This window comes from Tympanuchus pallidicinctus, unplaced genomic scaffold, assembly GCF_026119805.1.
Source record: "Tympanuchus pallidicinctus isolate F22 unplaced genomic scaffold, pur_lepc_1.0 scaffold3, whole genome shotgun sequence".
NCBI lineage: Eukaryota > Metazoa > Chordata > Aves > Galliformes > Phasianidae > Tympanuchus > Tympanuchus pallidicinctus.
This window is the reverse complement of record NW_026294747.1, coordinates 54,788,356-54,860,444: the sequence shown is the minus strand read 5'-3', so window position 1 is coordinate 54,860,444 and position 72,089 is coordinate 54,788,356. Positions and strand designations below refer to the sequence as shown.

General features: G+C 42.3%; 2 long non-coding RNA genes across 2 annotated transcripts; both read right to left on the bottom strand.

Annotated features, from left to right (window-relative positions):
- Window positions 1–28,488: 28,488 nt before the first annotated feature.
- Window positions 28,489–32,699, bottom strand: LOC128087300 (uncharacterized). The gene is made up of 3 exons (XR_008209777.1): window positions 32,227–32,699; window positions 30,706–30,871; window positions 28,489–28,556 (listed from the first exon to the last, which is right to left on the bottom strand). It is a non-coding gene; the product is annotated as an uncharacterized LOC128087300 (long non-coding RNA).
- A 16,171-nt stretch (window positions 32,700–48,870) lies between these two features.
- Window positions 48,871–71,186, bottom strand: LOC128087291 (uncharacterized). Its single transcript, XR_008209769.1, has 5 exons — window positions 70,923–71,186; window positions 65,782–65,928; window positions 54,089–54,187; window positions 49,154–49,292; window positions 48,871–48,944 (listed from the first exon to the last, which is right to left on the bottom strand). It is a non-coding gene; the product is annotated as an uncharacterized LOC128087291 (long non-coding RNA).
- Between the last annotated feature and the right edge of the window lie 903 nt (window positions 71,187–72,089).

The window sequence follows — 72,089 nt, the reverse complement described above, 5'->3', positions numbered from 1 at the left end:
TGCTGGGGAGCTTGTCCATAGACTTTGGACCTGACATTAAAACATTAAATTAAAAATAAATTTAAAAAAAAAAGCCTTAAAGTAATAAAAATAATAATAATAGCTTTTGTTCGCTTCAAACTGATCTAGCCCTTTGGATGACATGAGCCCAACAGATTTTCTTTTCTCACTAAAATCATGGCAGGAGCGCGTTCATCATGGAAATGCAATATTGAGTGTGCTTGTACATGGAGGATCTGCTCAGTGCCGGGTTGCAGCACTACGTACAGCTCTTTGGCTGTGCTAAGCTGGCAGACCCCCCTGCCCAGCCTCGGCACTGATAAACCTCCCTTTACCCCGTGACTTCTGCAGCAATCCTACGGCATATGGATTAATAACTGCGGATGAAGTGGGCAGGTGAAATGTGCTGCTTCCTGCTTTCATCCACGCCGGTCACAGTCCTAATGTTATTTGTGCATGTCTGCATGGAGAAAGGGATGCTACAAGCCAGCGGCTTGCGTTTTTCTTCCCCTTCAACGTTAGCCTCGAATGAAAGGAAAAGAACAAATGTTTCTGCAGAGAGAGGGATTAGCGCTGATAGGACACCGTGCGAGCAGCCCGACGTGGACTTTTTAAAAGCTGGGCTGTGTTAGTGGCCTAATGGATTGATATGGTTTAGTCTTCAAATAGGTATTTAGAGAAAGGATAAAGCGCGAATAACGGAGAGATACGTTATTAAAACCGAGCGGTTGAAAGAATTATAAATTCACCACTCGTTCAAATAGGAAAGGAAAGCCCATGACATTTCCTTAAGGAGTAATGATAGTCTGCACTGTCAATATGGCTTTGGTATCTAGACATTAAAATGCTTCTATGCATAAGTCTCTATTTATGGGGTAATGCCATGCAACATTTCAGCTGGGTGTTTAAATGCTGCCTTTTCCCACTTCATAACTGCAGCATCGGAGAGAACTAAGTTAGTTATTTTTTGCCTCCAGTGTAATATTTGGCAAACTATTTTATTTTTTTCAAATATTTTCATATATTTTTCCAGTATATCTCCCTGACTCAGACTTTGTTTGCTAAGTTTCATGGCTTCGGTATACAAATTTTACATCTGCACTAAACAACAGCAGCATCTAATATTGGAAGTTAAGATGGAAACGCTCTCAACTTACACTACGGTGGTGTTGTAGCAGTGTTGATGTGGCACCATAATTATAGTTCAAAAAGCAATTAAGATAAAAGCCAGCACAAAGCGATCAGCCAAGTACCAAGAGACCAAATTCTAAACAAAACAAAACTCTAATTTCAAGCTAAACAAACTTTTGGTGGTCTGTGTGAGCAACATTTGAATATTCATATATATACATGCAAACACATAGAGGGTTTGGGCTTCAAAAATGTTCCTTTAGCAGCAAACTGAGTTGAAAACCTCTTGAATGACTCTTGAACCTCTTTTGCAACTCGCTGAGAGGTGTCTGTCCAGGTTTAGGCTGCGTATGAGCATAAATATACAAACAGACATGGACATATATGTGGATGTTTATGTCACATATCACACAGACACAAAAACATTTGCAGGTGAATTCAATGCATTCACATAGATATGGAGATATGGGCATATACATGTATTCATATACAAACATTCTAACCTGAACTTATGTTTTATTTCTCTTGCTCCTGTTCTGTAACTATTTCTATTGCAAACTCATTTGTATATTACAAAACCAACTGGAAGAAACTGTAGAGGATGATTATAACCCCTCCCTATGCATCTACAACCACTATGAACATTCCAGGAGGAAGGTGTCCCTTTCCACTCAATTCTGTGGGCAGACTGACTACAGAACTGAACACAGAATCACAAAGCACAAACTGACTTCTGATTTATTCAGTTTTACGGAATTTTCCATGAGGGAATACATTATGTCTTAACTAATGTTTTCCCTTAAAACATAAGTTTTGCTGAACCAATTAAATCGACCAACTAATCTTGCACACGAAACATTAAACAAGAATGAAGTGTCTGCAATTAGCAAAAAGCTTTGATGTGACTAAATATCTATCTGTCTGCATCGCCGATGTTGTGGGTTTGAGTCCCAGCTGATGTTAGTTGTGCTGAATGTGAATGTTTGCTATACGTTTCTGACCAGCTGAGTCTTGGAGCAGCAACACTGCTGGGTTCAGGGAGATGGAAAAGAAGATGTCCGAACACTGCTACCAGGAAATGATGTAATTTGAGTTCAAATATGGGTAAAAATGAGTAAGTAAAACACACGTATATAAATATATATATGATAATATAGCCCTGAGGTTGTATTGTGTTGAAAAAAACCACCATAGTTACTGATTTTTAAAAGCAAAGATGGTCTTGTAGTGCTAAGCAAGAGGGCAAAAACAGAAACATAGATGGGTCTGAAAGCAGCCTAAAGCTGAGCTACTCTGTCAGCTCTGAAAACACACCTATCCATGCTTCTGTTTTTGCATCTCTGCCATCCAGGAGCAAATCCTGCTCCCGTGCAACACCTCCCTCCTGGCAGCAGGGATTTCAGGAACCCGATACTTCAGCACTTTCAGAAACTTTAGAGGCATGAGAAGCTGTGTGCAGAGGTGTGGCCTGGTAATTGCTTGCCTTTTTTTGTGCAAACATGAAAATACCTCTCTGGCCAGGCAGCTTGGGAAGCCACAGTGGGTGTTGGGAAGGCAGCGTGGGACAGGGGGCTGCTCAGACCTGCCCAGAACGTAATGTTTGCCTTGATTTTACCCTCCTAAGTTGCTCTCAAGATGTTTTTCTTCAAGCTTGCAAAAATATCTGGATGCAGGAGCAAAAAAAACATGAACTGGGGTCTCCCCAGCCTGCTGAGTGTGCTGACTAATAAACAACAGGCATGGAGCTAGAGCCTGGAAGTGCCATACACTGTGAATAAACCAGTCAATATTCACCAGGTGTGAGAGAGAGCTGAGGCTGTAGATCACAGAATCGATGAATCATTAAGTTTGGAAAACACCTCCAAGAACCAAGGCCAAACCTACCCCCCATCCCTCTGTGGATGCCCTTCAGTGCCACATCCCCATACTACTTGAGCATCCCTCAGGGACACATTGAATTATCGTTCTACAGGATGGATGTTACAAGATGTTGGTGCAATGGCTGCATTCCTCCTCCTCCCCTCTGCCTTCCCCCAGTTCCTCTGCCTTCAAAAGTAGGTTTTTTTGCCATCATACAGATCTACCAGATTAGGCAGATGTTGTTATCTGTGCAGAGGCAGTGGACTTCAGCCTGATGACCCTATTGAAATTGTCAGTTATATTTACATCATAATTCATTTTTAGAAATCAAAATTATTACAACTGATAAAAATGAATGAATCTGAGACAATATTTTGAAGACTGGCTCATCTCCAAAGAATACAAAGGTGATGGGAAGCTTATTGTTGTAACTCAGATAACTCCTGCTCCCGCTGCACTGCATTAGGTGCTTGCAGAAGATGCCTTGGGGGCAGGTGACAGCCCAAATCATTCTACTTGAGGAGACTGAAGGTCACTGCTGGCTTTGTTTTCAAGTTTAAAATAATATTCCTGCTTCTTATTGCTCTGTTTCTGGGCTGTGGTAGGGTCCAGAATTGCCATGGGGTGACAATGATGAAAGTGAAAGTTTGGGCATGCCTGCTCCAGCATGGAGCCCAAAATTACCCAACTCAGCAGTGCAGTGTCTGCAGCACAAAGGGAGCATCGATATGTAAAATGGTTTTCAAGGACTGTCCTCTGGGAGGCTGGAGCTGAAAGGAGGGGCTGCGAGAGGCCAAGCAAGAGGCAGAGAGATTTTTAGTGGAGTTGCCTGGCAGAGAATAGGGCTGGTTGGAGGGCAGGCTGACCAACACAGAGGGCTGAGGGTGGCACCGCAGCTCAGCTGCAGACACACTGTGCCCTGCTGCAACAAGAGGCTCCACCATGCTCTGGCCCCACTCTGCCCACCTACCAGGCCAAAAGTTTCTAGGGCAGCCTGAGAGATGGACAATGCGCTTGCACAGCCCGTGCTTCCTCTGGGATGCAGTCTAAAATGGCAAGAGTATGTATAGGATAAGATGCCTCATTAGTTAACATCAATAATTCCTCTGAAATAATCATTTTTAACTCATTGCCAATTAAATTAAATTCATATATGCGTGTAGTAACATTTGGGTCTCTGGGAGGAATTGGTGTTCAGTTAAAAGAGAAGCCAAACACCATTAAAACAGAAACGTACAGTGAGTGTGGTTGAATTCCACCTGTTCGTTCCAGATGTTTGCAGTGATTCACACATCTAAAGGCTCAGTAAATAGAACTAATGATGGTTCAGAATATCTTAATACCACTAGCTGCATCACTTAAAAATGAAGCTGCTTAAATAGGGTTATAAGGCATGCTGCTAAAAACTCTGCAGGGATAACATTGCCCTTGTGAAAAACTACAGCTTGGATTTGAGGATCCAAGACTCAAGTGATTCTCCAGGGATTTGCCTTGGATTCCTGGTTTAGCAAAGGGAGGAATCTATGGATTAGTAAGAGGAACAGAAAATGGAATACAAAAAGAAAGATGGATGCTACAAACAAGTCTTAAGAAGACAAATATCACCCAGCACTTTACTGCTCTTTATGCCATGGGCATCTGCTGTTGCACATCTATATGTCCATTCAGGGGTGGCTATTCACACAGCACGCCTGTCTTTTTGCACAGGGAAGATGAATTTCTCCTTTTTCATAGCCATACTGACTTCAAATACTCTGGGAACTTTATTTATTACAAGGATCAATCATGTGCTCATGCTACACATAGATACCACCATAGAAGGGCAGCACTGCAGAATCTAAAGACTACAACTTCCTTGCACAGAAGTGCTTCCCAATGGTTAAAGACCGTGCTCTGAGATAAATCCAGCTGCCAACAAATCAGGACTCATAGAAAATCCCCACAACTAAAGGAAAGTCATTAAAAGAAGCTTTTCCCCCACCTTGGGAACTAGGGAATGAAGTTGAGATTCCTATAGATTGGTGCCCTATGTCCTTGGTCCCTTTCCCATGTGGTCTCTTTTGCATTTCCCACGTATGCAGTGTGGATGCTCCCCAAATTTCCCAGTCTTCATAAGAATTGTGCTCCCCCATCTAGATGGTTAAAACTGGGCTATGGATTTACAAATAGTGGATCTTGTGGGGGGAAGGTACAGCATTGCTTTTGGCAAGGTGACTAAACTGAGGTGACTTGTATCTGGGGTCAGAGGTGAGTTTTGGTGGGCCGCCACTTCCAGAACAGAGAACTCCCTGCTGAGAAAACCTTCGGGCTTTGGGTGTAGCTATAGAGTGAGTCAGTTTTAAAACATTTCTCATCAAAGAGCATCTCTGGAGTAAAAATATTTTGTGATTAACAGTTCCTGGAAATCATTGGTAGAAGCAAGGAAAGCCAAAACTTCACGATGACAACAATACCAAAGGTCTTCACTACAATAATCACAGGCTTTTCTTTGTAGGATCTCCTACTGCTTATAGTGGAAGGAGCTAAATACCCAAAGGCAGATGACACCAATATGTTGGGCCAGGAGGATTTCATGAGAGGCACCTCAGCTGTCCCCTGCCTTAGGGTAGGATTAGTGCTAGCTAATCATTCCTAGTATATATTTCTACTAGCTGTTCTTAAATGCCATCCACAGGGCCCTTGGACACTGATTAATTTAGCATTGTTCTTAATGCAAAATAGAGTATTTTGCCATCATGATTTCTCATGTGCTCCTGATCATGCTCTCATGGGGCAACCCAGGCTGGACACGAAGGTGGTGGCACCTTGGTGGCAGCTGCCATGAACACTCTGGGCATAGCGGAGGGGGTTACATTCCTTCCCTGCCCGCCTTCTCTTCCGCACACAGAACATTTCCTCAGGCTGTGCACAGGGACCAGGATTTGGGCCTTAATTAATAGGATTATTTCTTATGAATTCCTTCTTCCATTTTTTTCCTAAGTTGTTTTATAAGAGCAGTAGGTTTGGCTTCCCTCCGTTAAAACATCAGCATTGTGCTTGTGGGGCTATGGATGTGGCAATAGCAATTGCTTTCCTGTTAGTACTGGCAAATACAGGGCATATTCTCAAGCTATGAGAGACAGAGGAAGGTGTGTTACCACTCCCCTTAGCTCATAAGTGGAGGTTGTCCCAGTACCACAGTTTATCTTCCATACATTGAGGAGGCCCCTGAGCTCTGGGTATTGCTGGGGAAAGCGAGAAGTGACCCCAGTATCGCACCCAGAGGGTGGTTTGTGTGCACAAAATTTCCTTGCAAATAGGATTTGCCAAAAAAACTAAGTTTGAAAATGTCAGTTGAGCAGAGTATTGACTCAAACCAAGGAGGTGCTGAGTATCTTTGCTGTCGCTCTAGTCTCAGAATCTTTTTTCTTCATTATTGTAATACAGCCTTTCATGCGATTTCTCTATGTAACTGATAATGTTCTTGAGCTTGCATTTCAGAGGAAAGGTTATTTTTGAAAAGATTAAAGAAAATTCTTATCAACCTACATGCTTGTTGTAGGAATGCCAGCTCTGTTATAAGTGCAGGCCCATCCATGCCTTTATTTTGATGTAAAAAAACTCCTGGCCAGCATCTACAGCACGTAAAAGGTACTGAAAGCAGAACTTGATCTCATCTCACTCTGAAGATAGCAGGGCCTTTCTCCCCCAGGATAAATCCTAAACGAACCCTCCTCTTGGGCCTAGCTTTACTGGCAGCTTCAGCAACAAGAGATAAACTTCAGCCTATGTTTCCTCTCCAAGCTTAGTTGTTCAGAACTTTCTTTCTCCTTGAGTCAGTACCCTGCAAGAAGCAATTATCAAAGTGATAATGTGACTGGGTTTGATCAAACACCCCTTTTGATCCTATGCAGAGCTAGCATGGCAAACTTCAGTGGTTTGATCACAGCTCAGAAAGAAGAAAAGGTCCTCATCCAAAAGAACTTTTGAGTCTATTTCCTATTATAAGCAACTCTCGATAAAATGAAAGAGAGGAATGACAAAAATTATGCCTAGAAAGCTTGGATCCTTGATCAGGAGCACCCAGACCAGTTGACTTGCTCTTTGTTAAACGTTTGGAAAGGGGTTATCTTGACTGTTCATGAAGCTCTAGTAGAACCTTTTCCACTCTGTGATCATTGGTAGGAGGAGCCTCAGATCTTAGAAGTTCGTTCAGAACAGATGTATCCTTTGTCCCAAATCACCTCCAGGACAAAATTCAATAATTAGAGAAAGTCTACCGCTAATTACTTACTTAATCAGAAAATACAATGTCAGTTTCACCACAGGATCAGTAAAGGGATCTACCCTAATGTGAATGCAAAAGGAGTTTGGGCAGTGGCTATGGGTTATTGCTACGGGGCCATGCTGTCAATCCATAGCAAAGGTAGTATGGCAAAAAGGAAAAACTCTAAACCTGCTGAAGGGACAAGAGATAGATTTCCTGTAATTAGTACCTGATGCCCATTGATTTTTGAAAGAGCAGCTCTTTAAAAATAAGAGCAGATTGCACAGTGGTCACATTGGCCCAGAGAAATGCTCCTGAGATCTCGGGTCTGCTTCAGGAGCAGATAACAGTGACACCATCACAGCGTTTAGCAGTATTGACGTGTGCATGCAATGGACCAGGAACCACATCTAAAAGCCCGTTCTACTTCAGACCAATTTGTGTAAATAGACACAAGCATTTCTAGGGTTTGATTGACTGAAGTCAGTGAGAAAGTCTCTACTGACTACACTGGGCTCCAGATAAGGTTCTTCAGTTCAGTAGCTTCCAAAATGCATCTGCTTTTCTGATTTAGTGCTATTGTTTGATGCAGGTCAAAACCAAACGAGCCTTAATTAGCTTCAAACCGAGTTCCCGTGCTTACAACGTACCGCTTTATGTTGCTGCATTAATTTAGGTATACATGTTATCAGTCATCTGTGAACTTTGGCTTTTCTGAGAACGCCTGTTTGTCTCACAGCCTCTCCCTGACTGCAGTGCCGTGTTGCTCAATTCTAGAATAATCAAAGGTGCACTAAAAATAGAGGAAATTCTTGTATATCAGGGCAAAAAAAGAATGCACGCAACTTCTTTGCTCACTGATGCAACCAAAACACCCAGGAGTTATTATAATGTGCATTCCCTTGACAGAGACTTTTATTTCATGCAAATTACTATGATTAAGATTCGAATACTTTTTTTCCATTTTCGCACATTACTTAATCAATGTGAAGTACTGTGTAAAAATTGCATCTCTTCGTAACAGTGATTTTGACCAAGTCAAGTGTTGCTGCTAGAATCCTAATCCAGACTTGTGATTCAATTATCATTTAGAGACTTTCTAAATTCAAATTAAGTTTACAAAAAAGAAAAAAAAAAAAAAAACAAAACAACCAACCACCCCTTAATATCAATATGGATCATTTGTAGGTTTTATCAAAACAGCTTTGTGCTGCAAGGGAATGTAAAGCACGTTGGATTCTTTCTGTCTCATGCACTTCTTTAATTTAACATGAAAAATATACAGTGCTGCATGGAATCTGAGCATTAAAATGTATACCATGGGACACTTCTTGTTTGTATTTTATAGCCAGTGACCCTGAGAGCTTATGAGAATATTTAAGCTCTGGATGCAGGCATCTGATTGAATCAATCACATTACCACAACTTTATGGGTTACCACTCACTAGGAACACACTGGTTTTCAATTATACCCATGCAGTCACATGGACTGTTTCAATCTTTTCACTATTTTGATCATGGTTTTTTGGAACAAATTCACTGTGGGCTGTTCAGTGTGTTAAGATCAGTAGCGACCATGATGTTGGTCGGGCCCCTTACATACCCATGTATTTGGCATTGAAACTTCTTCCTCAAAGGCAGCGATGCTGGTAGAACTGGTACAAACATTTTGGGGGGGGGAAAAAAATCCCACAGCTACTTGATATAAAAAGACCAGTTGGAGAAGAAGTTGCTATATCCCTTGGCCCCAGAGATGACACAATCCATTCTGGAGCACATTAGCCTGGAATTCGTAATGTAAAGCCTCTCGGTGGCAGAGGCTGGCTAGAAAATTACATTTTCATTAATATTTTGACTAATTATTCTCCTACAGTCACCTAAAAAGGTTACCTGGTCTCTTAAATCTGGTATGTATCTAGTATGCTAGCAATTTCCCTTCCTTTTCATTCCTCACAGGACAGAAATTAGACATTGTCATTCCATATTATTTGCGACATGTTGACATTATAATTTAAAAGGATGCAGCAGTTCTGAACAGCTGGAGAGTAATCCTGAACAATCCTTGACAGTTTCCTTTGGAGGATGAACACCCCTCCCTGGAGAACTGTACAGTCTCTTATTTTAAACTAACAGCTAATTTTAGACAGTTTGCCCTCTTAGAAATGCACGCCACAGAGACTTCTCTACATGGCGAACAGCAGTGACCAGAGATAAGCACCCACACAGAAAAAGAGAGCTCTAAAATAGATTTTTCCTCTTCTAGGAGACATGACTTGTTTGCAGTATTGCCTGATGGAGCTGAGGAGAGACTCTCGTGGCTGACACAGCCCTCCCTCGCACTATGCTGAAAGCTTTGTGGATACAGCAGATACTTTGAGGCTGCTGTAGCTTATTTCTCAGAGATATGGGGGGGATTTCATTAAGCAGAGGGGATTTTTCCCCCCAGCCCATAATGTTCAGCACAGCTCGCACAAAACCTCTTGCTACCAGAAGGGTGCAGGGAGCAATTTGCAGCAGGGCTACGTGCCACCTCTCTCACTCTCTCTCTCTCTCTCTCTCCAAGGTCTTGGTTGGAATGGTGATGCAGTGGCACAGCTGCCCAGGGAGTGGTGGGGTCACTATCCCTGAAGGTGAACAGTGGAGATGTGGCACTGAGGGACTTGGTGAGGGGTGGGCTGGGCTCGAGGGTCTTAGTGGCCCTTTCCAACTGTAATGATTCTATGATACCAAACAGCATGGGGCATGAGTCAGCAAACACCTTGTGTAAGAGGGAAACCAGCTTCATCCAGCCTTATCTTATGCATGGATGAGAAATGAGAGGGTGAGGTGTGGGGCATCTCCTGCAGGAGGGAGAAGGGGGGTGAAACCACTGTTTGCCATGCAGAGCCCTGTCTCCTGCCCTTCTGCACCTACAGTCTGGTCTTCTGGACTTGTTCAAACATCCCAACCAAAGCACTCTCATCTCTAGCTAGAATTGTCTTGACTTCTTTATTTTCTTATTTTCTCATTTCCAGGGAAATCCTAACCTCACATCGTGATGTTCCTGGGACATCCCAAACAAAGGTATGCTGTTTTCAAGTCAGTCATCAGGCAGGTGATCCTTTTGCCAGGTCTGAGGTTGTTTTGCCTTCAGGTTAAGAATGGAAACAAACTGCTGAAGCAACTACGATTTGTGTCCCACATTTCCTGAAGAAGAGCAGATCCATCTCACAGAAGGCATTGAAAGGGAAAGCAAGAAAAGGTCCTCAAAAATCACAACCAAATTGGTTTTCTATTGTCAGAGGAGCTGGGGGCACTGAGAAGCTCACCTCAAAAGGTAGCTCACACTGCAGCTCTTGCCTCTCCTTGTATAAGAACAAGAGCAGAAAAGTACTAAAGAACCAAACCCTTCTGTGTCACGAATGGAGCCAAAGCCCACTGTGAAGCGTGAGGTCTGCATTGTGTTCAACTGCATTTCTACATGCATACATGAGCGTGGTCAGAGGTCTGAGCACTGACTCTTGCTCTGCTGGGACATGGAAAGGATCTGATTGGCATTCAGTGCAGCCTTTCATCAACATAACCTGCTGCATATCTCTTCTGGAGAGATTTAGGTTGAATATATAAAAAAAAGTTTTTTTAAACACTATGGGTGGTGAGGCATGGGCACAGGTTGCCTAGAAAGGTGGTGGTGCCCCATCCCTGAAGCCACCCAAGGTCAGGCTGGATGGGCTCTGAGCACTGATGGAGCTGTGGGTGTCTCCATTCACTGCAGGGGAGATGGACCAGGTGGCCTTTAGTGGCTCCTTCTTATTCAACCAATTCTCTGATTTTGGGGTCAAGATGCCCTTTCTTAAATATTGCTGGCTGCAGAATAACAGTGTCTGGAGTTAGGGTATGCCAGGTGCTGCACCCCATTGAAGTCAAGGGGAAATTCATCATGGGTTTCAAGGACAGCACATTGAGGTCCCTCCTTCAGCTGTCATTCAGGAATTTGCCTTGTGGTTCTTACCATTTAAATATTTCTAGCAAAACAGGATGGGACTCCAAAAAGGAGTGTCTGGCAGAAGAGTTCCTAGTTTTGATTTCCCTAATTAAAAACAAGTCCTCTCAACTCTCAAAGCTCTAATCTGAGCATAATACATTTCAAGACCAGAATGCTTTCTTTGCATTTAGAGCAAGAGTTTAGAGCAACAAGCTTAAAAACATATTTTTATTGTGTTTTTTAAAAAAAACAGTTGCACCCTATTTATTCTGCAGCTAGAGGAGCCAATAAACCAAAAAAACTCCAAGAACATATAGATATTGAGTGGACTGATACAAATCTACTACAGCAAGATTAACGTTGAGGCAACTTGGTCTTTGCTATTCCTGAAGAAGCATTAGCAGGATGCAGACCCTCAGCATAGCATGTGGAGGAGCTGAACAGGTAATAACCAGTGCTGTGCCTTGGGGCCCACAGGGATGGAGATGAAGCTGTATGAACACTTGTCTGTATGCAGGCAGTCGAATGGATTTTGAAAGCATGTGTGCCAGAGCTGAAGAGCCTACAGGACCCAGGTGTTTACACCTGATAAAAAGCCAAGACAAGTGCTGTGAGTGTAGGAATCTGAAGAGAAAACAGGACTCAATCTCTTTCCTTAAATGATTCCTGGCCCCACAAAAGCAGAATCAGAACAGGATTTCCCACTGAGAACCGGATCCTCCAGCTAAGGGAGAAGCTCACAAGCAATTGTATGTACCCAGACATGGGACTGAAAGGGTCAGTGAAGCCAACATTTTTTTTTTTAGGTCCTTCAAACTTGCTTTCAAGCAGAAGCTAGAAATGCAAACTCTACCACTTTCCTCCACAGAAGACTAGGATGAAGTACAATAAAATAGCTCAATAGAATTTTAAAACCTTGATATCCCTATTGATTTTCCATGGAAAGCAGACAGTGACGAACAGCAATACTGCAGTGCCCTCAGGTCAGTGTTCTTGTACTGAGATGCAGAATGTATCTAAATAAAATCTAGTTTTACTAGAAACTGTGCCCTGGACCACATTTCACCTGTATCCAAAATAGTCTCTTAGATCAGCTCAACACTGCATTACCCTTCCTACTGTATCTGAAAGTATGAGATTACTGCTAATATGTCTTTGCTAATATGTTTAATGTCTTCTAATGTAAGACAAGAGACATGTTGGGAACCCTCAACCAAGCTGAGGCTTGCTCTGCAGATGAGATCAGAATACACCTCTGAATTCACACAGCTATATGTAGAGCCTGATGCAGAGAAGTCAAAGTCAAAGGTGGAAGAAGGGTTAATGGAAGACATAAAAAAAATTCCCTAACTGAGAGTTCTTGAACCACAACTCCTTCTCATGTCCAGGAGATCTCCTTGGACCTCTCTCCACTTCTCATCCAGTGACTGGTGGCCTCTAAGAGCCAATGGACCCCAAGAGAGATTAAGTAGAGCAGCTTGATGTCACAAGTCATATTCCTGCATCAAGCTGATGACGTGGTTCAGCTGCTGGTTGAGCTCTACATATGTGTAATATCTGTATGTCCAGTTAAAGGTATGGGCAATGTTGGCTCCCAGTAACTGCAAACCAAGGCTGGTGCTTTTTGTGAAGGAAAAATGTTTATCTCCTCATAGCCTCAAGTGTTCCTGATAGATAGGCATCTCTTTGCCTATAGAAGTACATCCTAATACACCTTTCAAAGGTGAAGTACTCCCCCGACTTGCTTTGTCCACTGGCAACCCCTTCCAAGGACAAAAAGAAAACCTCCTTATTTTCCTCCCCCCTTGCACATTTTCAATTAAAATAGATTTGGGCAAGCTACGCTGAATGTGCCACAAATCTCTTTGCATGGTTAAAGTTGATTAATTGGGGTCAGAAGTGAAAATTAAATAATGGCAACAGATAATGAAATACAAGTAGCTTCTCCCAGGCCTTGCAGATGATGGAGCACGAGCTGAGATGCCTGAGCTGGTTCTACCTCCTTCACCTTGGGTGAAACAAGTCACGAGCAAAGCTGGGTGTTGGGGGGAGGGTTTGGCCTCAAAGTAATATGTATATAATCCTCAAGATAATCAATTTCTTACAGACGCTTTGTAAACTTTCGTGTTCAAGAACGCAAGCCATAGTACTTTCTAAATCCCTAGGGGTTATACTTGATATCCATTTGTTATTTCCTAATGCTATTCAGTCTTTTTTCCTCCCTGTTTTTTCCTGAAGCTTGCAGCAATAAGCCTGGGACTTAGTCAACAGCCACCACTGCTTTTGCCATTCCGCAGTGAACTTTGTGCGCGTTTCCATATTCCTTTTCTTACACTCCTGATAAAAGCATTATCAGGGAAATTCAAAAGCAAGCAGAAAACTGGCATAGCTAATTTAGGCTAATTAGTATGGCAGAAGCTGAGTCTTGTACTTCAGAGGTTCCCATGCCCTCCCATGTCTCCACCTGATCGCCTTGTCCAGCAGCAAACCCAGGAGGCAGCTCCAATTATATCATAACCTCTTCAAACACCAAGCCACTCAAGCTAATTTTATCCTATTAAACAGACTGAAGGATTCAGAAGAAAGGTTCTCCCCCAAAAGCTTCAATTACCAGTGTCCCTGATTACCATCTTTACAATCCTATATGCTACAGTTAAATACTTTTTTGCTTAGTGTTGCTTTCTTGATTTAGATGAAAAGCAAGTATTAAGAGCATGTCTTTTCAACTCAAGCAAGTGACATTCATAATAATAATAATAAAAAAGGAACCTCTCTTGTTATTAGTGGATTTAATCAAAGTCAAGTTTAGAACCGTTCAAAGACAATGTAATTGGGGAAATGTAAACAACCTCTCACATCTGGTGGCATTTAAAGCAGCCAAAGGTAACTGCCAGTAACAGCAGCATTGGCCAAACTATTAGGTCTAGAAGAAAAATAAAATAAAGAAAACAGCAGGACCCCTCCCCAAAGCAAGGAAATGTCAAATGGTGCTTTGCATAAATCTCATAGCACTAAGCAGATATAAAATAGGTTCCAAGGTACTGAGCTGATCCACCCTGCCTTGTAGCAGCACACAGTGAACATTGGCCTTAAGGAGGCAGTGGTGCCCGACCAAAAGCACTCACCTATGTCACAGAGATGCTTCGGTCCAGGGCAGCTCCAACCCTTCCTCCCTCTGCTCCACGCTTAGCAGTGACCTGTTCCAGTGTTCCTTCCCCGCTGGCTCCGTACCCACGGGGACAGGGAGCTGCTTGGACCTTGCTGGTTTTTGGCCACCACCTCCTATGAGGGGGCTACAGTCTTGACTGATGACTCCAGGTGCTGCTATAATTCAAATAATTGTTGCAGGATCCAGAGAGAAAGAAAAGATGTTACCTGAGCATTAAACTAACCCTCTCCCAAGGACTGAACCTAGGACAAGCTCAGGTGGCAGCATTTATATAGAAACAACAGGAGAAAGTGGATCACCTGGGAAACCCAATAGCATGAGTCATAGCAAAAGCACATTTCTTTCTTTAAAAACAAAACAAAACAAAAAACAAAAAACCACCCACTAACAAACTTGTTCTTTCCATCCCCAAATGGATTAATTTTGCTTGTTCCTAATTTTGCAATTGGTTTAAGCGCACTCACGGCTGTTAATATTCATGTTTTCTTTCAGCATCACCCCATCCTGTGAGCACCCAGTCCTTCACCAGCTGCAGGTATTTGGGGGCTGGATTTCATTTCGGATCTGCTCACCCTTGCAGCTGAAAATGAGCATTTTTCTTTCTCTCTAGAAACAAACAAACAAACAATTTCTGTCATTTAGCAGAAGCAGAATGGGTTTCACCCAATTGCCCGCTCTTTGGGCGATATGGAAATGCTATTGTTTGGGGACAATGATTCTCATGTAAATGAAACAACAGCTAAACAAGAATGCTCCCTATCTCTGTTTGGGCCAATTTTCTTAATGTTTCAGCACAGCTTAATCTGTTGGCAGAAGTGTTTAGGCCCATTAACAGCTAAAGTCACAGAGTCCACAACTCACCCCGCTGACAGTAAACAAGGAATTTGAGGAATGGCCTTTAAACAATGGCTAAGCCACAAACCATTTTGCCTTCAAATGCTGTGAAAGGCATATAGGCTGATGATTTTCTTCCTTGGGTTACAGCAGTTTGAAAGCTCAGCTTCCCTCCCTAAGTCCCCAGCACCCTCCAGGCTTGGGTTACAGCTGTTTTATTTGCCTTTCCAGCCCCACAGCTGTGGGATTGGTTATGCAGGTGTGTTCTCGACAGATGAGTCATTCCAGGGCTTCGTATTATTTATTTGTATTGACCAACACTGCCTAAGCATAAGGCAAGGAGATGCTCTTTGCCCTGCAGGGCAAGTTTCTGGATCTAATTTTGCTCAGGATGCTGCATGTAGGTTCTTCTCTAACAGTGCTAGGGGCAAACAGAGAAAATTGGACCTAAGGGAGAGAAATAAATGTTAACTGCCAAAAAAAAAAGTGAAGTGTTAAATACAGTCTGTGAGGCTTGTATCTTGCTTGCAGGGCTATGATGGAAAGGGGATGATATGGGTGCTCCCCCATGTTTTCTGCTTAGGAGTTTGATGGGTTTGGTCCCTTTGAACCCCACTGCCTGAATGGCATCAGATGTACCCCCTTCACACAATCACAGATGACCACAAGTCAGAAGAGGATGTGGATGTTTTTTATATGAAGTTCTTTGGAAAACGCAACTCTAAAAATGAAGCCAATGCCATGATGTCAGTTCCATTTGTCTTCCGTGTGCTTTTCCCAGGCTGAGCTAGAGGCTGCACCAAGCAGAGATGTTAAGAGCAACATATTACAGACGTTGCTGTTGTGTCCTGACCATCACCATCTCCCACCCAAATTGCCCTTGCCTGCTTTCTAGCCACAAGGTAGTGGCAAAACCAGAAGCAAAATCCTCTGTCTGAGGCTCAAACCAAGCTCTCTTACATCTGACTCAAAGACCATCCAAAGCAACACATTGGGCGAGCCCTGTTCATTGCAAGGAGTGTGACCAGATGGCCTTTAAATGTCCCTTCTGACTCAAATGATTCTATGATTCTGTGAAGTTATGATGGAAGAGCAGAGCAGGTAATGAAGTGCTCTTTGGCTGCACTTGTAAACACTCTTGGCTTAGACTTCCTCAGGATGTATCCAAACTGTAATGTATCAGCCAATCCCTGGATCATCCATCAGCATTAGTAGGAAACATGAGAGAAAGAACAAAAAGAGAGATGGGGTAGGAAAGCAGTGTTGCACACCAACCTGCATCTAGCTGCATGGCAGGGCTCTGTGGTGGAGCTCAAAAATTCTCTGCATATGACCTTCATTGACATGAAGAGGAAAGGGGAACACAAGCATACCCCTGTTCAGCAGCAGATTGAAAGGTCTTTTCCCAAAGTTGTTAGATGCTGGTTCAAAGTTTTCCCTAGTAAGTCAGTTCTGTAGCATAAAGATTCTAGATTTTATTGAAATAAAATTTAATAAAAGCCATAAAATAAAATAAAAAAAGATTGTGGGAAAACTTTTGTCTTTTATGGTATCATTTTTAAAAATAAATCCTTCATTGTCTCAGGGCAGCTTTTAAATCTGAATACTGGTATCAGTTGCTCAGCCTAATGGAGTTAGTTCTCCTTTTCAACCTTGTTTCATTGATGTCTTCAAACTACCATGGTTACAAGGGCACTGTTGCTAATTGTTCATTAAGTGGGGAGGAGAGAGGGCTGTAAGGCAGGTGGCACACAAGAGCATACGCAGTGTGCTGCTGCTTTCCCAACGCACCACCATGCCTCTCTGCTGTTGTGATGCCCAAGAAAGGAGCTCCCTGTGCCCTGCACAAGCATTTAGTGATGATTCCTGCTCCTCCCTAACTTCACATTTGAGCTGATGTGAATGGATGGAGAGGCAGGGCATGAATTAAATGAACAGGAGCTCAGAACACCAGGACAATAACTAAGAATTTAACATGGATCAGATGCCTTTAGCAGAGTGCTTTTGCAAACACAGTGATGAGTGTTGCCAGAAGAGCACGACAGACAGCAGCACTCATAAAATCCCCTTTTTACTGGACTGAAAGCTTTTCCTTAGTGTTAATGTGCTAAGAACTCCTTATAATTTCCGAAATACCTACCTGAAACACTCCCTGGAAAAAAATAGATTTTTCCCAGCAGCTGAGCCTTTTGCTCTATAAGGACAGCATCAAAGAGGAGATCCAACTAAATTTTAAAAAGAAGAGAGGCATAAAAATCACATCAAACTCTTTGAATTTCTTGCCTATTTCTGACAAACCTGAAAATAACTTGGAAAAGTTTTCCCTACATTAACCAATACTGCAGCAGGAAAAAAAAGCAAACGCACATACCAGTATGTATATGGAACCATAGGACTGTAGACTGTCATGAGTTGGAAGGGACACATAAGGATTATCAAGTCCAACTCTGGGCTCCATAGATATATACACACATCTACACACAAATAAAGTGCTTACAATCAATCAGGTCACATAGAATTATAGAACCATAGAGTGGTTGAAAAGTTCCTCAAAGATCCTCTAGTTCCAACCCCAGGTTTATAGAAGCCTGATTTAAACCTACAAATTGAAGGACTTTGGTTAGAGATGATGAATCAATTACAAAAATTATAAGTGTTATAGTTACTGGAGAGGTTACTGTTAGAGTTACTGGAGAGACAGACAAGTAAAATTTGAAGTGTATTGAGCCTATAAGGAACCTGATGCAGTAGCTGATTTGGAAGTTTTCACTCCTTTATGGAAAGTCAAAAGATTTTGTTGTACTCCTTTATGAAGGATGTTTTGTTGACTAAATATTTCTTCTTGAGAAGGATTTTTTATATTGAAAGTATTCTCAACACTCACAACATAGTCCCACTAAATCAGAACTTGTACCCATAAATATTAAAGTACTATTAAGACCACAGAATCACAGAATTGGGTTGGAAAGGGCCTCAGTGAGCATGAATCTCCAACCCCCAAGCCAGGCTGGACCCAATGTTCCCATAAGACCCAGTTACCTTTCGGTGTGTAGATGTCCCTTCCATCACAAAACAAGGGAACATAGAATCGTAGAATCATAGAATCAATTGAGCTGGAAAAGACCCTTAAAGGCCCTCTGGCCCAACCCCCCTGCAATGAACAAGGACACCCACAGCTCCATCAGGAGCTCACACCTTGGGTGTCTCCAAGGATGGGGCATCAGCACCTCTATGGGCAACCTGTGCAAGTGCCTCACCACCCTTATTATAAAAAACTTTTTCCTTAGATCCAGCCTAAATCTCCCTTTTTTTAGTTGGAAACCATTTCCCCTTCTCCTGTCACAGCAGACCCTGCTTTAGGGATGATGGCACTGTGGCAAAGTGAGATGTGAGCTTGAAACACACCTCTGTGTGGAGGGAGTGGCATCCCAAGCAGAAAGCTTTGGAGCTTGCCAAGTTCTCCATGGGGTGTTAGGAGCTTCTTTTTAGCTCCCTCCAACCAACCACTCAAACTTTGCAAGCACAAATATTCACCCCAAAGTGAGCGTGGCATGAATCAAGCAATGAAAGTTAATCGGCATCATTAAATCTGTCAAACCAGCAGGTTATTAAAATTACCACTATTCACTCTGAAAATGGGAACAAAAAATTATGCTCCAGCTTTCTGAGCCTGTTTGTCTTGTTTTCCCACATTGCTTATGAATTACTACAGTATATTACAATGTCCTCTATCCATCTTCATTAGCATTGTGAACAAATTGTATTGGGCTATAATGCAGTATTTTTTTTTTTTTTTGTATTGTACAAACATATAAGATGTACAGAAAATGGGCAATTTAATATGAAAAGAATATTGTGCCTCAGAATTTTTATTTTCTAAACAGTCCTTTCAGTTGGGAATTATTGCATGATTTGTGCATAATTTCTCACGGACAGTTATTTAAATATAAATAGGGAAAATATGTAATTCCATATGGTGGCTATCTACCCTTTCTTGGTGCCTCTCCATATTTTTAATAGTGCAATAAACAAAAGATAAAAACATCTCCAAGCCACACACTAGTCAAAAGAAGATAATTGTGCCTGTATGTGTTTATTGTAATTTGAATGTGCTTCAATTAACTTTCCTCAATATTTCCCAGTTCTTTTAAAAGAAACTTAAATTGGTTTTTCTTTTGTGAAATTTGTTTTCAGTGCAACGAGAAATAAAACACAGGCCCTTTGTTTACCTCATTATGGATACATCCCACCCAGCAGCAAAGCTCCGACTCTTTACTCCCAACTTTTGTTGTTGCTGTTGTTCGATTCTCACATTATTACTTATTACACTTCAGGTACTTCTCACTTATTACACGTCAGGTAAAAATACAAAATTTCTGGTGCTACCCAGGAGCTCATCACTCAATATATCCCATATCAAAGTGTAGGCAAACACGAAAATGGAAGAAAAGCAAACTCTTACACTTTTGCACTGCAGTTTCTTTTAGGAGAGGAGAAGGTATTACTCTTTCCTCCCACAGATCATCAGGGCAATTGAAAAAGGAAGGGTGTACATAGAATGCTTGTTGTAATTAACCTTGAGGCTTCTACTGAAACAAGGTCAAACATTTTAACAGCTTTATAAATCAAGGTTGGGCTTGCGTGGTTCCGTAGCACCAGACTAATGACAAAATGCACACAGAATACTTATTAAACAACATTTATTTACAGAAAATACATCCTGCAGGCTGCAGAAAAGCAGCACGGCAGGCTGCAAGCCTCAACCAAGCCTCTCCAAGGTGACTACTGCAACCTTGCCTTCATGAGGTGCTTACTACCAAGGAGCCAAGCCTAGATGCTGCTAAATCAGATCACTTGCAAGTTCACTGCATTTCTGAAATGGTTTCAGACCAAAAGAGGGGATAATTTAGATTAGATATAAGGAAAAGGTTTTTTACACTAAGGGCAGAGAGGCACTGGCACAGGATGTCCAGAGAGATGGTGATGCCCCATCCCTGCAGACACCCAAAGGTGAGGCTGGATGGGCTCTGAGCACCTGATGGAGCTGTGGGTGTCCCTGTGCATTGCAGGTGAGTTGGACCAGATGGCCTTGAAGGGTCCCTTCTAACACAACTGATTCTATGTTTCTTTGATTCTATGATTTTTACCAAGATTGCAAAACTGTGGGTTGTAGATCGTAACCCTCCCAATATTTCTACTGTTCTGTTCTTAATTTTATCTCTTCTTTTTCTTTATCTTCTCCTTCAGTTGTGTTTTGCTGGAAGCTGAAGAGCAGGAAGTTCAGTAAGAAGAGCCATATCCAACATTTCAGTGAGGGACTTCAGGAACCATCATTCTTCCCTAAAAATGACATACCAAGATTCCTCTGGCCACCCTGGGTTATCTCCCATGTGGCCACCAGGAGTAATTTTTTGTGATGTAGGAATATCCCACTAGGCTTTCTATTTTGCACTGTAAATAAGTGGTTACTTTTAAGTCACTCCCTTTCATAATTTCACACACTCTTTGGTGTATCAGAGCATAATAAAGAAGATCACAAGCCACAGTGCCTGATGTGGCTGCTTTACACGTCTGCTCAACATAGCCCTCACCAAAATCCTTTCTTTGAGGTCAAGAAAAGATCCACATGAACAATAGATCACGAACTATGTACGTGACCTAGCACTCATCAAATAGAGTAATGTGCTACAGATTCTCCCCAGCTATTTATTGGACCCTATGCTTTTTTTTTTTTCTAAGCTCCACGGTGTTCAAACCACACAGCTCCCAAGGCTGCATGGAATTTACCATGCTCGCTGCATTGAACTTCGCTTCTATGGTTGGGTTGGCAACCACCTCCCCAGATGAGCTCTGGACCCCTGGAAACGTCAGTACAGCCGCATTTGGGAGCTAAATTTTTTCCACTTTCAGTAATAAAGCATATGGCATGACTTCCACCCAACATAAAACCTGCATACGTTCTCGCATATTTGCAGGACCACCAGTGGGAACTGAACTGGGTGAAGAAAGAAACCATTTTTCCTGCATTTACCATTTTAATTGACTTCTCCTTTCATTTGTTCCCCTTTGGTGCTCTCTGACTACAAACGTTCAAGTGGCTGTAGTAACCACCAGGAAAAAAAAAAAATAGTTGTGCTAAATGAGATTTTTTATGTGTGGGTGTTTAAGTATCTGCATGAAGCAAATTTCTACCCTCTTCTAATCAGAATGGGAAGGAGACCATGTGAGTGATGTGACCAATTATGACCAAGCACCCCAGAGCAGAGTCTGAATATTCACATCCAATTGCTACTTTGGTGGAACAATTGGTTTGAACAGTTTGAAAAGGCAATGATGTCAAACGTGCAGCGTGATTAAACACGGTGAAATTACCAGCCATTGAGCTGAAAGAGGAGCTCTGTTCACTTCCCAGAGCGATGCTGCTTTTAAATTTTGCTCTGATGGGAGCAGGAAACACCATGACCGGGTGTCCTTATCCTGGAGTCCCAAATTGCTCAGTGCAGAGGTGCAGCTGAGCTTTGGAGGTAGCATGGACTGGGATTTGGGATGCATGCAGCAAGCTGAATGCATCCTCTTTACCCTGACCCTAGCGTGCGCACAATCCTGTTCCTCTGGTAGTTCATTTTGCAAGAACATCATGCTGCATATGTGATCTGAAATGATGCTTTTTGGGGCCAGGTATATGGGAGCTGAACCATCCCAACAACAGGCAAACACTCTGCCTTTCCTATTGGCATCACATGGGAGCTCTGTTGCTTTCTGTGGACACAGTACCACTGCCTGCCTCACACCTCTCTCTGCATCATTGAAACTGCCTATGCCCTTCCAAAAAAAAAAAAATAGACCATTAGTTCCCCCCTCCAGCTCTCTCTTGTTTTAAAAATGCGTATACCACAGTATGCTGTGGTTCAGTTCTAACTCCAGCTTTCTGATAATACAGGTTCAGGCATTAGGAGAAATAGCATTTTTTGTTGCGGTGCGTGGAGCAGTGTGCAGTTCCCAGATGGCAGAAGGGAGCCACGAACACACACGGGGAGCATAAAGTAATGCATCCTCAGCTTTGTGCCTTGTGCTGAGCCCTCGTCAGAGAGCGTGGGCACCGAGACCCTATGCCTTTGGCTGCTCCATTTGGGGCCAGCTCCAAAAACAATCGCCCTCCTCCTGCTCCCCATCAGGGAAAGTGATTGCACACGCTTGGGTAAGAAAAAAAAGATGTTTTTCTTAATACATTTGTGCAAAATGCTTCTTAAACATGATGCATGAGCCTTACATGAGCACACAGCCCTTACAAATCCTCCCTGAAACTGGGAAACTTTTTCTTTCTCTTTCTTCTCATTTCCTACCCAGAGGTCTGAGCTAATTTTCCCTATCCATAGGGTCCCCCCACCCCCTCAAAAAAAGGAGGGGGGGAGACTGTATTCACTAATTATACATCCTGAAAAGAATTTGGTTCAGTGTAAGATGATCCTAGTGATATGCTAATCCTTTTTTCTGCTTGGTGCAGCCTGAAGCCTGTGTCTAACATTTTTTTCAACTGTATGACAATAAAAGTTGTGGCAACAAAAGAAATAAATGGGCAGCTAAAGAAGGTATAGCTGAAACACATGGCAGACCAGTTCTCTCCTCTCCTTCTGGCTGCTCTTTTGTAGGCTCTGGTTGGGTATCCTCAAGTCAATAGCCGAAAGCCAGCCACCTTAGCAACTTAGTATGACACCCAAGCCCTCTCTCTTTACATTCATGAATAGTCAGCAAGCAGCAGACAAAATAGAACTAATCTTTTTTGACAGAATTGTTCAATTTTAGAGGAAAGGCTTTTGAGGCACCTTCCATACATTTGCAGAATATGAGACAACAATGGCCACGATCACAGTTCGCAAAAGGACGACCAGGGGTGTGAGCGTGCACACACGCACACAACGGCCATTTCGGTGGAATACTGCAGCCAAATTGAAGTTATTGCAGGATACGGCCATTGTGTCAGGAGAAACTGACAGGCAAGAGAAAATAAATGAAGCAAAAAAAAAAAAAAAAAAAAAAAAAAAACACCAAAAAATACCTTCCATTGTTTTGTTGCTGGTTATTAAACATACGCATCCCGATAATGCGTGATTAAGGTTATTTGTCTTGATTAGTGGAAGTTAAGAGAGCTGATTAATATCCACTCTTTAATTTCCTGTCATAGGCTGATAACTTCATCTTTTTTTTTTCTTTTTTTTCTTTTTTGGACCAATGATTCTTATTGTGAAATGCGTTCAATCCAGCGGGTCCTTGCCTGCATTTAAAGCTGGTTTTGCCATTTCGAAATCCTGTAACGCAGCAGCCAGTCGTGAGGCTGGCGTGTGCAGAGAAGGACATTCCTCCTTTTCCCTTCTCTCCCCTCCATTTAATGCAAGCCATATCTCTATCTCCAAATACAGTCTGAGCAGGAAAGAGGAGAAAATAATAATATGAGGAAGAATAAAAATCTACCCAGTCTATGGGCAAAAACAGAAGTTAGCAACATGGTCCATGCAGCTGCAACACTACATTTAAAATTCAGTTTACTCCTAGGAAGAGGGCTAATCCTGCCCCTGTAATTCCCTACAGCCAAAATGTACCCCCCTCCCTGAGTGACAGTGCAATGCAAAGACACTCGCACGCTTATCTTCCCCAACCAGATGGCCGACTTGGATCAATGCACACACGCCACGATCAATGGGAGCGATAAAGAATTAGGAAAACAGTGGTACATGCTCCCAGAAAGCTTGTACACTGCATAATTATTTTATGATTCTACACATGGCTACATGTGATACTGGAGTCAAGAAGGAAAAGGATAATTAGAGAGCCAGAAAGCACCCGTACTGCACTACACACTTTGTCAGTCAGCAGTTCCCACTCGGCTCAAGTCACCGCCGTTATCTTCTCTCCTGCCCTCTTGCAAACGAATTTCAGGAATACGTAAAATATTAGGGGGAGGTGGCTTCTGGGTTACAGACACGGGATGTGGGAGATTACCATGTCCTGTGATATGACAGCAAAAGTTTTTGGCTGACAGTTGGGGTTGGCTGTGGGCACTGGGGTGGCATCCGAGGGGACACTGCAGTGGACGGTTTCTTCATCGGAGGGCTTTGTCATGAGAGGCACATATCCAAAGCTGAATGTCTCATTCATTTCATAAGTATATATATTACTATTTTTTGGGGTTTTTTTTGTTTTTTTTTTTTTTAATTCTTTTTAATTCTTTTCCTCCTGGCAGCAATTTCATGATTGGCTTCTTGCATCCAGTCTATTTATCACCACACTGCTGAACAGAAAAGGGGATTGAAAGAGCTTCTCCCTCCTCTCCCCAAAAAATAAAAGAACAAACCTGCTTGAATAATACAGAACAAATATCAAAGCACTGGATGGTAATGTCTATGTATCTGGATGCCAAAGAGCACACGACCAAGATTAGAGAGAAGAACAATGCTGGGCAAAAGTCTGCCCTTGGTGGCAAGGCAGAGAGCAGGAAATCACTTCCCAGAATAAATGGGGGTCAGCCAAGGAGCTGGGGGATCTAATGGTGCTCCAAAGGGAACAGGGAAGGCATTGACATCACTTCTGTGGCTACCTTGGCTTGTCTTTGCTGGAGGCCAACGAGCCCAGGTCTTCCTGCAGGGACAGTGCAGAGGATTTCATCCCGTATCTCATCCCAGTTCCAGTCTGCTCCCTTTGTGCAAATCAAGGCACAAATGGCTTTTGGTGTGATATGCTTGAGAAGATCCTTTTTAAGTGTAAAGGTTTAAAAGAAGAGTCTCTCCTGCAGTCATTTGACTTAAGACAAGACCAGGACCCAGGGCCTGGTCACGCAGAGATCTATGGTATGCAGAGTAATATGCCTCAGATGTGCACTTAGGTTAAAAATAGTCACCCTAAAACACATGCTACAACTTTGCTATTCTCCATCCCTTAGAAACACGTATCCTGGCCTGCATCCAAAGCAGCATGGCCAGCAGGGTGAGGCAGGGGATCTGCCCCTCTGCTGTGAGAGCTCACCTGGAGCACTGCATCCAGATGTGGAGTTCTCAGTACAGGAGAGATGTAGATCTGCTGGAGCCCTTCCAGAGGAGGGCCACAACATGATCCCAGAGATGGAGCACCTCCCTCCAAGGACAGGCTGAGAACTGTGGCTGTGTAGAAGAGAAGGCTCCAGGGAGACCTGAGAGTGGCCTGTCAGTGTATCCTGTTGTGACAGAACAAGGGGAAATGGTTTCAAAGGGAAAGAGGGGAGACTGAGATTAGATATAAGGAAAAAGTTTTTTTTACAATAAGGGCACTGGCACAGATTGCCCAAAGAGGTGGTGGATGTGCCATCCATTCAGACACCCAAGGTGAGGCTGCACAGGACTCTCAGCTCCTGATGGAGCTGTGGATATTCCTGTTCATTGTGAGGGAGTGAGACCAGACGTGTTTTAAGGGTCTCTTCCAACTCAAACAATTCTATGATTCTATGACACTGTGTGGGCAAGGCAGACCTGACTACTAAGTATCACCAATAGAAACAGCCACCTGAGACATATCTGTAAGTCCAGCCTGGTGATGACAGACATGTCATGCATCACCCCATGCATGACAAGTCACTGAATCAGTTTTCGCAGCTCTAGCTCCAGAATATTTTTGCTTCTTCATAAAAGTCTCCCATCTTACTGGATCCCAAAGGAAAAAACATATTAGAGTCCTGTTCCCCCATCCCAGGGACAATGCAGTGACATTTTGCTCCAGTAAATTCACATACAGAATGATCTGGAGAGCAGGACGATGAGAAGCACCACATGGGTCATTTTGGGCAAACATCCTCCATCCCTGAATCAGAAAAAAATGCAGTGTCAGTTTTGCTTGCCTATGAGGAAAAGAAAATGAGGAAAAAAATTCTGCAAGCATCACTCTAGAAGCTGAGCAGCACAAATGGGCCAGAGCAGGATGTGGATGAATGCTGATGGACAGGGAGCTGAGATGTTTAATGATACTCACACATTTCTTCCACTTTTTGGTCAAAGTTTTATCAAAGGATTACAACTAACAATATTTATTCCAAACAGAAAAATCATCTCAGCTTTTGTTTTCAGGTTTTTTCATTCCCTTTGTTTTTTGGTCCAAAAAAAGATGGCAGTTTCAGATACAAAAAGGAACTATTCCTGAAATTTCTCATAATTGCCACCACTAATCACTCTTTCCACAAAGAAAAGGTTCTTTAGTGACACAGGTTCTGCCTTTGGAGTTGGCATCATACTGGGTAACAGCATAATTAGAAATAGAGAGATGTAATAACTCTCCAGGTTGGAATAGATCTGTATGAGATCAGTTTTGCCTCACTTGGATATGGACTATCCATTTCTGGAGCGCGATTTAATTACTTCTGTGGTAGCAGGTGGTAAGTTCTGCATCTCCCCTGACTGGCAAAGTGCCTCTCCTCCTCCTCAGTTCAGTTTCCTGTGTCTCCACTATATCTGACCTCTTCCTCACTGGATCTCCCTCTGTTGCTCTGTATTTTCTGCCATAATGGCCACGATGGCCTGATGCTAGCATTTGTTTTGGTAAGCAAAGACCTGGAGACACAGCTGCAACCAAAGGAAACACAGTGCCACTCAAAAGAGGGCATTTTTTCCAATCCACTATTTCTAACACTGAAATAAATATCCCAATATGCTCCAAATTTTCCAGCTGCTCATGATCCCTTGGTACAGACAGTGTTCACTAAAACACACAGGACTCAGTATCCATGTCTTTTCCCTCACTTGTCCATGCTCATTCCAGAGGTTCTGGATATCTTGCAGCTGACTCAAGAATGGCCAGATGCACCAACTGTTGTGCTGGGGTCTTTTGCTGAGCCTGATCTGCACCCCTTGTGGAGTAACTTGAAGTTCACATACCACAGCTCTTCCTCTTCCACAATACTGGAAGTGCAAATGCACATCCCCTCATGAATAAGGATGTGGAAACAAACTTGGGAATCACACAAGCACATGAGCACCCCAAAGATGTGTATTACTCATGGGCTGGGAGCACGTCCAGCTGCTTAGCTGTGGAAAGCCTCTTGAGAAAGAAGCTGCTATGGTCAGGTTCCTGCAGAGGTCTTTTTTTCCCAAGTCCACTGGGTAAAAGGCAGATCTGGAACTCTCTGCAGACCAATTCACAGAACTCTGTCCCACGTGACAAAATGAGAGCAGTGATACATCTCTGCGCCTCACACAGTGTATGGAGGCATTTCATCATGCTGTGAGTCATAAAATATGGCTCTGATGGTCATGGGATTTACTGAAATAAAAAGAAAATAACTTTCACTTTGCAGTTACGGAGGGAATATAGGATTTAACTTAGCACAGATGTAAGTAGGCTAGTAGAGAAGCAAGAAACACATTCTGTCTAGTCTATACATTTTTTTTTGTCTCTCACAGGGCTAAGTAGCATGTTCTCTCACCTCTTCCATTATTTCCTACTTAATTTTAGGTTCCAGTTTTGGCCTTGAACAATAACACTATTATCAGAGAACAGTGGCTTGGCCTGATGGAAGCTTTCAGAAAATACTGGTGCCACCTTCCATAAAACATTTTAAACACATGCTATTTGTTTTTAGTCTCTCTTCTGGTTTTACACACTACAAAGAGGACATTTAATATGTACAATAGAATTAATAGGGATGCAATGTAAGCAGGACTTACATTCAAAATACACTTCCACAAAACAAAGGAGCAGCTGTGAAAATGTAGAGTCCACTGAAAATTTTTTACTTGGGTATCACATTTGCCAAAAGATTTACTCTGCAAAGTTTTATCTAATTTCCCATTCATTCAATTAAGCAGAGAGATAAATGCCTGGATCCCAAGAGATTAGGGGAAACTGTGCTTAGCTCCCTCTTACATTTGCAATTGATACTCTCTCCTGTTTCATGACTGTTGTTAGAAAGTCCATGCTTACAGTCTCTCTGTGATAGACGAATGCCTTTCACCAAATTCAATGGGATCTGGGATCTTGGAGATCTCTCCAGCATTGGGAAGGTTCAAGCTACCTATGTAATGATACCAGACCTTATGAAATCTTGGTTCATGACACTGTCAGTATACACATGCTATGCCTCTACAGTAATAGGAATGGACAACTCCAAAACTGCGCAGACCAAAGAAATTTTGGTCAATATATTCAGGCCTTCTTATCTCAAACACTGATGATTTGCAGAAAAACAGAAGGATAGCAGCTCCTACAGTCATTCAAGGCAAAGCACTTGGCTTCAGGTTTGATGAGACCATTGTCTCTCATACTCACCTGCCAACGTATCAGTATTTTCTTCCATTCAGATGTTTGGTGGTTCTAAACTACAGCTTGGATTGGTAATTCTTTGAAGACAAAAAAAAATAAATCTTTTTTTTGCATTTATAAACATAGTAATCCACAACCAGCTTTAGTAATTCTGTGATATTTATCCTACTGCTGCTACAACTGGAATTAGAATTGTAATCAGAATTGATCCCTTCTTAATATCTCAATTAAGAATCAGTTTCCAAAAGCTATGCAGAAGTTTGAAAATCTGGGCTCTGGATTCCAAACATGATTGTTTGACAGTGCTAATATAGGTTGGAAAAGTACTCTAAGGTCATTTAGTTCACCCATGACAAATACTGTCCACTAAACCATTTCCCTCAGTACTACATCTACCCTTTCCTTAAGCACTTTCATAGGCAGTGACTCAACTACCTCTCTGGGCAGCCTGTTCCAGTGTACTCTCACTGTTTCTGAGAAGAAATGTTTCCTAATATCTAATTTGAACCTCTCTCAGTGTAGCTTGAGGCCATTGCCTCTCTTTCGATCGCTGTTACCTGGGAGAAGACAGACCCCCACCTCATCACAAATTCCTCCATGTACCAAAGACAGAAAACTTTGGGACTCTAAATAGGACTTTTTTGATGTCTGTCAATATTAGAAAAGACCTAAGGTATTCTTCTAAATTTTATCAACATTTCTTGATTAAACATATGTGAGTGCATTGTCTGGTTTTAATCAGCTTGAAAAAATCACCAGCAATTAACTGGCAAAACGGAATAATGTTGCATAGTCAAGCAAGAGAGTAATTGTGCTCATTATATTTCCAGGGATGCGATTGATCAAAAACACAGTTTTTCCTGAAGTTAATTTACAGTATTTAGGTGGAAGCAGTAACAGCCCCTGCCTCTTAAGCACTGTGGTGAGAAAGTGTTGAGAGCCAGAAGGATGAATGAGTGCCTCTACAGACATCTCTCTGGAGCTTATCCCTGTGAATTTATGTGGAAAGAAGGATATGGTGGGGCCTGATGACTAAGATAAATTTCAGGTCACACAAACCATTTTAATTTTGGAGAAGAGTTTTTGGCAAATATTTTTAGGTTTGGCTTCTCCACTGCTGTATCTTTCTGGGATGGAACAAACTAAACCACAGTGACTAATTACAACACCCTTTCAACCAAAGAACACAAAACCCAGCAAATGGTGACTATCAAGGAATTGCCTGCATTGTTTGGCCTTGCTCTGCATGTGAACAAGGGCTTCACCTTTCTCCTTCTTCCCTGCCTCTAATTTTCATAGTTATCTGCATTGATTGTTTGCTGTGAATATGATACCATTTAATGCCTTAATTTATTTGAACTGGGTCTGCAGCTGCTAGAGCTCAACACTGCATCTATAGCTTGGTTTATCTCCTCAGTACTGGATTTCTTATCCAGTGTAAGCAAGCACCAGTTTTCTCCAGGGTTACACAACCCCTTCTCCAGATCAGCAACTTTTCATTTGTGCTTATGCTTCCTTAGCAATGTCTGTCTTCTGTTTTGGAAATATGTGACAACATGATGCCTGTGCCCACATTTTCAATGGAAAGTCCTGTAGGCTTGAATTATAGCTCTTATCTTACTTACTCTCACTGCTGCATCTTTTTAAGTTCTGTTTATAAAATATTTCTTTTCTGCCTCAGAAAAAGAAAGAGCATTACTTCGATGCAGTGCAAAACTAATTTTGAATTTATAGCAAATCCTTTAATGTTCTGTTTTGTGCAAATATTTTGTATGAGTCACATACGCAAGCATACAAAATACTTTTTAACACTTCATGAAATACAAAGAGGAGACAAAGAAGGGGAGATGATGAGGTTGACTGCCAAATTCAAATCTCTGTCTGACCGATAGTTGGCCAACGTAATTCTGTCAAGGACAAGGGAGTTATGCCAGCTCAGTTTGGAGCAAGAAAGTTCAAGGAAAAGGCTCTGAGCCTTTAAACACAGATTCCTTTTTTGAAAAGAGTCAGGAGGTGGCAATTAAACTCAGTTACATTGGGATGAACGTGCTCTCCCCGTGGCTCAGAGACCACACACGCGCGGGTGATGCTCTGTGGATGAATGTATCCTGCTCTGGCCACGGGCTGGGCAGTTAGAGCCAGAATCTCTTTGAGGATTTGGACAATACTCTGAGGTGAAGCTCTATGAAATACTTAAAGAGACATCTCTGTACCATGCAGGCTAACCTGATGAAGCTGCTCCTTTAGGAATATGCGGGAAGTCGACCCAATTTGCACAGACCCTCAGCATTAGCATAGGCCCATTTCAAGCGAGGTCTTTGAACACCAGTTGCCTCCAAATTCCATTACCCCTCTCCCTGCTGGGTTTTGTGCTCTAAGTATCAGGCAGGGTCTGAGGGAAGAAAAGAAGAAGAAAGAAAAAACAGTAAGTTAAATCCTAAGCCCAAATAATTAGACACGTTCTGGTTAGTCCTCTAAACTCTTACCTATTGCTCATTCTCCATTTCAGAGAATATAATCTGATTTTTTTGTTTTTCAGACTTGACACCCAGGTCAGTTAACCTAGAGGTTCACAATTATGAATGAGATAGAGGGGAAGACAAAGGCTGACTTTGGAGACATTTGTCACAGCACTTTGCCTTTTTTTGCAGCCTCGTTGGATGTGAAAGCAAATTTCAGAGTTGTCCTTCCTTGCAGATGTTCCAGGAAAACTTCACTTGGAGAGTGAAAGAGATGTGGGATGATTGGGATATCTGGGAGGTAAACTTCAGGGTAACAACAGTATCTTGTTCTTTGTCACTAGCAAAAGGTAGCCTTGGGTTTGCTGGATGATTTTAATGGGAAATTTGTCATGGAAAAATCCTGCATGGACAGAGGGCTTCAGCTCTAAGGAGAGTACCAGCAGTTTTATTGCTGATATAGAGGAGACTCGCTGCTTTTGAAGATGGACTGTGAGGACTGGGCAATCAAAAGTTGGCCAGGTAGTTTGATTGACGAACCTTCTTTGCTTCTTTGTGTCCAGAAGCAATATTAAGCCAGATTCCAAGCAGATACGGGGAAAAAGACTATTTCTGCTAAATATCCAGTATATCCCACCATCATTCAAGCTTGCTTAGAGCAGGTTCCCACTCTCTGGCATGAACTTTGGTGCAACTCAGCTACTTTATGTACAACATGCACCAAGCATGTCTGTATAGTACCTGAGAAAGGATTAAGGTGTATGTACCTAACTTAAGAAGCAACATTTGCACTGAGACCATAAGCACAGATTTTTATTCTTATACAGTTCCCTGCTTATACTGCTTCTTATATTGTCCCCATCACTGGAAAAAAATTGCTCTTTGCCTTCTTTTCCTTTCACTCATGTTTGTTGCATTGGTTGGGTTCTTTTGAGAAAGGGAGTTCATACATTGTGTGATTAAGATACAAAAGAAGGTGAGCTTGAAGAATGGCCCCGGAATAGATGGAAGTGAGTTTTGTGGAAGTAATTTCTTACTCAAGGGCTCAGTTTTGCTCTTGGACCAGTTTCCAGGGAAGTTTTATCTCTCACCTAGGGATTTGAAGATGTGAATGCCTCATCCCTAGAGGCATTTGAGGCCAGATTGGATGGGACCTGAGCAACTTGATATGGCACATAATTTAATAGTTGGTGACCCTACTCATGGAAGAGCGTTGGAACAGGATTGTCTTTGAGTTCCCTTTCAACCCAAACCATTTTATGTTTCTATAATGATTCTATGATATTACCTATATGTATGACAGCTCCACTGTTCAAAGGAGCAAGATGCTTGAAGATAGTCTTCACAGAGTCTTGAATGTTTTTCCATGTTTCTCTAGTCTCCTTCTCACAGGGCTTGTTGAACTCTGTCAACAAAGAACAGGCTATGATCTGGGCTTGAAATTCTTTGAGAAGCCACCTGAAGATCTGGAGGTACGATGCAGTTGAATAGCTGGTGTCAATAAGGAGAAACCTGATTGCATGTCTTACAGCTGGAATTTTCAAATGCTGATGATATCATGCATAGATCTCTCAGAATGCTGCTTGTCCTGCCAAGTGGCAGAATCCTACAGGAACTAGATGATTGAAGAGCTGGAAGGAAGCAGAAGAGACTATTACTTGGGCACACTGCTATGGAGGAGATTAGCGTCGGGGAAGGCTGAGCTGAACGAATGCCTTCAACAAAAAAAAAAGACACAGCTATAGCTGCATATTCTTTGAAATCTTTTCCTCTGAGCAACAGCATTACCTCTCCCTCACTAAGATTCAGCTTCAATGAGCTCTTCTTTCTTCACAAGGCTGTCCTGATGTGAAGGATGTATCTCTGCGTGCTGGCAAATGGGAAAAGCTGTGTGTTATCTGTGTGCTGCTGGCACTCAAAGCAGTGTTGCCTAATAAGTTTATCTTTGGATTTCACAGAGGTGTTAGAAATGGCCAGAGAGGAGCTGATCTTTCATGAAGAAAGGACTTGGAGGTGTAGCTTTACTTACTGCATTTTAGCATTTCACCCTGTGATCCTGATGCCTGTTCACCATGAGAAGGCAGACCTGCATGTCCCCAGAATCCAAACAATTTGATGAAGCTGTTAGTTGGAGTTGAGCTGACTTCACAGAGCTTGCTGAGTGGGAACTCAGCCAACAGGAGGCAATAAACTGGAACCAATACAGTGTGGGGTGGGAGGTTCGCTTCATGTTTGCTGGATAGCCGTGGCATGGACTTATATTAACAAGACTCCAGGGGATGAGGAGGAAGGGAGCATGTTTTGCAGCATCCAGAACTTCTCAGGTGCAACTGCACTACTCCCTAGGAGCAAAGAGGTCATGACTGGTGGGTACAAGCAGAGCCATTAGAAAACCACAGATACAAAGCGTAGTTCTGTGCAAGTGCTTGAGTTAAAGTTAAACTTAACTTGAGTTAAAGTTATCAAGACAGTTGTACATGCAGCCTGCTTTCTTCAGCCATTTTGCACGCAAATTCTGAATGTGGTTTCACAGAGTGGATGAATCACCCAGACTTCAGCCATGCTTTCTTGGCTGGAGCTGCAAACCCAGATGGTGTTCAGAATGCAATTTTGCAGATTATTTGGAAGTGTCACCCTATTCAGGTACTCCTTTCCACGTCTTTATTAATGCCCACAAAATACTGCTTGCTTCAAAACAATTTCCTACCTCAAGAATAATAGAATTTCACCTAGGTACTTAAGTTACATAGGTACTTAATAGTTCTCATCAACAGACTGTGGGGCTGCTAATAACTACAAGAAATATGATGGATGTGAAACATGAGAAAACTCCAGAAACTAAACATTGTGAGGATTCATCTTGTTCAATGGTGATTCATGCACGCAATTCCCATGAGTATTACCAGGAGTTAGGGATATAAATCCTTGCACATCAAGAGGGGCTATAACCCCTAGTGGTTAGGAATTAAAAGCGTTCTGAGGGGCACAGTCTCATCTTAAGACACAGAGTTGCTGTGTGCATCTAAATCCCTGTACACCGAGATGTGAATAAGTTAGGATCACAGTAATAGCAATGACTATGCAGCTTGTACGGTGCTTTTGAAATTGGATGACACAGAGACATCTTTCCAAATTAGCGATTTAAAGTTGCAGGTGGCTGGTGCTTTCAGTTTTCATCCACTCTGTAAGCCTGGAGATGGTTTCACTAATACAGCACTTCCCAGATGTTTAGACCCCAGGTGTGCAACACTGTTCTTATTGATGAGATTTAGATTCTGGGTTTTTTTTTTGTTTTTTTTTTTTTTTTTGGATGCTGCTTATGATAGGAGCAAAGATAACTACATCAGGTCATATCTTTCATTATCATACAATCTTCCTTCCTTCCTTGCATTACTGATGCTGACTTTAATTCTTCGCTCAGTGAATTTGTGGAGGCTGCATAAGCACTTGCTTACAAGGCATGCCACTTCCCTGAATCTGGGTAGAAGCTTCTCCTTTCATTCATCTGTAAGCACTGTCTGAGGTGTGTACGCTTGTAGCTGCATTTGTATTTATCCATTAAATGTTAAACTATATCATAATTTTTATTTTTGCAGTGTTTATCTACATATTAGATTCCTCCATCCTGGGAGGTGCCCATGGTCAGGATGCATGGGGCTCTGGGCAGTCTGAGCTGGTAGGGGGCAACCAGCCCACGGCAGGGAAGTTATAGCTCAATGATCTGTAAGGTCTCTTCCAACCTAAGCCATTCTATGATTCTCTGATTTTAGAATTATTTCTTTGTTCTACTTTTGTAAACCTTTGGGTGTAACCACTCCACCACTAGATAGTGTATTTTGGATACTCACAGTTACTCTTGTTCCCATTTGTGCTTCTCTGGTTTACTTCAAGCCATTTTTGAATCATAGAATGACTTGGATTGGAAAGAACCTCAAAAATCATCTCTTTCCAACCTCCCTGCCATAGGCAGGGTTGCCAGCCACTAAATCAGGCACCAGGTCAGGTTGCCCTGGGCTCAATCCTACCTGGCCTTGAGCACCTCCAAAGATGGAGCATCCACAGCTTCTCTGGTTGATCTTTGCTCACGTGTCTAATAGAAGATAGCAAGCAACACTTTAGTCAGAGGTGATTTATCAGTTTTAGGGGTTATATCCACTAGATAGATATCTCTATCACAACCAGTCCTCCACAAGCATTTTAAGTCAGTCAGGAGAAACAGGCACAATTTCTCTCATTCTCACAACAGTGAACGTCAGGTCCTTTGTGTGGTCCTCTGTGGAGCCAAGATTTGGACTCAATGATCCTTATAGGTCCCTTCCAAACCAGATTCTACGATTCTAACAGCAGATGAATCGTATCTTATCAGCATTTGTGTATCCCACTACTCAAAAAGAAGCCCATAATGACCAGCTCAGTAGCTGAACAGCCCTGAATCAGCTCTGAGACTTTGCTGTATTGGGATGGACTGAGGCAGAGATTGAGGTTATGTGGAGCTGGAAGCCAGGTGATCCACCAATATGACTACCTCCAGCTTCTTTCCAGGAGGTATTTCCCTCCCCAGTAAACATAAACTCATTTATAATCATGTCACTTCCCACATTGCAAAACTTTCTCTGAATTTTTAATGTGAGCACTCTAAGACACTTCCAGGATTTCCTTCTCAGTACACATAACTAAGGCAGATTGATATTCAAAGTGCCTCATGGTCATGAGATCCTGTACACACGTGTATTCAGTTTGCACCTTTAAGGGATTTTGCATTATGTGGGGAATTTGCCCACAGACAAAAATAAAAGAATCCATTTAGGGCAACAGCATGAATTAAATAAGCAGGTATTTCCCATGATGTACTCTGCAAAATGCAGCAAAATAGACAGACCCCTTCTGAAAGAACTGCAGGGTGACAGACCAAAGTGAACTATCCTGAAAGTGGAATAAATCCATCCCTAATCACTACCAAAGTGCTGAGTTTGCAGTAGATATTTCTCTTATCAAAACCTATAGCTGGATTCGCTGATATGGGTAATTTCCCAGGTGTTTACTTGCCAGACAAAGAGGTCATCTGGGGGGGAAACTGTCTCCTGGAAGATGCAGTGCTGTGACCCAACAAGTAAATAAGTGTAGGAAAAGATTTGCCTACACAGCAAAACCTTTCTGTTATTGTGATTCCTGAAAATGCCAAGGAACTCAGTTCATAAGACTCTTCCAGTTGTACAGCTGCACGTCTTGCACGACAGCCCTCGTGAGTCATAACATCTCCAACACGTGGCTTTATGAAAATAACCCCAAAATGTATTCAGTGAGAAAAAAAAACACTAAAACTAAACACTATCAATATTCCAGCCTGCTGTCATACTAACATATACTACTCATGAAACAAAGCTCAAACTGTAGAGTACTTGGAGTACAACATTTTGCTTTTTGTTCCTATTTCTGAATGAATTCTTCTCATGGTTATTCTACTTTCATTTTTTACTGCCAAGGAACAGCCCAACCTTGCATTTTCCTCAAACAAGAACAGATTGAACACAGATTTTCTATACCATCTCTTGAAACACTGTGCTGAGAGAATTCACATTTCCTTTTTTTCAAGTGCTGAAACTTGGCCTTGAGAGTCACACGCAGCCACTGCTGTAGAGAGAAGCACTGCTGGGTGACATCTGTCATCAGCCACTGCTGAGCTGAAAGGTTCAGTTCCTAACAGCAAGTTGTGCATTAAACAAACAAACAAAAAGCCCTCCAAGAACGCTAGAAAAGGAGTTTAAAGAGCAAGTACATTTGAGGAAATGCAGTGCATTTTCAGCAGTCCATCAGAAAAAATTTGCATCAAGCATCATGTGAATTGTGCACTGAGCTCTGCAGAGATTAATTTGCACTGCAATGTAAAAAATGTCAGGCAGCAATTCTGACTGAACTAATTGTTGTCTATTGCACTTGTCCAGACAGGGGATTTTAGGTGGTTCTTTAATCTAAAGGAAAAAAAAATGTCTTTTGACCCCTGGAGAAAGACCTATCAAAAAGCTTTGAAAACAGCCAGAGAATTTCTGGAAAACAGGTGAACATTTATAATATTGAAAGTGATGGATTTTAGTGATAAACATCCAGAAAACTCTGAGGAATTCTCCAGCTCTTCAAGTTTTCCAGTCACAAATCAGCAAGACATTGAACGATCACAAACTTTACACAGATGTTAAATGAATAAAATGATCTGGATTGGGATGTGCAGCATGTCAGATCTAAGGACCACCCAGACAGAGAATGCTGACTCCATGAAAGCAAAGGGGTACACATGACTCTGTGACTGCCTCTCAAGTTGAACCTATTTGTCCCAGAACTCTAAAGCCTGGGAAATAGAAGAGATTATTTAGGTACCAAGGTATATCTTTGGTTGAATTTAAACCTATTGGGAAGTCCTCTGCAGATGTTGTGTTAGGCAAGACATGCTTCAACATTTTCTGTAGATCCTGGGGGCCTATTTATGCATCTGCTTAAAACATTTTGCCCCCCAGCCCCATGGAATCCAAGGCATTTTGCTTCTTAGTTAAACATGCCAGTTCTACCACACTGTTTCCCACCTCCCCCAATTCACCTGTCTATTTGAACTCCAAAAGATATTGGACAAAGCATCTGGTGGGTCACACAAGTCTGTCCTATGCTGTTCTGCTGAACACGAGGGGTTTCACTGTGGAAGCAGGATGTCAGTCCAAGGATGCTGAGAACACGCTCAAACACTGATCCCTGCCTTGTTGCAAAGTCTGTCCCACTAACACTTCTGACAGAAAGAACACAAAAGCATTTCCATCTCTTTTTCAAGTACTCTAAATGTAAAAAGAAAAAAATGGGGCAGTCTTTGCTTTCCTCTGCTTGATCCTACTGCATCCCCAAAAGTGAAGCTATATACCTGCTCAGAAGGCAGCAAAATGGTTTTCATAAAGAAAAGAAAGTAACACCAAGCTGTATTTCAAAAATGGTATTAACCTGTTATGGGTGAGAGCATAAGTTGAGAGCATTGACACGAGTGTGTTGGGTTGAGGTTTACAACATCATTATTTGCTCTTATTTACCAAATGTCTTACCATATTATCTGCCTTTTCAGATGTGTACTGTTTTTGATTTTTAATTGGTCTTATTTACAAAATGTCTTACTCATTAGACTATCTACTTTTTCAGATGTGTCCCCTTTTTGATTTCACTGTGAAGAGTACCAACATATCAAATCAGCAACATGACCGATCACATCAGAGCTTCTCAGCATCTTGGTACCTTCCGAAGGGTGTCCAGCACCCCTGAATACCATTGTATGGCTTAGAAAACAGCCCTTTTTCCCCTCCATCTTCTGCCATTCTCCTCTTTTGGCATGTAAAGAAATTAAAAAGGCAGTGACCTTGAGGTGGCTGAGCACAAGATCTCACTGTGATCAATGACTCTATGTCCAGGTGGAGGCTGATTATGAGTGGTGTCCCCCAGAGGTCCAATATCTTTATCAAGAACACAGACTACGGGACTGAGTGCAGCCTTAGAAAGTTTGCTGATGACACCAAGCTGAGTGGTATAGTTGATAGACCAGAAGGAAGGGATGCAATCCAGATGAACCAGAAGGAATGGATGCCATCCAGATGGACTTGGACAGGCTTGAGAAGTAGGTGCACATGAACCTAATGAGGTTCAACAGAGTTAAGTGCAAAGTGCTATGCTTGGGTCAGGACAATCCCAGCTGTGTGTACAGATAGCAGCCCTGTCAAGAAGGACTGAGGGTTCTGGTGGATGAGAAACTGAACCTATGCCAGCAGTGTGTTTTTGCAGCCTGGAAGACCAACTGCATCCTGGGCTGTGTCAACAAAGAGGTGCCAGTGGGGCCTTAAGGAGGGGATTGTCCCCCTCTGATCTGCCCTTGTGAGCCCCCATCTGGTGTACTGTGTCTTGAAGGACTAACTTCACCACCTGAAATGGCTTGAAAATTTGCCCTTAAAGCCCTTGAATGTGTGAAGGAAAAGGTAACATTTGTGTGAACTTAATACCATGCAATGGGTTGAAGGTTGGATTTATGGTTTCCTTATAAAATGAAATCCAGTTTTTGCTGAGTAAAAGCCAGTTGTTTGCACTGACTGCTTAAGAACTCTGTAACATTTAATCTAAAAAATGTCTCCAAATGACAGAGCCCATCCCAGGCCTTCTGGTAATGGAGAATCGAGAGCACAAAGGATTCAGTTTTCTAAAAAGCTCGGCGTATTTTTGAGGAAACTAAACAAGATGACCAAAAATATCTTATCATGAAAAACTGAGGAACTTTTTGTCTAGTAATAATTGTAATAGTATATATAATATATAATAATAATATAATAATTATTATTATAAGCTGTCTTGTTCTGATAATTTTTTTACTATGTTTGTACAGATCTCAATGGCAAGAGAGCCACAGTTTCAGATCTCAAGAACTAACAAACAAGAATTAGCAGAATATGAACATCTTTTACATTACTAAAAACCCTGTCTTGAAATGTGCAAGATAATCCAAGAACAGAAAAAAATTAAAAAGTGGCATAAAATATATCTAATATTATCTAACTTTTAAGGTGCTTCAAACAATTCTCTCCTACCAGAAGATGGACTCGTTTACAGCTTGCCACAAGCAGGCTGAATTTCAGTGCATTTTACTCTGTTATTGTTTCACCTAATAAAAACGTCCTTCGCTCATGACAAACACAATGATGAAAACTGATGGCTTGATATGCAAACTTTGACCCACAGCGATAGCCTACTATGTCACCAGCCGGGGAAAATTCCAAGCGAAAACATTTTTGACAATAAGCAATAAAGGAACGGCATTCCAGGGAGGAACTCACACTTGAGGCTGACAACTAGGCGAGAGATTAAAAAGGAGAGAGAGTGAATGTTAATGACCTGGAATGCTCTGGAAGATATGTCTGGTTGAAGTATCAAAAAATCACAAGAAAGAATGCAAATATGATAAAACCCGAATACTTATAAGACTCTAAATGTTTTTTTAAAAAACGAGAAGTTAGCTGATATTAGGCTTTTCCTGCACTGCATACGATAATTCTAAATACGTCTTTATCAAATTTAAGTAGGAAAGTTTTGGTTGATCTTCAATTTCTGTCATTTATGAATTTTCCTGGAAGGGTGGCTTCTGCCTGGTTATCCTCTCAAGCTAACTCCCTCTCTCCTTGACACCACTGGAGCTTTATCAAATCCCCTTGTGTGTATAGGTTGTACATACCCGCTATCCAAAACTGCCAGTGCAGGGGCTGCCTCAGATCCTGCCCTCTTCATCACACAAAGCATTACTTGCAGATGAGAGTTTCTTGGAGCTGATGGCAAACCAGAAGCTGTAGTGAGGGGACTTGAACCAGACCAGCTAAGGCACCACTTGTGCCTTGGAGAGCACGGAGGTCTCTTTAAAATAAAGGACAAATGAAATGAATGGGTCAGGCTGAAGTCCCATCTAGCTCAACATCACCGTGCTCACTTGCAAAGTAGCAGAAACCTAATAGAAAAAGGAAAGCAAGCACACAGCTGTGTTTCTCCTGGTATGTCAGTTTTACTTCGGTGGGTCATAGCCCTGCTGGAGTTTTGCTCCATGAACTTGCTTTATCCCTTACAAGAAACATGATTTCTTGCACTTACTGAGCCACCTGCCTAGAGAAAGCTACTATTTCTCATGAAAAAAACAAAATGATGACAATGTTTTCAAGTTGGGAATCTGAGAGAACCCACTTGATATTCAGCAAAAGGAGTACAAAGGTCCCTAGGATGGTACCCAGGGTTCCCATCCAGCAAAACACCAAAGCTTGTGCTCTGGTGTAAGAACAGTCTAGGATGTACATAGAAGTGCATGCAGCGTCATAGAATTGCTCAGCTTGGAAAAGACCTTCAAGATCATCAAGTCCAACCACAACCTAACCATACTACCCTAACTAACAACCCTCTGCTAAATCATGTCCCTGAGCACCACATCCAAATGGTTTTTAAACACATTTATGGAGCCTATTCCAGTGGTTAACAACCCTTTCTGTAAAGGGTTCCTGATATCCAAACTAAGATATGGAGATAATTAAAACTAAGATTGGAGATAAACACCTTCTGGACTCAAACCAGAGCCTAGGCCTACAACCCCACCTTAGTTAAAGATGTCTCAATTAATATTCTTCTAATCTTTCTTTTCTAAAAACCAGGGCCTGCCTGTAATTTAGAGCAGAAGCTGAAAGTGCTTTGTAGGGCTGAAGACTATTAAAACAATTAAAAGTACTGAGACTTGATCCTTCAGAGTTGGCCCCACCAGCTTGCCCAATAGCCGTAGAAGAATTATTAAGCTTTTGACCATAAAGGTGTTTCTCTTTCCTCCCATCCTCCAGCTCCTGCAGTTCCTAAGCACTACCATTTACAGAACTCTCTTTTCTTCCAAGGGAAAAAAGAAAAGAGAAAAATTGTATAAAAAAATAAATCCTGTTTTTGTTCTGGGTAAAACTAGGTCAGCATTTCCCATCCTCGCTGTCACTTTTCTGCAATGTGTTTCATACAAAGCATCATCATTCCAGCAAAAGGTATTTATAAAGTGAGCTTTTACAAAACAATTGTATATTTTTTGCCAGAAAGGCTTTGGCATTTGTCACTGCCAGGAAAGATTTAAGATCTAGGTAGAATTTTCATCTCTCACAATGACTCGGCCTATATTGACTAGATCTAATACATCCGATGTTTTAAAAGGCCCAGTGCAGCAATTAACCATAAATCACAGCTGATTAGAAATTCTCCTCCTCTTGGAAAAAAGTATAAATGTTTTCAGGGTTTATTCTCACCTACCATCTTCACAAATGCCCAGGTCTTTTTATTTAGAGGGAAGAAAATAGTACTGCATGAGAGTGGGAGCATGCCAAAATGAGAACCCCATGGGACAACAAGGATGCCAAGAATCCAGCCTACTGTGGGCAGGGGTCACGACAGCAGTTTTGCTGAAAGAAATAAGAGCATTTGAACAAGAACTGGTGGGCAAAGATGACTTTTTTTAAAATTTCATCATAATTTGCAGCTAACTGGTAAACTACAACCTCCTTCTTCACGTGCTTCAGTGTAATTATATACAGAAAACTGACACGTGAAATTTTAAAATAAAAATATCTGTAATTTTCTTCTCATATTTTTCAGCCTGCATCTCATCAGGAGTAGTTGGGGCTTATCCTGTGCACACTGAACATGAACTGTCGGGCATTTACTTCCTTGTGGTGACAAATAACCCATTGGAAAGGTGATAGCTCCCCTTACCCCACTCTTTCCTCTTTGTTAGGAATACGCTGTGTCTGTAGCAGACTCAGAGCCCCCTACCCTCAAATGAAGGAGGATTTGCAGGTATAAGATGCAGCTGTGGCCAATGTTTACCATCACTTCTCCACTTAGATCACCACTTAAAAGACAAACAAATCATAGTCATCTACTGCAGATATGGAAAACAAGCACAAAAGACCTACATCAGGCACTGAGACAAAGAAAAGCAAACCAAGAGGCCTGAAGCTCACTAACATGCCTGCATCTTATTGATAAAAGTGGGATGCAGGACTGGACAGCAATATGGGAAGAGCTGGAAAACAGAGACATGCATAAGAGAGAGAAGCATAGGAGAACAGCAACAGCAAAAGTTAGTGCTGGATGAAGGTTGAAGTCTGTAGAAGCATAAGCAAAGGCATTACATCCCAAAAAGCTTGGCCTGGTCTTTCACTGAAGTTCTTACTCTTGGAAAGAGCCAGAGGAAGAGAAAGGATAAGACATTTGACAGAGAGAGAGAGGAAAGGCAGGAAGAGGCTCAGCATATCCAACAGATCCAGACACAAGGCAGGAGCCAGAACGTAGCTATAAAGTAGTTAATCACAAAAGCCTCAGCTGAACTGTCCTAAACCAAACATGCCACCAGAAAGCATTCCTGCAGCCTTGTAATAGCTCAGTGTCGCTCACAAAAGCCACAGCATGTCCAGCAGAACAGCAAGGTTAGTCAGTAAATCAATAATATGTCAAATCCCAAAGTCAATCTGAGTCTGATTCATCTTGAAAACACAACTCCCATGTCTTCAAACAGAGTCAAATTCTTTATAGGAAAAAAGTCTCTGCTTCCCTGGGTGTTGTGAACAAGTAAATAAGTCTAGCAAAATCCAAACACAATTTGGCAGGATATAATACTTGTTGGAGATAATCCTACCTGCTGAAATTTCCTTTTAACCTCAGTGAAGACTCCAGTACATGCTAAGTATAATCAGGACAGATACCAATTCTCTCCCCCTGGAAAGAAGACAGAAAGGTCTTCAAATATTAAGCTTGCATCTCAGAGCGTGGCAGCAAAGGAAAAGTTCTAGAAATAATTACTGTGGGTTACTGCTGTCTGGGTGGTTTGGGCTGTGACACAACATAATTCATCCCAGGCTTTGTGGGTGATGGAGAAGTTCCCACTGGTGTGGTTTGTTAGGCTTCTCCTGAACACTTGGTGGGTTGGGAAGGGTCATGGTAGAAGGTAGTAGAGGCAGACGGTAGAAATGCCCTCAGTACAACTTCTGCCTTGCAACCCAACTTGAAAAAGGCTCTCAAACATTATGGGATAGGATTTATTGTTCTGGACATCTACAGATACACTTTACAATTAGATCACCCTCAGGCTCCATGGAGAAGTTTTCTATAAATGCCCATTAAGTTACGGAGTATTTATTCAACTTCAATTAAAGCTCAGATCATGCACTAATTATTAATTTTGTTGCAACAGATCACGAGTTCCCTGATGATTAAAGGATTGATATTGTTATTATTAATACCACACGTAGCATGGAAGGCTCCGGTATGATTTCCCTTGCAGAGGTAGGTGCTGTATACACTCTCCTGAAGAAGCATCCTTGGCCCTCAAAAACTTAGAAATCTAAGCAGACAGTGCAGACAAAAGAACCACCATTATCTGCCTTTTACAGATGGGGAACTGAGGCACTGAGAGATTAGGTGACTTGCCAACATCTGTGGAAGAATGGAGGATTAAACCTTGATCTCCAGAGTCCAAGTCTGGTGTTCAGTCACCGGACCAGCCTTCCTGCTCCCGCGAATGTGTTACTGCTATCAGCTGCTCTGTATTTTCCTCCCCATTTCTACCTAATCCCTTTTCAAGGTGGCCCTCCAGGGAATGTTACTTATGTGGGTCAAGACTTGATGCAGCCATGCCAATGAGGGACATGCTGCGTCTTCCTGCGGGCACTAGTGGCTTGCCTGGCAGTGCTGCTGCTGGGTGGCATCGCAGGAGCAAGGGCTTACAAAGTCATTTCTAGCTTTGAGGCAGGAAATCTATCACAAAACAGCCAGACAGCTGGGAAAGAGGACGGTGTTCACAACGCCTTGCACTGCATCGGCAGTTCCTGTTCCAGTGAGGTCAAAAGGGTGTGCTCATGTGGGAAGAAGGCTTCTAAGATGGGGTTGCAAGATAAGAAGGAAAATCTTGAAAGTGGATCCCTTGGGCACTATTGGCACTTATTTCTTGCGCTGCAATACCACCTGCAGGCCCAGCACAGGGCTGGGCGTTGCAGAGGAAGGGCTGCCCTGCAGGCTGAGGGGCAGCTCCAGCCCTCAGGCCCCATGGAAGCCCTCTGCTACCGAGCTCTTGGGGTGCTACCCAGCCTAAGCTGTGCCACGGCTGCTCCCCACACCAACACCTCCAATGAACTGGCCAAACAAAGCCGCTCAACCCAACCCCACTGTGGACTGCGTGGCAGACGATCCCCAAGATGGCGTTCGGTGCGGAAAGCCGCCGGCCCTGCCCACGAACCACGCGACGAGGCTCCTTCCATTGCTGTGTGGGGAAGGCCAACCCTTTGTCCTCCAGCAGCTAGCCAGCCCCGCTCCCCCAGCCCCACGCCACGGCCCGGCCCTCGCCTCAACGCCTGTCACCCTGATTGCGGTGGGTGGGAGATCACAGGCGAGCGGCGGTATCTGCTCCGCAGACATCAGACAGCGTCGGAGCAAGGGTAATCCATTTATTTTTAGAGAAGTTTTCCACTTGGAGATCATACACACTGCAGATCACAGAAACACATGCAAGCATGAAATTTAATTTTTAAGAATTCTTTTCCCGGGGCTTCCATGTAAAGCGGCGGTGAATGGGAAAAACTATAATCATGACAAGACAATTACAGGGGAGTTTTTTGCTAAGCATGAAAGTTTGAAAAAAGTGTTAGGGGAAAGAGGGAGGAAGGAAAAGAAAAACAACAACCCTATAAAAGTCATTTTTGTCCAGTCTTGTTCCAGCGAAGCAGAATTAGACATCACGTCACGTAAGTAACTTTAAAAATAATAATCGGCTTTAAAGTACCCAAGGAGAAAAAAACAAACCCTATGTTTGAGTTTGAACTACTTTTCCTGGTTTGGCTCTTTTAGTGCCACAGTGCGTATGCAAATGAGGAAACTGTCTGCGACCTCCAAAATGCTGCAGAACACATGCACTCATGCTTTTAGTATGAAAGGACTGGGAGACATACATTAGGATTTGCGGGATTATGGTGAGAAAGCAGGAGTGATAACTTTGATGTTCTTTAAAAAAAAAATAAAAATGGTGAAAAGACAGAAAACTGCAAGTGGTTTTTCTCTTCTTGGCAAAGACCCCCAGGAAAGAGCTAGCATGGAAAATGAATCCCCTCTCATCTTGAAGAGAGGCAATTTCTCCCATTCGAGCCTAAGTTCAGTGCTGCGGCGATGCAGGGAGCTCAGATGCCGTGTGTCTGAGCTGTGTTCAGCCTGTGGATAAGCAGAGGGGCTGGTTCCTACAACCTGCAGCCACTAAAACTTGTTGGGTAGCAAATATTCCCTGCAAAAATAAATACTTACTGTATATCCCAAAATGTAAACAAGAGCTGACTGTAAATCTGCATGAACAATGCATGATCGCTGCTTCGATAGTCACATATGTGTGAATTTTAACTGTGGGGATGGATTATAACTTATTTCTTACTAAAGCCAGTCTGTTCTTAGCTTTCTTCTGATATAGCAACAACTGCTTAGCCTGATTCATAATTGCATCATCCCAGCAACTTTAAGTAAGAAGTAGGGGTTGGAACTAGCCGATCTTTGAGGTCCCTTCCAACCCAAGCCATTCTGTGATTCTATGAATTTACTAATATGAATCTATGAAATAGAGATCCTGGTGAAAAACAGTCCTCCAATACACAGCAGAGGGAATGAAGATAGTAAAAATTGCTCCGAAATGATTTATCTGTTCTTACGGAAGGGGTGATGGCTTTAGCACAGATCCCTTGGGAATAAAATGACATAAAGCAGAAAGGCTTTACCTTGTTTTTGCAGCACCGCAGCATCCTTTTGGGTCTCCCATCCCTGCATCAGGCTGTGCTCTGCCACGGTCACGGGTGGGAACGCCACGCTCGGCTCTCCTGGCTCTAGAGACAATGCAGCAAAATGATTTGTCAAATTGTCAAAACTTACAGACATGGTAGAGGAGCAGAGCGGGGAAATTTGGATAGACTGAGCCTTCACCCTGTCCTAATCTCACCACTGGAGGCTGTAAACATGATGGGTAAAGTGACAGTCTGGCTACAAATCTGTCTGGCAGCTTCATTAGACATCTTTCGCCTGACTGATTAAACTGCATTTAAGAACCACTTTCATTTTTTCAAGTCTTTTGTTTAAATTAAAAGGTCATGTTTTCAAGCGAGTGATCCGCTGCCCTCTCCAGTCTCCTGCCACAATACAGTTACATTAGTACCAGTGTTGCACAAAGCGGGGTAAATCAGAGCCACAGACACCAACAAATGTCGCAGCCAGCGGAGGTTGCAGAAAGGGGTTTTTGTCTGTTCGTTATATGCCACAGCAGGGATACAAGCTTGAAAAGTCCCCCAGCCTCAGGCTTGGACTGTTTGTGCTATGTGCTGGGGAACTCACAAAGAGGACTTGCTACTTTTGCAAATGTACCAAAGCAGTCGGGATGGCGCAGCGCGTCTCATTGCGCCTTGTTTTCACTCATGCCTCGCTCCCTGAGATTTTTGGTGGTTAGACAAAAAAATAAAATAATAACCAAAAAACCCTGGGACCTGGGGCTCAATGCTGCCAAGTGCTGAGTGCCATCTGTTCCCACTGGCACGGAGCTGGTAGGATGTGGTCCCGGTGCACACAAGTGCCATCGTTGCAGGGAGGATGTCCTGGCTGCATTTCAGGCTTGGGCATGCTCTGGCTCTAACTAAACCAAGCAGCACTCAGGTGAGATGCAGAAATCAAAGGAGCTGAGCAAAAGGACTGAGAAGCAAACGCTGCCTTGGAGGGGCCCCAGCTTCCTGCTGGCATGAAAGAGGCAGCTCAGTGCCTGGCATGGGAGCCCACTCCACACCAAGGCAGTGTAATGGTGGACTCAATTTTTACCAGGTAAGTATTATATGGGCACAACGTACTGCTGCTACAGGTGACCAAACTCAACCCACCGTACTTATGTGCCCTCTTCCATAGCCTAGATGTCAACTCTGCTAACCAAGAGCATTATAAACATGACTTACTAAAGTGAACTGCAGCCTGGATTTGAATATTCATCGTGTCCTACATCAGACACTTTTCCTTCTAAGTTATTTTTTATAAACCTCCTTGAATCTGAACTTTGATTATGAAGTTGCACACAGAAATCTACTTTTTCAGAAGGTTTGATGGATAAATACTTCCCTTCTTTTTCAGACACAATTATAGTTGGACTAGATGATCTTAGAGGTCTTTTCATAGGATCATTACTGTTGGAAATCTTTGATAGTCACTGAGGTTTCCAAAACCTCATCAGAACCTCTGAAAAATAGTGCTCCTTTTTAATTGCAATGGGGCTCAATGTCTTACAGCCATGGGTACATACCAACACCGTAAGCACAACTGAACTCCTGCTGCATTTTTCACTCACTGAAAAAGTAAAATGCTGACTACATGTAATGCCTGCATTATTGTTCTAAATTGAAGATGGCTTTTCTGACCCATCGGCATGGAAACTGCTGAAATCCTATGTTGTAACCTTTGCTTTAGGACAACTTTTCTCTAATTGATGCGCCCAAGATTCCCATGCAGGTATTGACAGCAGAAAAGACTCTTAAGCATTTAAAAGTAAATCCTTGACGTTTATATCCCTTACAGTAAGTCCAATTATCCCCACTGTGCTCCGTTCCTGTTAGAAATCTGATGCAAAGAAGAAAACCCAGTACACACAGTTACATTTTCCCAGTTGTGGATTGCTGTAGATAAGAGCAATGAATATGGCTCAGCAGCAAGCAAGAACATTTTGGAAATGAACGGGGCTAGAGCAGTGTATAAGGCTTTTTCGAAAGGGCCTGCTTCTGTAAAGCCAGAAAATTTACACAAATGAAATGAAACATTTTTTTCTTCCCAATACCTAAGAGAAAGGCTTTGGCTGACCCTTTCCTTTCTTCACACAGGCCACATGCTTTTCCACAACTATCCAACTATGAATAGGCACAACCATTCCAGTAAAGCCGACAGTTTGTGCTGCCAACTATTATATCAGCGACCCAGGACCTTACGTGTCATTTAATAGCTACATTCATAGAGGGGCAGATGAAAAGAACAACCACAATAAGAAGCAGTTAATTATGGATATGTTTAGAAACAGTTTAATGAATAATAAACATCATTTTATTTCCTGTGCCTCCGACACAGTGGCAAATAATTAAGAATCAAAGGAATTCAAAGTATTAGGTAACGATCAGAAAACTTGTGCGAGATTTTTTTTTTCCTCTGGAGTTTAATTGGTTCATTGTTCCCATGAACCATAAACCATGGGGTTGATAGCGGTGCTAAAGTTTACTTCTATAAAGGAAGATTAACATATTCGGGAACTTTACCCTAATCCTTGTTTTGCGTTAACTCAAGCAGATTGGATTAGTAATTCTTACCTACCACCCACTAGAAGAAAACGGGCTTCTTTTCTCAGACAACTGGCTGTATTGTACCTTCATGTGCATTATCTGCACTGAAAGCATTCTGCGGAAAGAAATAATGTGAAGTGAAAGGGAAAAGGGTTTTACACTGTGACAGCAAGAAACAACTGCTGACATGGCAGAGTCTGGACCCTAATGAAGGGCTAGACGTGTTCTTCCCCAGTTCATGTGCTGCTATTTCAGGCAAAATGAGAATTAAACTTCCAAACTTCTCATGCAGGAAAATCACTAAAAAAAGGAAAGTTGATTTACCGATTCTGATGTGGAGAGCTGTGGGGTGTACTGGCAGCAGCCCAAGCAAGGAGCAGGGTTTCCCCCTTCAGAGTCCATAGCCCAGACCATCATGCTCCCTCTTTACATGCAGAAGCTATACCTTCACAGAGCAAGATCCCTGCAAGAAAGAAATGCCAGCATTGACACGAGGGCCTGATACCATGCAGGTTTCTCTGAAGGTTATTTATTTGCAAGTATTGTCCAGATGGAGAAAATGCCCTTCACCCATACATGGACACGCTTGGCCAGATCTTTTCTAGTGTTTATCAACATTTAATGTCAGGAAAATTGATTTTTTCTTTTCTTTTTTCTTTTTTCTCTGAATAAGCAGAATCCACAGAATGTATGAGCAATGCCCCAGAGGAACATAGCAGCTCCGTGGATCATAGATAGAGGACCAAACCTTGCAGAGCCACGGAAGAGCCTGGTACACTTGATGGTTTCTGTCCAACCTCCATTCAAGCAGAAAACTGTGAAACATCCACCAAGTGTGGCAGAAGCTCGTAGAAGCAAATGCCAAGGTACCAAAAGGCAGCTCTCAAATGTCTTGTTCTGGTTATCTCTGCACCTCAACAGAGTCTTCTGCCAGTGATAAAACAAAATTAATTGCTTTTTGGTTTCTATTTTATAAAATTAAGGAATGATTGTAAATCAGGAAAGCTTTAAAAATATTCTGTTGCCAGGGCTGCAGGAACTAAAAAGCTAGCAAACACATGTGCCTCAACAGTTGTAAAATTAATATAAATACAGTGACAGCCAGAGAGGTGTTGGATGCCCTGCAGACACCTAAAGTCAGGCTGGATGGGCTCTGAGCACCTGCTGGAGCTGTGGATGTCCCTGCTCATCGCAGGGGGTTGGATCAGATGGCCTTGAAGGGTTCCTTCCAACAAACTATTCTATGGTTCTGTGATTTCATGGGTGAAGAGCAATGCTACCTGCTAGCTGGATGACAGAAACCAATGATACTGAGACCAAAGAACTCTTGATTCTGTCAGTCAAGAAACTCCTTTTAAGTTATTTTACTGCCCTAAAGGTGGGGCTATGTGCCCATCTCTGCCACATCTCCTGTGAGCCACAAATCCTGGTGTACCTGCATTCACTAGCCCAGCAGCCCACTGCACGTTCTCCTACCATCAACCTCCATCTGAGTATGAAAAATACAAATCTCAGAGCGTGCAGTACATGTAGTGCATCCCACAGAAGGGCCATGGCTTTGCATAGATCCCTCAGTACAACTTTAAAGCCTGTTAGCTTCCCGATGGAGGTACTTTTTGGCATCTAGGGAACAAGATAACCCTAAAGTGCCCCAAGGGCCCTCCAGAACCAAGCCTGCATGTTTTCTTAGGGGGAGTTTCAGGGTTTCCATTAACAAGTGACCGGCCATTGAGCTTTGCATTGCTGTCACTCAATACCTTTTTCCTCCTGGGAAAACTGTTGATTCTGCCATATCAATAAAAGGAAAATGAGAAGTGGATCAATAAATTACTCAGACACTTTTGTGTTACCCATTACAAGAGCTGCCACTACAAATTTTCCACGTTCTCCCTTTTTCATGATTTTACACCAAGCTGTGCAAAACACACTGTGTATCGTTTACTGTTTGAGATTTTATTAAGAAAAAAAAAAAAAATAGAAATTCCAAGTACTAATTTCAAACTGTTGTGGTGAACTCTCCCTTTTTTTTAATTACATAATAGAGTCTTTTGTCCTCAGTTTTCCATCTGTTTGCTAAGCATTTTTCACTTGAAGACTCAATTAGGACAAAAAAACCCCACACAATCATTCAATTCAAAAATTAATTTGGAGATCAAGGGACTGACTTAGGCCTATACCAGTGACTAAAAGCGATTCAGGCTTTGTCACATGATCCAAGGGAACTGAGCAACAACAGTTTAGCTGCTTTAATCCTCCTTAATTTGAGTGCAAAGAAATTCACATGTGCTACTAAGAACATTTTGCAAGTACACTGTGTCCATTTTTCTGGGTCTCCATGTCCAAAGACTTTGTTTCATTGAGGGCTCATGACATCCTTCATTAATAACCCTCGTGCAGACAAGTGAAATGCACACTATTTTGCAGACATAGGGAGAGACCTGAGCATATCCTGCTGAGGAAAAGGTACTTTCCACTAACATATCTCACAAGCAGGAGTGATAGCAGCAGCAGCACCGTTAGGGATGTGGCAGTGAATTAGGTCACACTGTTCCAGGCACATTGCAAAAGAGAGATGCCATCAATGACCCAAAGAGAATATTTAAAGAAATAATACAGCTATGCCACAGGAGACCTCAGCAAATACAGTTTTGTGCATGCTTTGCACAGGATATAGGCTTACTAGCAAAAAAGCTACCCCCACCAGCTCTCACTATCTAACATGAGTGTGTTGGGACTATATAACAGGGCATTGATCCATCTGAAGCTCAGTTACAGCTTGTATCAATGGGGACAGCCAAGCAAATTTTCATTAGATGAAGGGAAACTTGCAAAAATCCCATCCAGCACACACCTACATGCACACATTCTTTACCTCTCTAATTCCATGTGTGTTTGCTGGTTTTGGAAGAACTTAATTAAAGTTGGAAGTGAAAGTTCCAAGAAAAAAACACGTAAACCTTCACAGCAAATGTGCAGTAATTGTTCTGGGTTTGCTCTGCCTCTCTTCCTTGGCTGGTCTCATAGTGAGACAACATAATCTAAGAGACCAAAAAGCTGAAACCAACGGGGCTTGTTTTTTATCCTCCCTCTGACAAAGCAAATGGCAGTGAAGTGGTCTTGAACAGCTTGATTCAAGCAAGGAGCCATGCCCATGGTCGCATATAGCAGCTTTTCTAGTTCAGTACCCAGGTGTCCAGCTCACATAAACACCATTCCTACAGGAAACCTCCCTTCCTAGAAGCATGGATGCAGCAGCAACTTTGTGTAGAGACTTTGCTTACAAGAGAAGCCCAACATGAAGATATAACATCACTTCTCCCATTCCCTTTCACTTCCTGGATGTACGGTGAGGTGTTCATAGGAGTTCCATAGAGTAGATGGAAGCTGCTCTGGAAAAGAGAAAACCATCATCCTCCTGCTGAAAAATGTGCCAGGGCAAGTATATGAAACTGGTTTGAGGAAGCTGAAGAAAAAAAGTGGGCAGCAGCCATGGGCAGGGTGATATGCAATAGCTCTGTATTGCAGGGCACAAATTGTTTCCTTAACCCTGCCCTGCTGGAACCTGGACTCATCAAGCCCTTGCTCCTAAGTCTGCACCTTGTCTGGCTCTGCAGACACCCATTTTCCATGAAAAGTGCAGGTGGAGTCCCACCTGCAGATGACTCTCATTCAGCACTGTATACAGATTCAGCTGGGATTTCATAGAATCAGAATCATTAAGGTTGGAAACACCACTAAGATCATGAACCCATCACCTCTGTGCCACTAAGCCAGGTCTCAGTGCTACATCTACCTTTTACTGAACACCTCCAGGACTCTACCACCTCCCTAGGCAGTCTGTTCCAGTGCCCGACCACTCTTTTGGAGAAGAAATTTTTCCTAATATCCAACCTGAATCTCCCCTGACACAACTTAAAGATATTACTGCAACTTAGCCATAACTGAAAGCCATTTAGCACATAGAAGTCTCAAGGGGTTCTTTGTCCCCACCTTTGCCTTAATTCACAGCTACATGCGTTGTGAAGAAGCATCCAAGCCACACCAATTGTAGGAATGTGTTCCTTTACATTACAAACCTCCAAAATGCTGGAAGGTCGATTACAAAAAAACACCCAAACAAAAGCGACAATGACAAAACCCTGCGGCTCCGTTAAAGGAAGAAGCCGTACAGAAAGGTCCGTGTGGGAGAACCAACCAATTCAGCATCAAAGAGAGAAGCAATAACAAGCAAGGCTAGCCCTCCCCTTCCCCGCACGGAGTGTTTTATCTCGTCAGAGTGGTGGTGCTGGCGAGGCGCCAGGGATCTCGTCGATAGATCCAAGCGGCGCTGATGAAGAAACGCAACCAAAGTAATTAATGATGGGGGAGGACCGGCTCCCGGTGCTCGCGGCGGAGCTGGGATCTGACTCATTCTTTGCAACAGTTAACCCCAGAAAGAGTCAATTAGAGCAGGACTTCCCAACCTTTTGCAACAGACGCTCTCACTTTCAATTAAAATGGCTCTCTAGGAACCCTGAGCAGCAAGTTTTAGTCAGCAGGCTGCACGGAGCATCAGGCTTCCTGTGCCTTTGTAGTTTCTGAGTTTCTCTGACATGCCAGTTTTTAATTTGCAAAAATATTGTCTGGATTTCGCCCAGGATTTCAGATGGTTTTCAGCACTCTCTGTGCTCTCTTCAATATTCTGGACAAGGTTCAGATTAGCAATAGTCCAATATTAGTAGCGGCACTTGCTCTGATTTTCTGGGCAGCACTTGATTCTCCCCATATTTGGGTCAATACTGTTCATGTTTGCCAGCTTTGGGTCAGTATTCTGCAGCACTGTATGGCTGTATTTGCTCCGTTTTCTATTCCAATGGGCTACAGGTTTGTCTGGGATCAAATTATAATAGAGGATGGGCTTTCCAGCTATGAAGCTGATGTCAGCCTCCTGTCACCCTGGTTGTTTGATATTCAGTAGTGCTTCTATTTTGGCTCCCTCAATAAAGAGTGAAAGCACAACCTAGTAAATCTAGGTTGAAAAGCAGAGATGATTTAGCTTTGTTCTCTCATACAACCTTTATGATAAAATAATAATATATGAGAAAATTGCAAAGGAACCTGAGTCTCTTTAGTTTTTCAATTTGCTGTTGTTTGTTGGGGAAAGTCTTACTGAACAACTCTGAATCCCCCCCAGCAAGTCCTAAAGACCCACAGTTTTGGCTCTGTTAGTCCTACTGGTTCTGCCAGTGGACAAAAAGGGATTTAAGGATTTTCCATTACCTTCCCCTTGAGCTTCCAGTGTCCACTTCCTCTGCAGGGCTCCTCTTAGGTCAAGGCTCTGCTTTATGGGCAATCCACAGAATTCATCTTGAGATGATACTGAAATCAAGATCAGGTTAAAAGAAAGATTGGTCTACTGCACATTGTGACTTCACTTCTGTTCTCCAAGCTCCTGCTGCCACTCATGACGGCAATACTCCCTTTGCAGTGGAGAGGTAAGATCTTAAGCTTTATCCTAAAAACTCAAATTGCTGAATATGTACCCTGTTGCTGGAGATTGTCACAGATACATTCTCCTTCCCCACAGCCTGTTTTCATCACACAAAACCAAGGTTCATTTCCATGGCATTAATCTACATGATCTGATCTTCATCTCAATTGGAGATGACATTTTCTAGCCCAGGAGGTAGAGGCTTTGCTTTATATTCTTAAAAGTAGCAAGTTCAAACCCTGGAGAGAAGGTCACTTTTTTTTTTTTTTTTTTTTTTTTTTCCAATAAACTCATCATATTCTTTATCTCCTTGCTAAATACCATTATCATCCAATATATTTTGCACGGAATGAAAATATTTCAACAATGCTTTTGCCTGAAGATGTGAAATAATATTCCATTTTGTAAGTAATTTTCATGAAATTTTGCATGCATCCAAATCCTGTGAGGTAGGGAACACACTTTGTTTGAACTTTATAGCCTTCTCATTCAGTTTTCATTAATAATTTTTCCCTTAATTCTCAATAGGTTTATCTTGAATTGAGGGAACAATATCAGAGCCCTCCTGTAGCTTGTTTAATATCTGTGAATTTGCATGGCTGATAAGCGTCAACTGTGCGCATGATAGAGGAGTAAAATTGTGAATGTGGGAGAGAAAAAAAAAAAGCAAATTAAAAGGGAGACTGCAGTGAGGTGATAGTCATAGCAAAAAGTTTGGCTTCATCAGGTAAAGCTATTAGCAGAGGAACAGTGATTGTTTGTCCTCTAAACAAAAAAGTTTTAAACGTGTTTGTCTCAAAAAAATATGTTTTTTGATGGGCAGAAAACACTTATTAGTGGAGTTTTTCTGAGCTGTGCTTATTTGCACCTCCTTCTTGCTAGAGGCACTGGCAAGGGTACTCATGTTTTCTGGCCCAGCAAACGAGTTTCCACCAAACTTTTCACTTTCCTAAACCAGAACTCTGGCCCATATTCAGCCTCTCTTCTCTATACAAGCACCTTCCAAACTAAGATCCAACACCCCTGCCCTTTTCTATTCCTACCACATGGTCCACAACTACTTGCAAAATCCCTGCACTCCCTTTCTGAGCTAAGCATAGTAGAGTCATAGAATCATCGAATCATCAAGGCTGGAAAAGACCACTAACATCACCTAATCCATCCATCTTCCTCATCTCCCTGAGACAGAAATCTAGTCCCTGTTATGCTCCTGCCTCTTTTTTAAGTGCTTAGCTGTGCAACACGACCTGTTCTCATGAGCACTCCCAGTTTGCACCATCCCTTGTTGCAACCATCACATGCAAGAAAAAGCACACAGAGAAAGAAGGCAATACGTTGTGTTTTCATCAAGGCAAAAGTTCCCTGTGGAACATCCATGTAGAATTACAGAATGGCTTGGGGTGGAAGGGACCTCAAAGATCATCCAGTTCCAACCCTGCTGCCATGGGCAGGGTTGCCAACCATTAAAACAAGCACCAGACCAGGCTGCCCAGGCTCCCATCCAACCTGGCCTTGAACACCTCCAGGGATGGGAGACCACAAACCTTGTTGCACTTAAATCATTGTTCCACAGAGGACTGTAGCATTCATAGAGAAATGCAGGCTGATGCTGGCAGATGTAATTCTGATCCTATAAGCCTCCTGTCTAGACTGGACTGAAACTGACATGGAACACCGGAAAGACAGGACCTGAAGGAGGAAATGAATTTCCATGGAGCCATGGGATGAATCATGGTGTCAGCCACGAGGATTTATCAACAAGCAAATTCTTTTCCAATCCTGTAAATACTCAAAGCTCTGGCACCCGCAGACCTCATATCTCTAATTAAAAATAGCCATGAATACTTCAATAAACGACGCAATCCATCATGCTCAGGACACAATAAAGGGACAGAGAGTGGAAAAGAAGCTTTGCCTCTGTCCTGTGTGCCATACTGTATGTGTCTCACCGCAGGGAAGCATGTGCTAATTTCTTACCTCTCTGCTGACTGCACTGTCCTTTTGCATAGTTGCTGCTAAACTGCATGAAAGGTATTTCTAATCTCGTGACGGTGACTGAAAAGGGTTGAAGGACACAAATTAAGTCTCATAGCAATAGAGCAGCCCAAGAATGGAAGGTCAGCCAGTTGACTCTTCCCAGAATCCCCCGAACAATGCAATTATTCATGAAGGAAATTTCAAATTATTTTCATTAGACTTCTGTTTTACCAATCTAACCAAAGTGATTAATTAGGGATTAAAATATTTACTCTGCACATGCTGCCTTGGCACGGCACTAGAATATTTAAGCATTGTGCTAAAAGGGTCAGCTGTCTCCAGTACTGTTTGGAATTCATTCTCTATTTTCTGTGTAAAAGGGCATTGACACTCATGTCTATACTACACTTAGGATCCCATCAGGGACAGAGAGAGAGAAATGTGTCTCCCTTGCTGCCCTTGTAGCTGCCCCAAGCTCCCCAACTTCCTTAGTATGGCTACTTGGGCTGAGAAGCAGACAGCAGCAGCCTCAACAACTGCAGTAATGCCCTGCAGCAGTTTCACAGTTGAACACCTATTCCACAGTGCCAGAAAGGAGGGAGATGCTTGCGAGAACCCAGAGGGACCAGCCAGAAAAGACAGCATTGGACAGGAAGACCAAAGAGTTGCACTCAGATTTTAGACTAGTTATGGATGTCCTGCACAACCCCGGCCATTTTCTTATACTAAGAGATGACTTGATTTATTAGATTTAATTCAGAGCTTTGTAGCTACAGGACAAGTATTGGTTATGTTTGGTAAAGAAGAGTGGTGCTTTGATTGTCGCCTGCCAGGGAGCTTAGTACTCCCCTGATGAGGTTATAGAATCCTTGAACATCCCACGTTGGAAAAGACCCAGAAGGAACATCGAGTCCAACCCCTGGCTCTACACAGGACCACATAAAAATCAGACCAAGTTATCAGAATGCAGCCCAAAGGAAGGTGACACTGCACTACTCTAGTGCAGACATCTACAAAATATTTGTCCTCACCTGGGGTTTGGATTACCATTAGAAACATTTAGCATACAACTAGGAGCTAGTGAATATCAGAGTGGAAGCTCACGATAGATTTAGGAACCCTGGAAACACAGACTTTGCCAAAATAGCAAACGCTTTCACTGGATGTGAAGCTTAGAAATAGGATTACTTTGTCCAAATGGATCCAAAATAATGGAGTATGCAATAAGGAAAGACTCCGGAAAGGATGAACACGAGACACCATGCAGTAACTGGTCCATCAGACCATGTCTGCACAGCGCTGAGCATTGGAGGGGCTTCTCTGGCATGGCCACCCAACACCTCCCCAGCACGTGTCTCTGTAGGATAGTTAAAATGCACGATACCTCAGAGCTGGCGAGTGCTGCCACTGCAACCTCACCAAGATGAAAAAGATGTATAACAGGATTTGCATTCCTTTCCAGACTGACTGCTGCAAGCAAACATTTCAGCACTTATTTGTTACCAATATTATGAGAAGTACCAACCCATTTCCTGGCTGGGGCATGTTTCCTCGAGGGGACTGAAGTCACCTGTCACTTTCTTTCTCATGTTACTTAATCGTTTTAGTCCAAGCAGTAAGCTGCCAATCATATTTAATATTTAGTCACCTTGAATGCATTGCTACTGATTAAATAGACTGCTATTTCAGTAAACAACTGATGAGAGAATACTTACAGCTTCATTATAATTATTCTAGCAGATATTAGAGTATTATTCATATGTAACTCCAAAGAATATTTAGGTCTTCTCCTATTTATTTCACAAACAACATATTAATTGCTACCATATTAGCAGAGCTATCAGTGCTAATTGGATAATACCCCTTCGAAGATTTTTCCTATAGCAACCTCTTTTGCTTGCATGTTTTTAATGCATCTCTGGTATTTAGGATCTTCGTTGATTTCCCACAAAGAAATACATTAATTTATCAGCTCTACACCTCTACACACTTCTTGGTTGGGTTTGTTTGTAATACAGTGAAAACAAGCAGCCCCTACAAGAAGAATCATTGAGTCAGAATCAGAATGGCTTGGGTTGCAAGAGACCTCCAAGATCATTTAGTTCCAACTCCCCTGCCATGAGCAATGTTGCCAACCACTAAATCAGGCACCAGGTCAGGTTGCCCAGGGAAAGAAGAGGATGGTAGAACCATGTCTGTACCACGATTCATGGCAGAGGCTTGAAGAATTCAGGACTGCTGAGATACTCCACGGCCTTATGCATGATACATCCCCTACCCTGAGAAAAACATATTCCCAAGGGCTTGAAGGTTCCTTTTAAAATGACCTTGAAAAGATCATTAAGAAAACCAAACTCGTTCTCAGTAGACTCAAACTTTGGTTTTACTTCTGGAAGCGTTGAGAAACACTGCTGCAGAAGCAGATTGGAGCTGGGCAGCAAGTTTGGGTAAATTACTTGTTTCATAAAGGTCTTTGCACACTACTGGTAAATTTATTCAGTGGGTTTTTTTTCCAGAATAGGAAAGGGGAAGAAGAAATTGCAGAAAAGTAAAGATGTTCTGCGTCACCATCAGCTATGCAGGATCTTCAGGCCTTGCTTCTAGAAGGAAGGTTTTGTTTAGAAACTCAGCAAGGGCCATTTTTTCAAAGGAACAGATAATACATGTGTTTGTTTCGCTTCAGTGAGAGAAAATGAGAAATTGCTGCTTCAGGTTGACCCAAACATTTCTCCTTGTTTCTTCCCACCCACTCACCTCCTCTCCTTCCTCCCTCAGTTTTTCAGTTTGACCACTGAACTGAAAAATTAATTATTCTTACAGCTCTATTAAAGGACGACTTATGCCAGGCTGCTTACAGACAGTCTAGCTGATGTATAATAAGTATCTTTATTTTTTACTTATTTTTCCCTTTCTTTTAACACCTATCCCTTCCTTTGTTATTTTTAAACAACAAAATCCTTTCAAAGCACTCAAGTGCACATAGGGAGCCATGGGTTGTACGTTAAGCAAACATGTACTAAAATAAAATGTGAGCCTTAGAATCACCAGTAATAGCGATGATGAAGTTGAACTGGAATGGCAAAATTGTCTCTTCACAGTCAGAATTTTGTGTTACACACTGAATCCTCAGGCACACGCGGCCAATGCTGTGCACAGTGATCATTTTCTACCCAGGAAAACAACCCAAATGCGAAAACCCAACCTTCACACACCTGGTGAATAGGAGCAGCACAGAAGCAAAGCATGAGCATATATTGCCCTCTATTTCTTCTGCTGCTTTGCATTTGTGCCTCCATATTCTGGGGGCTCCAAAGATCCAGGATCACCTCTGCAAGGAGTAACAGCCCAACTTTGTGCACAAAGTGATGCAGTTCTGGACTTTGGGCTGCTTTCATTTCCAAGAAGTAGCAAAATCTGAGCAATGAGAACACAAAAGAGAAGGTTTCATGGGAGAAATTTCAAAGCACAAGCAACAGTATGGTGGGAAAATGTAGATGTTGCATGAAAGCAGGATAGGGTCCAGATAAGATCCAGCAGCTGAGATAAAAGCAATGGCTTCTTCCCTTTGCAGCTCCATCAGACCATCCAGAGTCCTCAGGAATGTTTGCTAACCTTGCTTTCATCTTGTGTAAATCACTCAGGTGGGTTGGGAACACCTATCTTGAAGAAACAGAATTGGGCAATCAGCAGAATTAGTATTAGCTTTGGTCAGTCTCTGCTAGAGCTAATTAAGCCCACTTCCTCAGCAACAGAACTTGAAAAGTAGAGAGAGGGCAGAGTTTCAGCCTGGGCAGAGCAACCAGATGGCTGTCAAGCCTGTGCTTTTCTTTTCCTTCCATCCCTCTGTTTGGGTCCACTGAAGATTTTATGTCCAACTACCAGCCAGCAAGGCTGCAGCTTTCACTGCAGGTTGTAAAAGGAAAGATGAAATAGCTGCAAGTAGCTATGAGGTGTTCTTGATCTATGGGATTTTATGCAGGGAGTGCACTTCCAAAAGAGATCATATAAAGCCTCCAGGTGCATTTGCATCACATCGTATGACATTAGATTGGCTTAGAAGAACCTATAAAGAGCAACCACACACAAAGGCTTGCGTCGCTGCAGGAGTCAGAAATGCCCTCAAATCCCATCAGCTCCTCCTTGCTTAGCCACAGTAACACTGACCACTGCCTCAAAACACAGATCAGCTAAGTCACATCACTACACAACTTATTATTACATCCTATAAAGCAGTATTTCAGGGTGTACAATATACACACTATTCTTAAACTTCGATTTTCCTCTCTTTTTTCCTCTGAACAGCTATATGGAAGCATTCTTTTCCAGCCCAGCCAAGAGAGTAGGCAGGAACAAACATTAAAATGCTCAGAGCATCTTAAAGAACAGAGCTAGGGATTTTTCTTGTTGTTTCATAACTTTGCTTTAATCAACTTTTTATCCATTGACTCACTTGCAAGTTCCAACCAATATAATTAGCACTATCTAAATTAGTTATCACTCAAAATTACTTCCTTCTTCGAAAAAACAGTTTTATGTTAAAATTATAGGTGTTGCCATAGGCTATGCCAGGACTATATGCATGGGCACATTTTAAGTAGATAATATTTTTAATCCTAATTAAAAAAAATATTCCTCCCTTCCATAATATGTTAAGATTTGTGAATGACCTTATTTTCTTTTTGATAGACACACGGTAACAATCAACTGCTTCTCATTCATATACATCCTCTGCACCTTCCATTGAAATACTGTCTTGTTCAGCTAAGCTCTTATATAAACTAATGCACATTTTTCATTGTCAGGTTCGTTCTCATTTCATTGCACACTTGCTATAGAGCAGAGAAGGTAACATTTCCAGAGGGTGCCTATTACAGAACTGTTATTTACACACTGCCCTCAGTAGCAAGGCTGTGCTTTCAGTAGGTGCCAAACACCATCAGTTCCTCTTGATTTCAGTGGAAAGTGCAAGTGTTCAGTACATCTGGTAAAACATCAGGCAGCTCACAGCAGAATGGAGATGCAGGTGCCAAATCATCTGGCTGTGGCTGCAGACCCAAGGTCCGCATTTGGATGGGACCAAATTGAGTAGTCAAAGATTTGCATTTCAAAAGGACCAAAGTGAGAAGTCCAAAGAGTCCACAACAGGCTGCCCAGAGAGTTGTGGGGTCACCATCCCTTGGAGATGCTCCAGAACTGTGATGTGGCACTGAGGGACGTGGGCAGTGGGAGAGGCTGAGGTTGGGCTTGGAGATCTTGGAGATCTTTTCCAGCCTTAGTGACCCTGTGACTCTTTGAAAATGCTGACCCTGGTGGAAAACTTGAGGCACTCGAGTTTGGAAATGCTGCCTGGAGTTTTTATACATCCTTGCATTGCACAAGCCATTGGGAGGCATGCAATCTCAACTCTGCTGCAAACGAAGAGGATTTAGTTGTTGAATTTTTATCATAAATCAACATGGAAGTGGCTCCTTTGTAGCCCTAGAGCCAAATCTTGACATAGCAGACAGCAATGAGCCAATCAACCATACATTCCTTCCAAGGGAAGGAAAAGTTCAAGGAAGAGTTTACGGGCTGAGGATGACAGTGGCTCTTTGGAGGCCCCATTTCCCTGTGGCAGGATCTCCTGGTGATTGGGGAATGTTCACCTTGGCATTTTTTGTTGGGATGGATTTGAGTACATCCAGCATGGCGCCTGCTATTTATCCCTCATGTAGACAAAGAAACATGGGATAGGGAGGTGGAGAATGGAGAAAATCCAAGCACCTACTCCTTCAGACAGACACAAAGAAGAGGAAGAAACACAGGGTGGAGGATATGTGAGGAGACCTGACATAGGCAGCCAGTGGGCACATGGCTGGGAGGTTGGCTGCACCGCCCCGCATTGAAAAGCACCAGCCCTACTAAAAGGCCACTTCAACTCTCCCTCTCCAAAGTCTTTCTAATTCTATACCACAGTGCATGGCACTCGAGCCAGCTTTCTCACTCGCTCTCCTCCCACACTGCAATAACAACGCTCATCACAAGCCACAGCACAAGCTGCCCCTTCCACACATCCACCTCCAGCCCCACTCCCTCCCTCTCTTCCAGTTTTATGCCACAGGAGTAAAGAACTGGGGGTGGGAGGTGCAGCAGGAATCAAAGCGACCTTATCATTTACACGTATCATTTGAAATTTGGTAAAGAGAAAGCTGAATAATTTCCCACAACCTGAGGGCAGCGCTATCTTTCATCCTGACTTGTTCTGCTATTTACAAGAAAAACCTGCATAATTACCAGAGCAAATGCCACGTCACAGCCTGCACCTGCTATAAGTAAGATAGAGAACATGTTTCTGAAAGTAATAATTAAATAAAGCCATCCATCAATCAACCTCGTGCGGTTTTGTAGCTTCTGTGGGTTTTAGAAGGAGCAAAGCAATGTATTTGTGCAATGAGCTTTTCCCCCACATTTTTAATGGCAATTATTGCATGTAAACTAGCTTTTGTAGGAACGGCGAAGCAGATGGATGCGGTCTGAAAAAAGAAATAGGCAAATACACCCACTGGAAAATCAAAAAGATAAGAATGCAAAGTCACTGCGTATGTAGTTGCCTGTGTGCTATGAAATGGTTCTTTTTAGACTCTGCATCTGAATATTCCCAATGGAAATGTTATTATAAAAGACAACAGGTTGTTACAGCAGAACTGATCAAAAAGTGTGATTGTGTTTTCAGGCACGGTCCCATGATGGGACTGACAATCCTGAGCTAAAGAATTATTTTTACCCAGCAGCTATCTCTCCAGTTGAAGAGCCATCCGAGAAGAGACAATAGTGCTTGAAATTCTGGGAAACAGTGAGAGGGTACGTGAGTGAGGAGAGGATTGACTGCGGGGAAGCATCTTCTCTTCTGTTTTTGTTTCTCCTTTGAGCTTGCTAATACTGCTGCCACTCTTGGCAAGCACAGTGTCCCTTCCATACTGCATTCAGAGATGCAGTTCATGTTCTCTCTGGGGCTGTAGTAGGTTTATGATGCAAAAATTCATCCCAGCCCAAGCCAAGGGTATAGATGGGCAATGGACCTTTCCGTGGATGATACAAAGGCATGAACCTGGGCTCTGACACCTAGATGTTCCCCACCTCTGCCCAGGTGCCTCATTTCACATCTCTCATGACCTGTTTTCCCCTCTATCAAACTGGCCTCTATATATGTATATTCTTATGTTGTGCCTTAGCATACAACCAGGATGAGCAACTGGGTGGGATGTTTACCCTGTGTCACCATCAGAGAGGGCCATATGTCATTGGTTCCCCTCTGCCAATGGACAAATTCACAGCTCTAAGTCATGCCACGTGACAATTTTGCAAAGTTGTTTGCAAGTTAGGAATATGAGGACCAAGCATGTGGAGCGCTCTACTTTCCATTAAGGATGTGCTGACAAAGAATCTGATGCTAATCAGTAGATTAATAGATGTTTCTATAAGCAAGATATGAATTCTTACAGAGTTGAATAAGGCAATGATCCCAGCTCATGACTTCATTGAACACTTTGAGGCTTAGAGTTCTTTTTTCCCTAACCTCCAATGCTTAAAATTTTACTAAAATGGTCCAGCCTCTGCCCAGTGTATTTAAAACAGTTGCCAATACTGTTTTAATTCATTACCTCTAGAGACCCCTCAGAAGCAGTTCTTTCCACTTTGGAAACCCTTCCTTATGAACAAGAAAATACCCAAATTCTGCCTTCAAAATGCTAATGACAGCTTTTATAGCCAATTAAGCATTTCTAAAGTGCTGAAGGATCCATTCTTGGAACATAGTACAGCTAAGAAGCACGTGTAAAAAGGTAGCATATCCTAAACAGGAGGCAAATGATTCAGGAAGAAACTCCCAACAGATCACACTCCTACAGGCAAACAGACCTCAAGAAATACCCCCCATAATCACCTCTTCAGACAGCAAGGAAATGACTTCTAGGAAGGATTTACTTCCTTCCCTTTTCAGCAGCATAGATATTAGGAAACTCTTCCTGAGGTTTGCAGTGGTTTCTACTTAAAGAGTAATTTATTGACATTCCTAGGAGAGAAAGCTTTAATTCACAAAATATTGTTCATCAAAACGCTACAAAAATGGCAGTTTTATTCTGATCCTAATCTATAAAGCTTTTTGTCTATCTTTAAAGCTATGGTTATCTTGAAGTGCTTAGTCTCATATTCATTGCTTTTATAATTGGACAACATAGAACAATGGGAGATTTACTAGTTTATTAAGAACCAAAATGAATGTAATCCAATATCACCCTTTGTTGAAAGCCACCTACAAAAGAATTGCATGAGGATGTGAAATGAATAATCTTTCTTGGTTTTCTCCTCTTGAAAGTGCCTTTATAGTGCCTTTCCAGAGCATAATAAATGGCAATATTGTTATGGAAAATTACTACAAGTCTTAACAGGTAAACAAGTTCTGTAGATTTTTGGGGAATTGGTGCAGCTTGTTTCTAATAAATGTTCCCACAGAGGAATTCTTTTTTGGAATGATGTGGAAGAAAAGGGATTTAAAAAGAAAGACCTGAAAGCAACAGACAGCAATATGGTCATTCAACCTAAACTCCACTGGCTGTTTCTGATCGTTAGATGGGCTTGTGAATGGAACAATGTTTCTAAAGTGGGAAACTAAAAGTCATACAACAAAAAGTAGGAAAATTCAACACCAAGAAGAGAAACTGGAAAGAATTCAACTGGCAAGGTCTATACCATCTTCTGTGTTTTAAAAAAATCTATTGAATATACAGCATTGAGAAGGATTGAAACCTGTAAGAATAAGAGCACTACAAAAATAAGAATGGTGTGCCCCAAAGATGTGTCTGACTCAAACAAAGGGATTTTTATGTATTCTTGCCATTGACAGAAGAAATTTTTCAAGTCCTGTACCCTGTGTAAGTTGTGGTATAGTTGGAAAAGGCTGAAAAAATAAAATCATACATTCAATTTTGGGTAAAAATGTGCTTTCTTTTCTTTTTTTTTCTGCACTGGGCTCACAAAGTGTCCTTCACTGCTTCACTTCCTTGACCTCTGGAAGCCTCATTCAAATCAGAGGAGCAGCTCCCTATTGCAATGCCCTATTACTGTTTAGCTATGACTTTGATTACAACATATGACTATGATTACAACATTTTCTTCTCAGGCCCTAAAAGTGCTATTACAAAGAAAGAAAATGTCACTATGGTCATTCTACAGTCAGAGAAATGAGGCCAAAAACAGCAGAAAGTTACTTGGCCTGATAAACCAGACCCTGAGAGCAGATCAATACGAACGGTTAGGAATCACCGCTCCCCGATAGGAGGAAAGGTTCTATGAAACAAGCTGCTTCCAAGCTTCATAGCAGGGCAGGTAATAAATACATCAAACTACTTCAAAAAGACCTTGAGACAGGCATTAAGAGCTTCAGGGAGGAAGCCAGAAAGCATTAATAGTAATAAGCTAATTATATTTCATTTATGGTTTTTGCCATGGTTCCAACTGTTATTCTTACCCCATTCTCCCATGCTGTGAGCTTATAGTCTTTGCATCTTCTGGGTGGACATACAAGGTGCTGGTATCCCAGAGAGAGAAACCTTGGTTCTGGAAGGCAGGGTTTGCTTGTCCATCTCTAGGAGGGACTGCATGCATCACTGGAAAGCTGGGAAAAAACATGGAAAAGGCTCAGCACGCAGACTGTAAAGCTCAGCTTCTCCTTCCCCACAGCTAATAAGCCCCCACTGTCACCAGATCCAGGCTCTGAAATCCTTCCCATGGTGAAACTCAGGAGCAACGTGCTGGATTGGTGCCGAAGACTCTGCCAACCTCAGCTGCAAGTGAAAAACGGATCCTAAGGAAATCTGCATACATTTACACCTTGGCCTGTCCAAAATGCATCTCAGAGAGTGCATCACTTCAAGATTCCTCAGGGAGATCACTTTTAAGATCATCGATAAAGTTAAACATTTCTGACTGGCTGAAAGAATAAATAAACATTGACAATTTCCCTGCTTCGTTGCAGCTAACGGACCTCAATTGTTTCTATCCTCAGGACTTGTATGCTCCTCTGCTTTTCCCCATAGATGCTTTTTTATAAAGAGTAAAAAAAAAAAAAAAAGTAATGCATAAATTGAAAAAAATGCTTGTAGACCCAAAAGAAAGAATGCATCTATTATAAAATAAAATCTCTTTTAGCAGCTATTAGAATGCATTAAAAATATTCACAGGACTCTCCCCTCCAGTTATGTTGCAAAAGCCATGCAAATAATAATTGTGGCTAAGTGCACTACAGTGACAGTCAATATTGTACTTCCCAAGCTAGTACTCATTATTCTTTATGGAACTCATGCATTTTGTGAAAGATCAAAAGATTTACATATCATATGGAGTGCTTTAGGGAGTGACTTGCTGTGCACTTTAAATGCACAGTGTTCCACAGTCATTTAAATACAGATTTCATTTCTCTCTTCTGTGTGATATTAAATTTGAAAAAGGAGAGGGAGAGCGACGAAGTCAACTTGGGTACCTTTGTTCACATCATGAAATACAATTTTAATTTGGTTCCGATATAGAAGTTTAATATTTTTATGGGATGTTATTGAATAATCTGCTGGGCTCAGCACTGGCCTTTGCACAGGAAAGAGATGAAAGAAATCAATTTTTTTTTTTTTTTATGAGCACTGCAGGCAAAATCATCTGCTCTTCCATGCCCTGGAGAAAGGGACAGACTTCTCTGCAGCCTCCCCACTGCTTGCCTAGTCTAAGCTTATGGGCATAAGAAGGAAGAAGGAACTGCAACCTATTTCCTTACAGTGGGAAAGAGGGAAAGCGTTGGTATTTCTATGCTGTTCTAGACTTCAAGAGGAGCAACAGCATTGCTTGTGTCCCCTTGGGTGAGCCACTGCACACAGCCTGCTACATGGAGACAAAAACACATTTTCACCTTGCCAGGATGTTACGAGGATAAAGAAATACATTAAGGACAGCTGAATGGTCAGTTACTATGGTAATACAGCCACATGGCAGTGCAGAGGGGCTCTGAGGCCATATTTGCCATGCCTGCGCTCTGCTCTTTGTATTCACGCTGCCGAGACCTGGATGTGCCTTGCCCTTCTGCAAGGGCACTCAGCAATGCCTCTCTTGCCACTCTACACCTCCCTTCTGGCACTTACAGACCTGGATGGGATCGCACTGAGCCTCCACTCACAGCAGAGCTGCTCCAGACCCTTGGTGGCTCTACACTGGGATCTCTATCTTGCACTGCAGACCCAGAACTGGACACAATCCTCCAGGTGTGGCCTCACCAGATATGAGTAGATGGGAAGGATCACCTCCCTTGATTTGCTGGTGATCCTTTACCTAACTGCAGTCCAGTTTATCTTCAGCCTTCAAAGCATCAAGGGCACACTGCTGGCTCCTGTTCTACTTGGTGTCCACCATGATTCCAGGTACTATCCTGCAGAGCTTCTTCCCAGCTGGCTGGCCCCAGCATGTTCAGGTGCCTCGGCTTGTTCCTCCCCTGCTACCTAGGAAAAGGGTTAAGGGGCAACTGTCTATCACTCAGAGTCTACTCCAGCAACAGGAAAACTGGGTGCTATCCGGCAAGTCTATCCACACTAGCAAGGTCATGAAAATGTATTCCTGCTTCTCCTATGAAGAAAGAAAAGAAATCCTCCTGAACAAGTAATTAGCCCTTCATTTTTATGGAACGAAAGGAAGGTTTTCATGAATAGGAAATCTACCCAATTTGTTTGCTTCTGGTACATTCTGCATTATTTTCCAAATGAAGTGAATGAAAAACCTCTTTAATGAAGCATAACTATGTTGTGATTAAGGCTTATTCTGTCTAAATATTGACTCAGATAACATTTTCTCAGGATGAACAGACCATAACCCATGAATCTGGCATCAAAGCCAGGAAGATTAATAGGAAAGATGCATTTTCTGGTTGTCTGGAGAAGAGTTTGATGTGGCCAAGGCAACAGCCAGAGACTTTTCTTATTATTTACAAGATCCAACCAGCGAGTTTTGAGTAAGCTATAGTTTTCTTGATCCATTGGACATTTGAAAGCTCAGGGACCAAGTGGCTCTTTCCTTTGCTCTCTGGTTAGTACAGAGACAAGAGGAGAGCTGCAGCATTTCTGTAAGATGACCCCATTGTCTTTGAGCAAAGATGAACCATGGACTCTTGCAAGCCTTACTGAAGTACAACTGCTTCTCATCTGTTTGACACACACCTGCAGGTAAAATCAGAATAAGTCAGGCATTCAGTTATTGATCCTGACTTAAACCATCCAGAAGAGGAACAGGTTGATGAGTGCTTGGGAAAAGAAAGGTCTAATAGGAAAAAGAGGTGTTTGGAATGCTGGCTCAAAGAAGAACAGCCAGTTCTCCTGGACACATTTGTGTTTCTGCCAATTTGTATGGTGCAACATTATCTCATTCAAAAAGCAAAGGTTTGTTTTTCTTTAATAAATGAGATTTATTATGGAAAAAGACCACGTTGCAAAGAAAAGTGTGTGTAAGATTTTCATTTTAACCATTTAACCTTAGATCAGATAGGATTCTGTGTTGATTAAAACAAACAACAGGAATGAAGCCATGCACTACACAATGTGTAATAAGAGAAGACACAAAAAAAACCCCCCAAAAACAACATGTAGAAAACTGCAAAAAGCACAGAAAACAAAGCTGCAGGGAGGGACAGCAACCAGCCCTAACAGCAACACCATTCCTGAGTCCCCAGACCAGAACTAAACACACCTGCGAAGCAATGAACAAACCATGACGTAGACAAAGAAATTCAGGAACAGGGTTGTTTAGGCTTGAATTCATCCTAGTTAGGATGCACTGAATTTACCTGCGCTGCAGGTAAAACAGCCATTGAACCACAGGAGCCTTGTTCCAGGCAGGGGAAGGAACTGTTAGAGAAAGAATTCAATTATTTGAGATTTCATTGTTCGTTTTGGCTTTCAAAACAAGAAGAAACTTAATGTTGGGCATACCTCTAGGGTCTGTCGTGAACAGTGGATGGATTTACAGCATGGTCTTCTTACAGGGAAAGGGGAAGAGGAAAGGGGCAGGGCTGGTTCTATGCTCCTTGGGCACTTGAGGGAAAAGATGATTATCAAAAACAAATTGTTGTTATTTTACAACTCCTTTTCTTTTTTCTCTCAATTCCTCATCTATAAAAAGAGTGCTCTTAAATCATGAAAGGTTTTCTTTGAAGAGAGAAATTCTCCTTCCAGCTGTGAGCTCTCTCATTCCTCAGTGGATATCGCCAGTGCAATGGATGGTACATAAACACTCCAGAATAGACATGAAACATTCAGAGAGTTTCCATGTTTTGCCATTCTGCCTTAATTTAACTGCCCAACTTTCGAATTTCAGCCCCATTCCCACTGCAAACTTCCCAAAGTTGAGGTCTGCAGTTCCAAGGATTTCAAGATGGGCGGGTAGGAGAAGCGTGCAGGTTAGCAAATTGTTTGTAAAAGGTAAAATTAAGATTTTCTGGGGAAAAAAAAAAAAAAAAAAAAAAAGGAAAAGGAAAAGGAAAACAAAAAGAAAAGAGAAAAAAAAAAAGCCAGCATATCTCACAAACCAGTGGCCAAAAGAACTTTACAGCGATGCTTTGTCTTCCTACCAACTGCAGATCCCAGCCTTTATTTTGGATTCTGCACTGCAATACTGGGCTTTCCTCTGCATGCCACAGATGTGGAAAGGAATGAGAAATAAAAAACAAAAACAACGCAGAAACATAAAGACCGAAATTAAAGTGGAAGTGCAGCGGGAGCACGGCAGTAGTGGTGTTAATGCTGAAATATTCCCTGGGAGTACGAGCTGGCAAATGTAGTGGACACCCAGATATTTGAAATGCAGCCAAATAATTTGGCACATCTCTAACTGGCACAAAGCAGTCTTGGTAGAGCTTCCTACTGCTGCTGGCACCTTTACAGCTGTCTTTCTTCATCTTGCTCTACCCACTGCAACAGCTACTCAACAGGTGTTTCCACAGACACAGTGTGTTTGGCAGCAGTAACCCTTCAATACTATCGCTGGAATACATTTTTCTCCCTCTCAACAGCACTGCTCGGGTCCGTTGCCCAGAGGCCAGCATGGCAACGGGCACAGCTGACCAACTGGATTTGGAAAAAGAGGACTGAATGTTTGGGTGGCCAGATGTACATGTCGGCAAGGCGGTCAAAGAGCGTCAATGCTTGGCGTGGCCCTGGGAAGCTGGAGTGATATTTTGCTGGTTTGTCTGGAACCCACCCGCAGCTCATGCAGGGCTTCCCTGTTTTCTGTGCTCTTGCCTGAGAAATTCTCAGTCCTACATCTATTTTCTTCATTGCAAACAAGTCCTCAAAGTTTTGGACTTCCTGGCTGTGGGTTTTTTTTTTTTTTGTAACGATAGGGTGTTTGCTCAGATCATGGTGGATTTTCTTTGCCCAACCCTACTCACCCTTTGGTCCAGATGCACTCAGAGAGGAAGAAAGATTTACTCCAAGATTTGAGCGATCCTGGCAATTAAAATATGCCAGGACACAAAGCACCCAGAGGGGCTCAGAGGTGAGGAACTTGGGAGCAGAGTTCATGTGAACAATAAAACTAGCAATTGTGGTTAGTCGTGACTTGTTTTCTTCATTTTGAGCTTACCTCTGCAGCTCCTTGGCCGTGAAGCAGCCTTCTCATACACACCAAAGAAGTCTTCATCCATGTGCAGTCCATGGTTTGCTGGATGTTCATTAGGTTTCTGATGCATCATAAATATGAGAGAACCAACGCTGAATATTTTTCTCACAGGAATCTGTGCAACGTCACAAAATGAGATTTAAAAAACGTCTTTTACTAATGTATATGAAAACATAAGTTTTCCGTGATGGTTCAGCTCAAAGGTCCATTAGTTACATCCTTCTCCACCAACAGCTGCAGAAAACAAACAGCTGAGGATAAGCTAATGAGTAATATAATCATTAAGATAGGAAAAGACAAGATGCCAACCTTATCCCACCCTCATCGTGCCCACTGACCACATCCCTCGGTGCCACATCCCCACAGTTATTGCACACCTCCAGGGACGGTGAACCTACCACATCCTTGGGCAGCCCAAACCAGACTAGCACACACATCACATGTTTTTCCCAGTGAATAAAAATTCACAGCTGAGAACTTTGAAACAAAAGGAACTTTGTGCTTGATGTACATCAAATGTTGGTTTCTTCCCCATTTGCATGAATTTATCTACTTGTGTTTTGAACCTATGCAAGCTCATAGTATCCATCAGGTTCTGCAATAAGGAGTTCCACCACTTAGCAGTACTGTGTCTGAACAACCACATCCTCCTGTTTATTCTGAACCTGTCACCTAAGAGTTTAATTGGATGTGGCCAAGTCTTAGAAGAGAGATGGTATAATGGTATAATACCATTTTACAGGTATGTTCTCCCTCTGTCCACCTCCTTCTACAAAATGATTGACATGGAACTTCAGAAATACAAGCATGAAGGTGTCCCAGTGGACTGTATCCCCTTCCCTTCTTAGGACATCTCATCTCTTGCAAGAGCCAGAGTGAGATTCGAACCTATACTTATATGTCTATCAGTAGACATGCACTTTAAGCCACAGCAAGGACAATTAAAAAGCATTTCACGTGGTCTCTGCCACAGAGTAAAACAGTTCATTATATTTTTGTCCAGAGCACTGTAAGCACTCACTTTCTGATTAGGACCAGAAGGCCGCAAGGCTGTTAAAGCCCTCTTTCCACTCTCCCCAATGTTGCCATTAATATGTAAAAGCTTAAGCTTGCTAAAGGGATTATTTCCCA